Raw genomic sequence first — 62,707 nt, forward strand, 5'->3', positions numbered from 1 at the left:
TATGTAGTATACATACTTACCGACTGTTATGTTTGGGTTCTTTTCATAATCAAGCACATTAATGATGAAAAAATATGTTTAAGAGATATTAGGGTGGTCCTAATATAAGTTTCAAAATTTTTAATATTACATTTTTGAGACATGGGTAGTTTGTGTCTAGGTCTTTCGAGACTTACTATGTTCGAGTGGTCCTAATTAAAGTTTAAGAGTTTATAAAAATTAAACAAACCTTGTTTTTAGGCTCGGTGGGACACTTCTTTTTAACATGGGTAATTGGGGTGGCGCTAATATTGTATTTCAATATTCCGTATAAAATATTTGGGGATATATATGTATGTTCAGGGTGGTTCTAATACAATTTTTAGAATTTGAAAAATTTAGGTAATTAAGTTTTGAGATGCAAGTGTTTCGCGTGGATCTAACTTTTTGGCTCTTCGTTTGTAAGGGGTTTCCTTATTAAAAGTTCTAACTTTAAAAATTTTAGTAAACATGATTTTGGACACTGGTCCATAGAATAGTCCAATTTGTTTTAGATTTGAAGAATTAGGGAGGCCCTGATTTAAGTTTGAGCTTTAAAAACGTTATCAAATACATATCTGAAATATGTGTGATTAGGCTGAGTCTAATTTTTAGAAACTTGTGTGATTGTAGTAGTCCTGATTTAATTTCGAGAGATTAAAAATTGTTTGTAACATGTACATATTTGTTTTCACGCTTTACAAAAATCATCGAAATATATATATAAAAGTAGCAAATAAGTTACCAAAAGGACATATTATTTTCCGAAAATTAAAAACAAAAAATATTAGGTATGAACCTAATGTTTACAAAGGAAATCTCTGAAGCTTAAATACATAAAACCTACGCATTGCCACACTCAAACGCAATGGACACACTTGTTCACAAAAATTGTTTAGTATATATGCATGTATGTATGCGAACCTGTGTATGTGCTTACAACAACTTCATAGTTGAATAGCTTTTAGAAAGTGCTGAGCAGTGACATTTAACACCAGCTGTCAAAATGTGCCAACGCTCGCTACGCACTCACACTAACTACATAGTTGAAAGAAAAAATAAACTCAGCTTAAGCTGCTGCCAGCCATCAATACTCTGCGTAAATGTAGGTTTTCCGATGTAGCTCCCACTTTCTTTTCTTTTCTCTTCTTCCTTCTATTTTGTCTTGGTTGTGTGCTGTCACTCTCAAGTGTACTTAAAGCTCACTTTTCAAAACAATAAAAGAAAGCAAGAAAAACTGCGTCTCCACCACAAAGGCGAGTGTGAAAAGTTGAGTGCAACCAACATGCAACAAAAATAAGAAAAGATTACTTGTTTTTTTCTCAAATTCTTGAGGGATTTTTGTTGTGGCTGGCAGCAACTGTGCGACATGGTTGCTTTGGCGAATGCTCGCACATGTGGCTTAGCGCTAGACTGCTGGGTTAAGTGAGTACAGCTTATGAGTGAACTTTAGAAATAGATTTTCCAGTTTTTAAATGAAAATCTCTTCAAATCTTTTTGTATATTGAAAATAAGAACTATAGTTACTATGAATGTCATAGCCTGACGGCTGGTGCACCAAGTTCGCAGAAGGTAACGATGAGGGTTTGAACATGGTAAAACTCCTTATATGCATTTTTTATCTCAAATATATAGAAAAAAATTAAAAGAATCTGAGATCAGCAAAACCGTGATTTCATGCATTTAAAAGTTTGATTAGAAAATTTAATTTTCTAAATAAACCCAACCTCATTATGCTAAGTTCAGAAAGCTTTTAACCCAACCCAACCAGACCCAGACCAGAAACCAGACCTTTACCTCTTTTTAGATGATGATAGGCATGAATTATACTTTCTCCAGAAATAAACAATATTTCCTAACATCAATATTTGAAGACTTGCATTTGAAAGCCGGATATAACGGACTTTTGGTCATAAACAATCAGCTAAGCATGAGATAGTATCCGTTTGGTGAGAGATCAATCTCAGTCTGTTAGAGTATTACTGGATAGCAACAGCTATTGGATAGAATGGGTCTTAGGAGAACTAATATATTTCTCGACCGATGAGATTTCTTGACAAAAGTTGAAAAAATTGGAACTAGTGTTCAAAAAGGTCTAGAATAATACCCTTAGATCAAATCATTAACCTTAAATGAGACTACTTGAATAATAGGTGCTCAGTCATACCAAAAGCAATGAAACCACTTGGGCATATTCAGTTCTACGTCCATTCGGTTCAACTGAATCTGCAGATTTCAAAAACTTCAGCGAAAAATATATTAAATTGAACTTGTAATCAGTTTTATCACCCATATGTTCGAAAAGTGTATCGTAAACCAAATTTTGGCAGCTTTTGAGTCAATTTCTATATTTTCTAGATGACAATATGCAGGATTTTGATATGTCCAAAGAACTTGTATAAAATATTATTGTAACCCAGCAGGGAGTACGCACTGTACAGAAATATATTTGAGCTTTTTGAAAGCTCAAAATATAAATCGGATTTTTAATGATAGAAAATGAGTTATGCAGAAAGAAAGCGAGATTTTTTGATTAATGAACGCTCTCCTTACATATCAAAATCAACTCTATAGAAAGGCCATTTCTTAAAGATATATAATGATTGCAAGCAGATTCTGGTAGATATTTGTTTTCTATCTGTCGTCGTGGTATACGGAAAATTGATATTTTACAAGTGAAAGATGTTTCCAATCCATTGACAATTGGTATTTGAAGTTTTGTTTGTAATAATAGAAGAAGAGTGAGTGAGAAAAAATACAAAGATAATAAGTTCTTCATCGTTTAAAGAATCTGTGAATTTGAAATTGCTCACCTCGACTGCCAAGGTCAATTTCAAGATTAAGCTGTATAGAATAGGAATTTGTTATCGGCATATATGAGATTACCTTAGATACATTTTTTCCTGTTTATGGTCTTCGTGCGCGACAAGTTATATACTGCATTCAGTATGCTAATAGATTTTTTGACCGGCTTTAATATGTCGAATGTGCAGCTAAGGTTTTTAGTATCGTTCACAATTATATAGTTTAATTTTCAGCCATAAACTACCATAGTTTTAGTCCTGCATGTATATCACTCAGTTCTGGCAGCATAAACGCACTTTTAACAGCAGAAAATTTTAATTTTTCTTTGTATAAACCAATCCGAAAATATTAAGATGAGAGGCACATTGTCGACGAGATACCTCCATTGTTGGTTGGCCGAGTAATTCTTGTTTTAATAGTAAAAATAACAAATAGTTTATTTATGATTGTAATTAAAGATTATTTATACTCAAAACTGGTTTAATGGATTTTTATGTCAAGCTGAGGAAATGACGAGTATGAATAAAATCGAGTCTTTTATATTTGCGCAGATATTTTTCATTCCAACTTCACTTTAATCTCTTAAATTTGTGCAATTTCCGAACAAAATACTCAGCAATTTTGTAAACAAATTCTGTTAATCTCGATTTACTCATTTAGCAACAACTTTACTCCTTCCATCTTTGTACAGATTCAGAGAATTCTAACATAAAGCACTAGACCCGCACATTGTGTCTCGAATTGCCAGCCATTGTTTGACTAAGTTTGACTAAGAATCCCAAAATCTGTTGTCTACTTACACATGTGGAACCGCACACACACAAATACACTTACCAGCCTAACTCTCGCCTCAATATGCAGTAAATATAACAGTAATGCGTTTGGGTTCAGTGATTGTTTCCCGAAAAAATTTTGCTGAGCTTGTGCCGCCTTGCTCCCACACACTTTAATGAACGGACATTTGCCAGCGTGGACCGCTTGTCAACAAACAAACAACAATACAAGTCAGCATCAATTTGAGTAGTGAAAACATGCCATTAATACATTGAAAGGAAACAAAAAATATCGAATGCTTTCCGCCGCAGCTTACAATTCTGCGCTGATTTTCACAGCTCGACCCCAATTCGTCGGCGCGCTTCATTGTTATCCCGACCATTGTTGTTGTGGTTGTGTTTTATGGTATGGTTATTGTTTTCTTACAGCTAACAGATCCATATATACTCACTCATATTGCCTGCTATTAATAGTTGTGGGTTTTCTTGTGAATGGTGAATTTCTTGTTTTTGTCTAAATTTCAAATTACACTTTCAGTGTTTGCGCCGCTAGAGAAAGAGCTCGCTCATATGATTGCAAAGCTTGCGAGAAATTAAATTAAATTAAGTGAGTTGAAGGCGTTTGAAAAATTTAAGTTATTCTGAGTAGTTCCTAAGGATTAATAGCTCAGACAAAGTATCTTAAAAGTTAATCTGGTAGTGAACATAAAAATCCTCTCCGGAGACCATAGAAGCGGTCTTAGACAGAAGATTATTGCAAACCATCTCAAGTATGATATCTAAATGGTCTGATTTTGGTCAACAAAATTGTGTTTTACTATTGTAGGCTGATAACTTTTAGACTGGCCTGTTATATTTCCAATAAACTATGTTTTCTCTTTCCTTTATTCTAAGTGGCCACTCACTAGACATAATTTGATAAGTGGCTCTGAAGACAATATTATTGACAACACTAAAGGCGTGAGCACTTACAATTAACATGTGCGTGACAGTAATAAGTTGAACGGCATTGCTGAAGCATAGCCGTATACCATATATCATCACACTCTTCAGAGCGTAGCGTTAGTTTAGTGTTTACTTTCATGTGCTTAAGTTACGTCTTCGGTTCAAAACTTCAATATGCTTTGATTTTTTATTTATTTTATTATTTTACATATTTAATTCCAACAACAAGCTAAGTCAGTAATGAGCTATTAATGTTTCTTACTGTACTTATTCTTTATTAGACCAGTATATAAGAGTTATGCCTATTGCTTCCAAGAACTGTTAAACCGAATTGCGCTACTTTCTGAAAAACAAAAACAATAACTAGCAAAGAATTTGTACACAGTTCCACACTTTTTCAGCACTAACTTTTCTATTTATACAAGAATGCGCTGTTTTATTCTTTTTTGAATTTCGTAATATTAAATTATTGACTGACATACCCTGACATACGTGAACATAAAACCTATGGAATATGGTTGAAATAGAAAACTAATACTTTTTCACCTCCTTTATGCCAAAAGTAAAAAATAAAAATAATTTTTTGGAGTTACTTCTTTAATTTTAATACACTTAAATTAGTTTATATTACAATTAAAATTCCATATACTATTTCTAGCTAATATTAAAATACACGTTTAACTAAAAAATTTTCAACATTTTATACTTATTTTCATTTTAAAGCCCTTTAGGCAATTTTTTCATACCAAATAATTTGATAAATAATGTTTTTGATTTACAATTTCGCAAGGCATTACTCAATTCAAAAATATATAACATAAACTAAAATTATATTTCCAAAGCTAATTTGTTATATAAAAAGCTGAATATAATATGGAACTTAAGTAATATTTTTATTTATATTTTTTGATAATTGTTTATAACATTATATTTATTTACAATAAAAAAAGTTAGAACATATATATATATATATATATATATATAAATATATTTTGAAGTTTTCGTCATTAAATTTAGCAGCTTAAAGTAATTTTATTGTTATTTTTTTATATAAATCTTAAAATTGAACATATCACACACATAAAGTTTCTTTTCCTTCATTAAAAACATAAACTTAAGTACCTATTTAGTCGATAATACTTATTGTGCTTAAATTTCAAAATTTATTTATTTCACTATGGAATCTAACACTGCAATAACAGATAAATTCGATCGACGTTTTATTGAGAACGATAATATTTGGTATATGACTTTAACTTTTGTTTTATGGCTTAATATTTAAAATTCTTTTAATTTTTTCACGTTCATAAAAGTAATGCTTTTGAAAATTTAATTAATATTATTTCTTTTGCTGATTTTTAATTTAGTACAAACTTTACTTTAACATCTACAATATTTATTTATTTTTATTTTTGAAATTAAACTGTTTTTCTTATGCCATGTGCAAATATCACAACAGAACCAAAAGACTTGGGCAAAGGTGAAGAGAATGAGTGTGGTGAAAAAAAAATAGCTGAATGTTTCCTCTTAGACTCATGTAAGGTGTTAAGAGTTGTTAAAGCTTTCACTCAGTTTCAATACTGAAAATATCGTATAGCAGTGCTTTGAAAAACACAACTGCTCGAGGTGATACGAATCGGATTGTTATTAAAAGTGAAAAAATCGCATTTATATTTATAATAATTGCGGTTAAACATAAAAGCTCAAAGCTTAAGGTAATTATACTTGCGTGGACTTTTATTTTCATTAAGAAAAGTTTCACGATTTTTGTGTCACATTTTAAAAACTATTACAAAGTTAATATTGTTTTGTACAAATGTTTTACAAGCACTAAAAATTTTAAATTCACGAACTCTAGCTTTCCAAGCATTATACTTGTATACAAGTAAATTAGCAACAGATTTCCTTACATTAATGGCGTACATGAAAATTTGAAGAACTTTTGCTATACTAGGCGGTGATATCGATAGTCTTATGTACTGCAAATTTTGAATTTACTATAATCAGTTAAAGTTTTGGAAGCTTTTCAAAAAAAAAACTCTTAGTTTCGTTACTGCTATTTTTATACAAATATTTTAAAAAGTTAAAGTTTTGGAAGCTTTTTAAAAAATTAAAGTTTCGGAAGCGTTTAAAAAAATTAAAGTTTTGGAAGCTTTTTAAAAAATAGTTTCTGGTTTTCGTTATAGCTATTCACATAAAAAGTTTTTGAAATTTACTTTAAATTTGTTTTAATAAAAAAGTGCTGCGAAGCTTTGATATCTTATAAAAAGAATACCATAACGAAAAATCGAAATTTATTTTCTAGTATTCAACTGAGTTATATGCTGTTATTGAACGTAAAATCAATAGTTAGTAGCAAGTGATACTTATGTATAAGCTCAGAGAGCTTTCAAAGCTTTTACGCTTAAAAGCTTTTTGGTTATATGAATTGAGGTTTGATCATATACCTTTAACAGCATAGTTTTGATATGATATATAAGTAAAGCTCCTAATATTAAGTATTTTGAATACTAACCCTACTCTTTTTGCTATAAACGCTTTCAAACGCAGCTCATGATTTGACTTTTTAATTTTAGTTAATATACATATCTTCAAGTCGAAATATCATTAATAGCGCTAGTTTTATCACAAAGCTCATCTCACACCCTCTTACTCTACTTAGTGCTTTATGAGATATCAATGCCTTCTATACTTTCCCTAAATATTTAAGTGACGTCAATTATATTCAAATTAAACCGAACATTTCTTTCTCTCTGCTCATAAGATTTTCATCTATCCATATGCTACCGCTTAGTAGAGGCCGATCTTTTAATTACCCAAGCACAACTGCTCAGTCTCAACTATATACTCCTACGCAACTTACTCGCTCACTCTATAAACTTTCTAATCCTCATTTTCTTGTCATAACTAACGCTCATATCAACTCTTCATTTCGGAACTCTCTCGCTGATACTCATCTCTTTGCCACATAGACAATGGTCTCGACTGGCGTACGACCACCCATAGCCAAGTCTTATAAGTCCGTGTGCAACACAGGCGCTTTACAACTCATATCGGTACCAATCGGCTTCGTCGTGCCTTCAGCTGTGAACTGATGTTCCAACACGTCTGCGCACGATGTGTCCGGCACTAAAAGCACGGTTGCATTTGTGCCCGACACAACGTTCCCAGCTGCTTGTTGGTTAGCTGTCATTAGCGGCGTCTTCAATGTCGGGAAATTGCTGGTCTGAGGATCCGGGTAAGCAACAATTTGATTGGCGGCACTATTATTGCTAGTTGTTGTTGTATTCGTCGTTGTCGTGGTTGTTGTTGAAGCCGCGTTGTGCATATTTGCTGCATTATTATTACGTGTTACCAGCAACTTCTTCTGTTTCGCCTTCTTCGGTGAGAATAAACGATCCGATTGACGATTTTTGCCAAATTTTGGAAAGAGACTATTTTCCAATTGTAACTGGGCATTGACATCCTTACGCGTTGCACAAGTGCAAGCTTTTAGGAAGCTCTTCTTGAAATTGTCACTCAGAAATGCATATAGTATGGGATTCATGGCCGAGTTCGAGTAGCCAAGACAGCCGGCTAGTAGGAAGATGGTGATCTCGAGTCTCGATGCACATTTGCTTGGCGACGAATAGATGAGCGCCAACTGTGATATCCAATAGGGTAGCCAACACAGTATGTATACTGTAATCACTGTTAGCACCAGTTTGGTCACCTTGCGGTGAGAGCGCTTCTTCTCTTTGGACTTTTGCTTTGGACCGACCGTATGCAATTTGCGTATAACGAGAAAGTAGAAGATCAAAATGAATGTAAGCGGTGTGGCAAAGCCCAATGTCAGTGTGTACAGTATAAATGTGGTACCCGATTGTGTATTTTGTGCTTCGGGCCACTTAATGTTGCACGACACGTGATCCTCATTCGACTGCACCGTGTTGGCGAACAGTATCACGGGCAACATAAGTAGCACCGACGTCAGCCAAGCAAAACCCGAGACCAATTTCGATACGAACGGCGTACGATAGCGTGGCGACGATATCGGATGACAAACGGCTATATAACGATCGGCTGACATGATCAGCAAGAATATCGATGATGTAAATTGTGTTATTGATGTGCTCACCATATAAGCTTTACACACATAATCGTCAAATGGCCATCTGCCGATTTGCATTGTATACAAGAGTATTGGTATGCCAATCAAAAAGCATTCATCGGCTATGGCCAGATTGAGTATATAAATATTGGTGACTGTTTGCATTTTCGAAAAACGCAACACCACATAAATAACGAGTGTATTGCCGAAGAGCCCAATAATGCAAACGAGTGCATAGAGTATCATCGTGACCAGATTGGCAATCGCATTCTGCCCATTGTGACACATCATCTCCTCTTCGAAAGTCTCGTTGAAGGTCATATTATAGATGGCGCCATTGACCCGACTGAGAAACTCATTTGCCTCCAATTGTAAGAGATTTAAATTCGGTAAAAGTTGTTCTTGTATATTCGCCAGCGCTCGAGCGCGTGCCATAGCCAAGCTAGCGCTGCCATGCTCCTGTCCAGCAGGCGGTTCGCTGGCTTCTGTTTTCCCGGCTTGTGCGTATTGCGGCATAAAGCTCGCCAGTAGACTGATGTAGAATAAATTCGATATGATGGACACCATTTTGTTGGATCTCTTCGACAAATTTTGCTTCTTTCAAAGCTTTTTTTTTTGCTACTCTGTACTTAGTTGAGTTACGTATTGGCGTAGGTCGGTAGGTGCAGAAGCGTAAAGTTATTAGTTCCAAGTGCCATCTTATACCATCTGTAAAGAAAATATAAAAAATAGGTAATTATTTCTTTAGTTTGAAAGCTTAAATGGTTTAATTTGTTCATCTCAAAGTAGCTCATCGAGAAGCGAAAGGGAAACTATTAATATAGCTTGAGCCAACAAACAACAAACTTTTTCTGTTATAACTTGATAATTGTATTAGTTTGATCTTATGGCTTTGTCAGACAATGTCTAGATCTGAACTTGTTCTAAAATGATGTTTTTGGTGAGTGAAGTAATGCTTCAAGTTAATATAGTGCTCATTTCACTTTTAAGAGTTTCTAAATAACTGTGACGACGGAGAATTTAGTAATCCTGCCGTAAATCCTGTTCTCTATACTTTTGAGTATATTAATTGCCTACGGCTATTTTTAATTATGTGGACCTTGTAAATAATAAAATAAAATTTTTATAAATGTGCCTGTTAACTCTCCACTTATTACAAACATTCCTCCATCAAATAATTTCCCTGAGTGGAGTTATTTCGTTAGCCTCTTGCTGGATTTTTTATATATATACTCTATAGCGACTAATACGAGTATTGCATATTTCTTTTCTCATCCTATTGCCCTAAAGTCGAAATAAACTCGATAGCTTAAACTCGAAATATGAAGATATTTAATACAGAACTGTTAATCTGCTGCTGGAATCTTTAAAGTAATTAAAATTATGGTGAACTTTCTAAAGTAATTTCATCACTTCTGAAACTTGAGGTGGTTTATAGAAAAAAGTTTGTTTAACTTCGTCTTGGGATTTTATTAAAAAAATATAAGCATTTAAATATAGATCTCCATGTTTAAGAAGATATTATATTAAAGATGTTAACACATCGCCTGATCAGTGCTTTGTCCCCGTCAAAAGCAAGTCAACCTTCGCACATATGCCCAACAGTTTGCACAGTTCACTTCATTTCCACGGCATCCGGTAGTCTTTTCCCGTCCCACAAATTACTAAGCCCAATTGTCTTTACTAATAAAACAAACAATTTTAGTGCAATAAAACTTCATGACTTCCTGACACGTGCGACTCTTCATTTATTCCTCTTCGACTATACAATATGCACAAATGCTTTCCTGAGTATATTTACTGAGTTTACACTCACTGTGACCCCATAAAATACGGTAACATATTGTGAAAATTAGCACTCAAATAGCCTTGGTGGGCAAACCAACAAAACCAAAAACGAAAACAATAAAGTGGTCTGTTGTCGTAAAATCAATCAGTTAACGGCAATTATTTCAAACGTAACGGGAGAAAGTTTTACTTTACGCACAAAAGCAAAAAGAATGTCATTGAACTTATGAATCGTTTTACCAACTGCCATGATATTGACAAACATACATATGAAGAAAGATAGACTACGTAGTCCAGGTATAAGAAAATGTTTGCTTATAAATTATTAGCTCACATGTGGAAAGAAGTTGTTGGAGAAATGCAAGCGCTGAACAGGAAGGCAAGGAAATGTTCAGGGCTTAAGAGCTTGTATGTGGCAACATATTTCGTTTAGCACTTCTTACACAAAAACTTAATAGATTAATGGTTGGTGATTTCGGAGGCTTTTGATAAAATATTAATGAAGAATAATGGAGGTTTTTTCGAACATTTTCGTATTGCACATAATTCTTTGAAATGACACAAAGTAGTATAGTGTACCTATAATCAACTGCTTGCAGATGAAATTTATATGATATATGGGAAATTTTAAACATATTTTACTGAAACATACTTTACTTATGGTAAACGGACACTTCTTAGAAAACCGCACACTGCGAAGTAATTATCAGTTTCTCTTCCTCCTGTATTTTCCCTGTTTTCTTGCGCATTAAAACACATATATGTTGTGAAGCCATGAGACCTTGTGCCAACCTTTGATTATATCAGATTACTGCTTTCAATTAACTTGCACTCACACTTTATGCCATTACTATCACACATTTGCGCACACTTTGAACTTGTGAAACACTCCACGATACGTATGTTTACTCATACCTTGAGTGGATGCTTTTAATTTGGCTTTCAATCAAAGGTGTTTACACAGTATACGAGAGTATAGTAAACAAAAGTGTCACGAGCAGGCTTAAGCATGCACACTATTTTTTTGTGATTTCGGAGAAAAATTGTAATAAAGAGTAAGATATGCATTAAACTCTTTAAGGTAGAACACTATGGTAGATGGAAATGTATATGCATTTTATTTATATGAATTGCAGTAAAGATATAGGAATGTGTATACATCTTTGGCTTAATCCATTTGAGTGTGACTAAATAAGCAGTCTCTCATTTCCAAAAATAGAAAAAAATTAAATTTAACGATAAAATCAAATAAAAATATATAAGCTATTGAAGGAACCCTCATGAGTTTATGGCCGTTCATTTTTAAGCCGCTTTGTTAAAAAGTAACATCCTTCAGACGGTATTGAAATTCCCGTTGGCAAAACGTGGGGACTACAATCTTAGCAGAGAAAATATTTATAGAAATAATGAGTAGTCTTTTAATAAAGGGTATATGTTAAAGGCTCAAATGGGCATAAAATAAAATATCGAAAATTTTATCTTTTGAAAAAAACTTTCGCTATATGGCTAGTATCTTCTCAGGAAGTCCAGCCTCTCTGTTTATTTCACAATGCTTTTTCTGGTTGTCATTGACTGTAAATTCTAAATTTAAACAAGACTTACCAATATTACTTTCGGAATGAAAAATACAACATGATACTGTATAGTCTCTCATCGTTAAAGTATACATATTTTTCTTGATAACCCGTTTGGCAGCTATTCGTTTAAGAAAATCTATAACGCCATAAAGACACCCTATATTATAGCAAAAAAAAATTTCCGTTGGGCTTACATTATTTAAGCGCCCGAGGTACAATGTTGCCATGCATTTTCGTATATAAATATTTTAAGTAGCAAATAAATAGATTTAAAGCTTTTGAAATGAAAATTTGTGATTGTGTTCTGGGATATTATGTTAGATAAAACACCTGTAACGGATTACCTGTTATCCTTACGGTATTAGTACTATATTTAAGATATAAATATAAATGAAATAAATAGGCGCAAAATAAATATAAACGGATATTATACGCAGTAAGCAAACATAGGTAGGTAAATACAAGATAATCTCTCCATTGATGTGAAGATAATTTTATTTCAACAGATAATGTAAAATCATGCTACTACTTTAGTGACGGCAATAAAATTATTATTATTTGCAACAAATTTTTATTGCGCCAAATTGTAGGCAATACGCTTATGTTGTATATGATTAGGCGCAGGTCTTTAAGAGGAATTGGTTTGTTGGATTGATGAGATAGCTACAGCTAATACATATACATACATACATATAATATAGGGTGCCTTATACTTATAACAGGTGGCGCAAAAATTACATTCCGATGTTTTTTGGAAATAGAAAAATTTTTAAAAAATTAAAAACTTTGATTCTGCTTGTGGATTATTTGATATTTTATGTGGATTATTTTAATATTTTGATATTATATGACTTTGGTCTTTTAAATTTTTTTAATACAAGTCGAGAATATGATATCATGTAAATGGCCGCTGCCACAGTCGATTGTCATTTGAGCCCTTTTTATGACATTTTCACATCACTTTGGCCAGAACTTCCGGCGATAGGTCCTCACACTTTTGACGGATATTGTCTTTTATAGCTGCAAGAGTCTGAGGCTTGTTGACATAAGCCCGCTATTTCAAAAAGCCCTACAAAAGAGTCTGGAGCGGTCAATTCAGGCGATCTTGCTGGCCAGTGCAAACCGACAAAACGGAAGATTAGACGCCCGGAAAATGCATCCTTCAGCATGCCGGTTGTGGCACGCAGTGTAGCGTACCGTTGTTTATTGTACGTATTTGAATGTAAGGTTTACTTCAAATGTCAAACACAGAACTGACATTAGAGGCCAATTTACGCAAATTTATAGGCATCTTCTGATTTTGCTGATTTAATCAGCTGCTACTTATACTTATACTATAATTGACTTATACTTATACTATACTTATACTTATACTTATACTTATACTTATACTTATACTTATACTTATACTTATACTTATACTTATACTTATACTTATACTTATACTTATACTTATACTTATACTTATACTTATACTTATACTTATACTTATACTTATACTTATACTTATACTTATACTTATACTTATACTTATACTTATACTTATACTTATACTTATGTATACTTATACTTATACTTATACTTATACTTATACTTATACTTATACTTATACTTATACTTATACTTATACTTATACTTATACTTATACTTATACTTATACTTATACTTATACTTATACTTATACTTATACTTATACTTATACTTATACTTATACTTATACTTATACTTATACTTATACTTATACGTATACTTATACTTATACTTATACTTATACTTATACTTATACTTATACTTATACTTATACTTATACTTATACTTATACTTATACTTATACTTATACTTATACTTATACTTATACTTATACTTATACTTATACTTATACTTATACTTATACTTATACTTATACTTATACTTATACTTATACTTATACTTATAATTATACTTATACTTATACTTATACTTATACTTATACTTATACTTATACTTATACTTATACTTATACTTATACTTATACTTATACTTATACTTATACTTATACTTATACTTATACTTATACTTATACTTATACTTATACTTATACTTATACTTATACTTATACTTATACTTATACTTATACTTATGTATACTTATACTTATACTTAGGTCCTTGTTATGAAAAAGAAAGTTTCCAACCTAACTTTATTGTAAGGAGTTTTATTCCGTATACAAAATTTCTGAGATGTCTTTCCTCCTTAATATTATTATTGCCTGTTTTTGAGTGAGCTTATTTGGTATAAAATACACTTGTGTCCCATTTGTTCAAAGTTTGTAGATATCTCGTTGACTTAATTTTCTTCTTCCTTCTATATCCTTCTCTCTTCCTCTTACCCTTCATCTCTCTTGCCTCCCATTTCTTCCTTCATACTGTTTCTTACAGACTAGCGACATCCAAACCATATATTCTTTGACTCCAGTGCAAGTTAAATTTCCATTGAACAATAAAACTTGCAATACTCTCCAACTCACATAAAATCTCATTCCATACTAGATTGCTGACAACTTTGATAGCCTAGCAACTAGCTTAACGGTCTGCTCCAAATACCCTCAACATCGAAGTAAAAGTGCAAATTCAGAATTTACTACTCTTCTGTAAGCTCAAAATGTGTTGACCGGTATGCACTTTGTGTACGCAGTTACATATTTATGTAATTATAAAAAATAAAACTCTGCAACATTTATTTTATATACCCCCGTAAATCTGTAGTCCACCGAATGGGAATTGAATCAGTGCCGATGGTCATAAATGCTCAGGCGAATATATAACAAAATCTAGTTTGGATTTTTGTGGGCAGATATTACACATACATATATGTGGGTTCAAGTACCTACATACACACCTTCCTTAAACGCTACTTTGTATTGTTGCTATACGTGTTGCCACGTGCTCTAAGTTGGCACTCTGACACTAACCCAACACACTCGCAATAAAATTGGCCTGCCAGTGAACTCTATACCGCCAACTGCAAGGTTTTTCATGCTCTCTTCTACTTCCGTTTCGTTTTGTGTCGCCTTTATTAGAGTGTGTCATGGCGCTAGTAGTTTGAGAATAGCAGTCGTTTTGTGCGCACCGAAGTGTTGTTTAGCTTGACCCGCGATGGCATATTTGCGCTTATCTTATTTATTATTGCCTCCAAAATGTATTTTGTACCTTTTTTACTTATCTCACTCGTTGGTGTGTGGTGTTTTGTGTGCTTTTTCTTTTTAACTACATATTTTTCCATAGTCATGTTTAGCAAACACGCCACGCTACTTAGGCGTAATATATTTTGTAGCATATTTTATGTGGGTGGACACGTGCAACATAGTGGGGTGGACTTATTCATGGTAGACAATTTCTAATTCCAGCAACTTAAATATGAAGTGGGCGCCAATTGTTTCCAACCGTACTACTTATGGCAATATAGGAGTTTATTCGCTCGGAAAGCAATTTGCAGACACGTGAATGTAATATTTAGGTGGAAAATATGTTTTTGTGAACTGTCGAAAATATTCATTACTTTTTGCTTGATAGGAAGAGCACGTTTGGTTTCGCTGTTCTTGCGGATAGTTATAAGGTGCAGCTGATGGCCCTTTCATATAATATTGTTGTTTCTCATAAATTTTGTTGCGCTGCTTACTATATGTTTCTATTACTCCAGCTGACTTGTGATATTTTTTATATTTTCAAACCGTTATCTACATATATAAAATTTGTAACTATTTAGTCAAGAATGGACCTCAGATAATTTATATTCTACATTTTTATAATGTTTGAGGGCCACAACTGTTTAAATACTTTACAAAAATTATAAAAAAAAATTTCGCCCTCAACTTTAAAATAAAATTTAGGCCAAGAGATCTTTAACTTTATTTCGTTCAGTCACTATTAATGGTTGCTATATGGTAGAGTTTTCCTAAGAAGTACTTGATTTTGATTAGTCCCTTCACTTTTGATTGGGTTTTATAGGCCAGTTTGCATGTCAGCTATATGCTATCGTAGCGCCATCGAAAAAATTTCTTCGAAAATTTTTTCAGTACAATGATTTGAGCAGCTATAAGTTAAAGTTATCCGATGTCAGCGATTCTGACAAATGTGCAGATTCTTAAAACAAAAAAACAAAAAAACTTCAGAACGATAACATAAAAACTGAGGGGCTAGTGTATATACAGACGGACAGCCAAAGATTGCCTTACTGGCGTATATTTTGGAAGTAAGGGCTTGGTCGAAAATTTGATATACTATACTCTAATCAGGGTAGAGGGTTTGTCCGGAAAGTAATAAAACTGAAAAGATCAAAAAAATTATTGAACCAATTGTTACAATTCTTTAAAAACTTTCAAAATAGGCTGCTTCTGCGTCGATGCAGCGCTGCCAACGCGATTTCCAAGCATTGAAGGCGTCATGGAAGGCATTCTCCGGAATAGCCTTGAGAGCCGAGGTGCATGCTGTTTGGATCCCCTCTATCGTCTCAAAATGCTTGCGTTTCATTGACCTTTTCAGGCAAGGAACCAAAAAAATCACAGGATCAAACTTAAAGACGCATGACTCGTCACCTGTGATTACGTTATTCTAAAATGTGGGGTCACTTTCAACATGTTCAAATTTGATTTGTTCTTTGCACACTTACACTCGCCACAATTTCTAGTCGTCAGTGAGCACTTTTGGGACCATCTTCGCGCACACCTTGCGCATGTTCAAGCGTTCTGTCTCACAGATTTGATAAATTTAGCATCTAGGCAATTAAACGAATACTTAGTCGACGGTTTGAGTTGAAATCTTTGCGCACACGAGCCAGATTGTTGTTGTTTGTCGAAATCGCAAATCTACCAGCACGGTCTTCATCAGCGACCTCTTCCTTGCCCTCAAAAAAGGCCTGGTGTCACCGAAATACACCACTTCTTGCTACAGCAACATCTGGGTAAGCCTGCTTGATCATATCAAACGTCTCTGTTGCAGATTTACCGAGTTCCACATAGAATTTAATCTCGTAACTCTGCATTTTCGGCTTGCACCACTCACAGAAACACGTCGCGAGAAAATGTTTGTCCTGACTTAACAGGTGCTCGAAGACAACTGATCTTTGCTAGCTCGTTAGCTAGGAACGCGCTCTACCGAATCCAGTCGGTGCGCGGACACTCTGAAGTACAGTGTCTGACGGAAGAAAATCAGTCCTTATACTTTCCGAACAAATCCTGCAAAAAAATGTGAAATATTTACTTAACCTCATCTCCAGATCTCATAATGGATGGACTTTCGAGCAGTGAAATACAGAAATTTCCGCATAAGATATCAACGTAGGGACAAAGGATATATTTGTACTAAAATATATTGTTATTCAACCAGATACTCATTTGTCAGACCAGCGTGCCAACGCAATGGTTACTGAAACGAAAGTGAGAACAGTGTGTGAAGTTACTAAAGATTTTCTTTACATCGAGATAAATTATAATTGGATGAGCGCATTTTTGGAACATAGTTTGTTTCGGTCCAGGCATAAGTATGGCCTTTTTTTATCCAGCAGATAAAGTAATAGAGAGTTAGAAGTTACAAGTAGGCTCTTTATCTTTTACAAAAGTTTTTCTTCGTAAGTCTGCTGGATTTACTTTAACCTATGAAGACTGATTGTTATTATAGGAATTCAATTGAAATTTCAGAAAAAAACCAACACACAGAAGTACTCCGACTCACATAAATAAAAGTTTATTATGATTACGCAATGTAGCTTCCAGCAAAATATAAATTTTTTATGCACACAGAACCACCCACATTTGTTTTATTGGTCTTCCAACACACGTATTAAATTGCTGACTTCTGCTACAAGATTTGTTCTCAAGTATTTTTGCTTCAATAAGAAATACGACTCTTTCGATATTGCTTACTGTTGCTGTATACCTAGTATGTATGTGAGTACAAGCACTATTAACACGATATTCATATACGCTGTGGCAACACAAAAATTCACAAAATTTCACTATGCTCTCACCTAACTCGATGGACACCTTTCACAACAGCTAAGCTTCTTTGTAGTAGCTTGTGGCAAGTTTGCAATTACCAACAACAACTGCTTTTGGTTGCTTGCATGGTCACATGTGCTTTGAGCTCCCTCAACTTGCATTTCGGTGTTTTGCTTGCATGCTAGATGTACATACATATGTGTATTTGCATGTAATGTACCTGCGCATACAAGTAGTCATTACTTTGAATGGCCGGAGGCAATAAATTGAGCATAAAATCGTATTTGCCGAAAATTTGCTGTTGGCAATGGGAATTTTCGTATTACCAAAATGGAGTTGGTAGAATTTCTCAATTTCACATTTGGAATTTCAGTATGTGGCTGCTTAAGTCTTTGTGAGCTGGAGCAGTGAAGGCAGAGTTATGGGTGCAATGACGTTAAAGATTATGTAAAATACAAAAAAATTAAATTAAAAAAATTAATAAAATTGTACAGGAGATGTATTTTCTGATTTGAGAGGTGCATCTGAATTGCTGCGAGCTTTAAATGAATTCGAATCGAATTTTATATAAATATAAAAAAAACCGATATACTTAAATATCGATATACAAAAAATCGATAAGTTAAGAAATCGATATACTGAAGGCTAAAGGACTTCCTATTGCCAGAAATGTATACTTGATATTGACTTGGTTCATATTATCGATAAATATTTATGTATCGGCATATAACAGGACGGTGTATTTCAGATAATTATTAAAACAGACTTCGATAACTTTACTAAATAAATATCGATAATTTCTTTCAATTATAAGATTTTATATCATTCGTTCTTAAACTAGTAGTATGTGGTCCAAAAATCGGGAAAGGAAATACATATTATACCGTTTAATACATATGTTTATACAGCCAGCCTAAATAACAACAAAATTTAATGCTTGCCATATTTATTTATTTAATAAATTTTACTTAACATTGAAATTATAAATATTATTAAATCATGGATATCGCAGAAAAGGTATTAAAGTAAGTTTATAGCAAAAATTCTTGTAGGAGTTGCCAACTGGATCCAAAATTTTTGGAATAAATAGTGAAATTTACAGTGTGGTGTAAATTAAATAATGTCATCTAATCAACAAGTTAACATGAAAAAACCTGATTGACTGATGGATGTTTCATAGCAAAAATATATTTTTGAAGAGTATTGCCATACTTTCAAAATTTCCTAACGCGAAATAAATAATGTAATGTAGCCAAATCAATTGGAAAACGTGGAATGAACCAGATTGAAGGGTTTTTTTATAACTAAAATATAATTTTTGAACAGTGTTGCCATACTTTCAAAATTTCCTAACGCGAAATAAACAATACAATATAGCCAAATCAATTGAAAAACGTGGAATCAACCTGATTGAGGGGATTTTTTATAACAAAAATAAATTTTTTGAACAGTGTTTCCATACTTTCAAAGTTCCCTATAGCGAAATAAACAATAAATATAGCCAAATCAATGGGAAAACGTGGAATAAGCCAGATTGAAGGAATTTTTATAACTAAAATATGTTTTTTGAACAGTGTTGCCATACTATCACAATTTTCTAACATGGATTAAATGATATAATATAACCAAATCAGTAGGATGATATGAAATAAACAACATTTAAGGATTTTTTTTAACAAAAATTTGTTTTTGAACCGTGTTGCCATACTTTCAAAATGCTCTAACATGGATTAAATAATATCAAATCGATTTGATAACATGGAATAAACCAGATTGAAGGACTTTTTATAACTAAAAATGTTCCTTGATGTTGCCAACCAAATTTTTAGATTTCAAAAATAAAGATTTTTGGCTAGAATATAGATTTTTTTGTATTTGAGCGGTTCCCCAACTGTCTAGATTTTATATTTTTCTTATGTACTTGTGATGCATGCAACCATCTACGAGTTTGTATATATAGCGCATAAATACCACATGCATACATATGCATCTTAACTGCTGCACAGTGCATACTCAAGCGTAAAATTGCTTCGATAAACCAATGAGTGACTGACCAAAGATAACTAGCAGCTCAGCAGTTCATGCGACCAGAAGAGCAATAAGAAATGGTTACTAGCTAAAAATGACTGAAAGTGCAACGAAGGTGTATTTGTAACACACATTAAGGTACTGGTGCGGAACAATTACCGAACGTAAAACAGAGTTCAATCAAAAATGTGAATTATTGAACGAGCATACTAGAAAAAATACATACATACATCTTTATAAGTTGATGAATAATCCAAGCAAGTTGCAATTTGCTGCAAGAAAACTATTGAGCTCTGAAGTCTGGATTTGACTTAAGTTCTAATTGATTGAATTTCTACAAAATAATTTTGATAAACAAATCAGTTCAAGGTTACTAAAAGAGTAGAACATTATTCTAATAATTAAATTATAAATATAGAGCAGTTCTTCCTTTAGATGGATGAATGTAAATACATCTAAATATAATTTTAATTTTAAGTTCTTCAAGTTTTGATAACAGTCTTTTCGTAAAAGAATTCCTCCGGTTCTGGACTATATGTTTTTATGTGTAATAGAGTTGTCCTTAAAAATCAAAACATAAGTTATATATACTGAACAGATATATGGAAAAAAATTTTTTAAATGATATCTACACAAAATTTGGCATACGTTACCTTCTAAAGCTTTGCTACAATCTCTGAATATATTAATTAAATCGGATTGCATATAGCTACCAAACAAACTGTCCGATTAAGGTCAAGAGAGGGTATAATATTTAGGTTCTCATCACTGGTACTCCTGTTATACATTTTTAATTCGTCGTTTTTGGTGGGGGCAAAAAGTCTATGAAATACATATATATATCCAATTATAGATATTACAGAAAATGTGCTAACGAAGCGAATGTTATCACATGCTTTATTTGGAAGCTTGTGTAATCGCCTACAAGCGTTAGCAAAGTGTGTATAGAAGATACTCGACTACAAAGTATCGATATAAGTTTAAGCATAACAAAATCTGTTTAAAATACATTCTAACCTATTTAAAAACCACCCTAATATCTATACTTATATGCATATATATTAGTGAAGCAAGTATATATGTATATTCAATCTAATCACTTTGGCAATCTCTACGCAGCTAAGCGTTAAACAGTTTGAACTTTGCAAAGCCGAAGCAGATGCTTGAGCTAGCAGCTTACTGCCTGCCACATGAGCACAAATTGATGTATTGAAAATTGAGGAAATGTCACGTGCCACATGCTACATATTGGAATACTTTGTGGCAGGGATAATGCAACCTGCTGTGAATCAAAATATTGTTGTTGTAGCTCTCTCTCTCTTTCAACTTTTCATTTTGTTGTTGCTGATTTTTTTTTTTTTGTAAATGCTGCTCATACGACGCTAAATTTAATCTTACGAACTTTGTGCTTGCCCCAAAGGTGAAGTGAAAATTTGCACTTCGATTTCACATATTTGTTTATTGATGTTCACACTCTGTTTACACTTTCTATAAGCTTCAAGCTTTTCATGCACATTTTCGTATACGAAGAAAGCATGCTAACGGAAAAGTGAAAAGCTGTGAGTATATGTATGTGTGTGTGAAGTATATGAATATATGTAAATGCAATTATTTTTGAATTTCTTTGCCAGAATTTCGTCTCGTTTAATGTCACAGCAGCTGAAAGGATTTCATAACATGGAAAATCAATTACAACAACATCCATAACAAGTGCACAACAACAATTAAGAGCTAGCAGGTGACAAAAACAAATATTGAAACAAGCATTTATGTGTTAAAAGCAGAACATACACACAAATATATACATATATATATTTACTGTATTTTTTACTTATTTTTTTACTTTTGTATATGCTGCCAAATAAATGCCATGTGGCATGCCACAGCACAATAAATGCAATAAAAAGTGTATTTTTTTCTCAACTTTGTAAGCGTGTCGCCTACAATTTAAGGCATAGCAGGAAATTGCAATGCTTCCCTATCATTTGTGGCATGCCGCATGCAATTTTTGCATTACAATTAAACAGTGTCGAAAAGCTTGCCACTTACCACGCGCGCTGTATGTACAGTTCGGTAGCAATTCACAACACACCCGCACCACCGATCAACTGGCAACAGCGAAATGTTAGCCGATTCCAACACTTGCCACACGTGCCACATGCGCTGTTTATGCAAATTACGCGAAAAACAAACAGCTGTTCGTGCGGCGTGGCAACAGGCCGAGTGAAATCTGCGCTAACAAAACCTGCTGTGGCGTACAAATACGATAAATGTTTTTGTTGCTGTTGCTAGCGGCCGTCAAGTCACGTTGCACGTATGTACGCTATTACAAGCCCAGCCAGTCAAGCGTATGCGTATAATTTTCGGCACAAATTATCATTAGTGGCAGCAAAGAGCAACAACAAATTGCTGCCATATGCTTGCAACAACAACAAACTTATAGTCACTTCGGCGTTTTCTGTAGGGGGTGTGTTAAGTTAGTCGAAACCTAGGCGATTGTTGCGCCACAGGCATTCACACAAAGCAAATTAGATACATTTCTTTGTTGTTGTTTTATTGTTTTGTGCTACTTTTCTTTGTGCCTCTGACACACTTTTATATGTAAATTTATGTGTCTCCACTCATTGAGCGGCACCGTTGTGCGGCAGGTGGCAGCTGCTTCACACGTTTGCTGTCCTTTTTGCTTTGCTATTTGGTTTTTTGCCTTGCTCAAATGCATATACAGCTGCGTACAGGTACTGAATGCCAGTAGGCAACAACTACAACAAAAATACGGCAATAACAACAATAACAACTGCTTTTTGCCATCACTCACGCATAAAGTCATGAATATTAAAATGTAGATTTGTTTATTCAAAATGTGATTTACTGTTTGTTGTTGCTGTTGCTATTATTTTATTTTGGCATAACACATGGCAATGGAGTGCTGAAGGGAAGATAGCTCTTAAATATGAATATATGATGTATGTATGTTTACTTATTTTTATATATTTTTCAAGTATATCTAATAACCCCCTCAACAAATATTTCTAAGCATGACTCTTATAAATGACTTTTGTTACTAATTTGCTTTCTGAGACTACTCCAGGAACTTTTGTAGGATCATAAATACAAATGTGATCTAAAGAGCAATCTCTAATGTTTCTTTATTTTATTTCTATAAAGCTTTGGGGAGAAGTCGAAAATCTCTTTCTAAAGTTTTCCGAGTCTTTTTAGTTAGGTTGACAACAGCGAATCCCGTTTCAACTCATTCAAAAAGCGGCCGAGTTCTAGTTAACCAGCTGCTTAAGTATGTCCGAAAGCTTGAGCGATCTCTTAAAAACATATTTTCAAAAATAAAATGAATCCATCATATCATTTTGTCATCAAAGTGGTATGCTCTGTTAGTTAAGCTAAAAACTAAGAAACTCCCAACCTCATTCGACAGTAACTACATTACGTTTTCCGATTTTTGTTAAAGGTTTAATCCTACGGCTCAATTATATTTGCGAAAATTGTCTCTTAATTTATTAACCTCACTTTTATATTATTTTTGCCGCATCAACACATCATACAGTTGAGTGACACAAAGACTTAATACTCCAAATATTAGTGAAATTGTTTAGGGTATACATTAAAGTGTCTGCAAAACGGGCATCTTATGTGTAAAATGTGTTGATTGCTCAAAAATTATTTGATAACTCCGGAGCTGAAAACTTATAGTGTGCAATCTCTATACGTTCAAAGTTATTGTTGTTTAAAATAGCAGCTTATTAAATGGAAGGTTTAAAGCATTCTGAGTCCATCTTTTCCTTGGTGTATCAACCATACATATACTCACTTATGTGTGGAACTACAAAAGCAGTCTCGATCGCTTACCCAATCATCATCATTTTCTTGTAGGAGATCACAATCGATGTAAAATATGTTTATTAGAAAATATTCAGTATGGGCATAATTTTAAAATTCTTAATTTAATCTTCAAAATCTATGTCGTTCCCTTCAAAGTAATCCCCCTTGGCCCTAATACACTTGTTCCAACATTTTTCACAATCCTCGAAACAGTTGTCAAAGTCAATTTCCGGAATAGCTTTCAATGCGCATATAGTTTCAATTGACTCAAAAAATGTCTTCAATTGACTTAAAATGGATTCTACGGAGCGGTTGTTTGAGTTTTCTGAATAGCCAAAAGTCACACGGAACTAAATTAGGAGAATAAAATTTGGCGAGAAACTCACGAGGAATCAATATAGTATACGATATAATTCCAGCCGTTTTTACGAATAGCTCATGTAAGCAATGCATAACACTCAAATATATATGTATACTTTGTTGACAGTTTGGGCGGTCGGAAAGAATTCGGAGTGCACCACATCACGCTAGTCGGAGAAAGCTTTAATATTTCGATTACTTCGAAAATATTGCTGGCACACTTCTTGCTATATTCTTATATAACTTTCTATCTTCTGCTCAAAATGTCTGATGATAATAAATGTGTGGGTTTTTATAATATCAAAATGCATATTTAAGATTCCGCATGTCATAATTTATACAAACAAGTTTATTTTTAGTGATCAATTAATGCTAAAAAAGATTGGGATTGGTTTGTTTATTTTCTGCTACATAAATGACAACTTTGATGTTAACTGATGGACACACTCGATGGGAAAATGTTACAGATTTTATCAAATTCTATTAAAAAGAATGCTTGCACTAATAATTATATTAAAGAAATTAAAGTTGTAGGAGAGCAAATTGCGAAAGGAGAAAGAGTTTCGCTAAAAAGTTAAGGAAACAAATTCGAACGAATTTATATTGGTGCATTATCAATGATCGATCCACAGAAGAAATGGAAGAATGACGGAAATAATATTTTAATCTTCCACAATTCCATGTTGGGTGTTTGGAGATAGTAAACCACAATCCCATAATATATTTGAGGACAATATATATATACGGATGCGATACCAAAAAATAGGAAAAAAGAGACAGCTAAAGAAAAAAAGATCTTTTTTATCACACTATCTACTCGCTCAAGAATTTTACATGAAACATATACGAAAACTCAATAATAAAATCAGCTGAAAATATCATTTTCCTTTGAAAACCAAAATACAAAGATTACTTCACCAGATCCGCTGGCGTAACACTTTGACATAGAGTATGAGATAAAAAGTAACTCTTCTACACCAAAAAGAATGCTATAGTATAACTCTTCAGACCAGTTCCAACAGTTGTTTGAATTTTATTAAGTTTTATATTTATTCTGGATGACCAGCTTCAAATACTTATGAATAGCAGTTTCTCTTGGGATTTTATTGCGGAAAGTGGAAATTATGTTACAATGCTTCCTAAGCGGACAATAATTTTTAAAAGTATTATTAGATTATAAACACTTAGATGTTCAAAAAAAAAAAAAAATATTAAAGCTGCCACAAATTTTATCAACTCAAATAAGAAAGTAAGTAGTAGTGCTGTAAAAGTTATATAGGCACATACATATTTCATAAATTTGCGCGAAATTTTTTCTTACTATTCTCGTATATGTTTATGCATAAGTAGCTCATATCAATCAGCAACTTTGCTTAAATGGGTTGCGTACTGTGCGAACTCATTTACGCTAATGCACAATTTATTTGCGATTTATTATGCGTGTCAGCAACACAGCTTTAGCGCTTGCTGACATATTAACATATTATTCAGTGACCTCTATTTGGCAGCGCCCCGCATAGTTTAGTATAATGATTGTAATTGTATTATTAGTTTATTATTCCTGCAAACTCGGAACTCAACATGTTTTAATTAATCAATTGTGTTTATTTATTAGTTGGTCTGAATATTTAAGGACAATCATACACTTGCCTTAATTGCACTAAATTCACACATATTGAAGACACTCTGCTAATAAATACTAATTCACTTCCAACTAAATGGGCACTTAAGAAATCAAGTTGGTGGTGAAAAGATGTGCATTAAACGCAAACTAGTTGAACAATTGGTTCATAATAGCTGATTGCGTCATATGTTAAAATGAGTAGATATATGCATACATGTGTATATATCCAGTCTGAAAAGGAATGTCAAATTTTAAAATACTTAAAAAACAACTTTAACTTTTAAACCATTATTTATTATAATAAAATATAGTTTTTTCTCAATGTATTTGTACACTCATATTCAAAAAGTGATACACTGCGGATGAGTTATATTTAGGTCCTTCTGTTTTACGAGAACTAATACAAGTATCTGGTCTCAGTAAAAGTTTAAAGCTTATAAGACCGTTGCGTCACTCCTTTCGATATACAAATAACTAAAAAAAAGCAGCGATGTTTAAGAAGAACTATTAATGTTTTGTTGACTTTTTCTAGTGTGATAGTCTTAACAAAAGCGAGTTATACGAATTAAAAAATTCTGTGGTATCAATTTTTTTAAATTTAATTATATATTAATGTTATAAATATAATTTAAACTTAATTTATGAAAGTAAAAAGAAATCTTTCTAAAATTATTCTCTGAAAAATGACCTACGGGCATTTTGTCAAAATCAACATATAACAAAGGGCTCAGTTCAAATAAATCCGAACGTTTTATACCCTTGCAACTTGCACGGATAAAAGCCAGGGAAATACCTCAATGTACATAAGGCCTGTTAGATATATGGGGTCTTATGTGACTTTCCATTTTATTTATTCTAAGCACAAAGATTCACCGTTATAAGAAAAACATGCTCTCCGAAATGTGCGATATAAAGTCACCCGAGAGTACGAAAATCTCTTTATTAGGTATATGGGTGTTACTGGAAGTATTGTTACTATTCAATCCATTTGCACGACACCGACACTCCACAGTCAGGAAAGGATTCTCTCTACATTTCAATTATATATGGTCAATGTGTGAGACCGATATTTTCGGTAAAAAAGTCAACTATAAGCACAGGGCTCACATATTGAGTACCTAGGAGCTTGGTTCGATTTTTATTTTTTATCTTTAAATTTAAATTATTCGTGCAAAGTTTCTTCCTGTCATATTAATTGCTCCTTTATTTACTCACTGGAAAGTGAAAGCTACAAATGGAACTTAAAATCGAGTTATATGAGATTTTCACAAAAAAATGTCAGGTAAATGTCACGTACAAAATTTGGTTGAAATCGTTAGGACGGGTTTCGATCCTGACACCATTCAAGCCTTGTCATCTTTCGGGTCAAATGTAATGTCTAAGGCGTGTTTATAAAGAAAAATTGTCAAATTTTCAAAAATGAAAAAAATACAAAAAATATAAAAAAAATCGGCCCACTCCGGGATAAGCAGGGATAGTTGTCAAATTAATTGAAGTATTTTTTTGAGGAAAAAACAAAAAAAAAATGGCGAACTTCCAAAAAAAAAATGACGATTTTACTTAAAAAAACCGATTATTTTATATAATTGATCGTGTTAAATTCTTTTCGTGTATTTTTTCGAAAAGTTTATTCAAAAACAAAAAATTAAAAAAAAAATCCCAAAAAGTCAATTTCTACAAAAGTTATGGCTATTTGAAAATAAAAAAGCCATTTTTTTGAAAAATTCATAACTTTTTTGAAGTTGGACAAAAAATTTTGAAAAAATTCTCAAAAATGTTTTTCAAAGGGTAGAAAAGGATGGATAAGTTTCAGCAAAATCTAAAGGGGTCGGGTTCAAAAGTGGTAGATTAGGTATGGAATACCACGTATATACTTTGACACAATTTCTGGAGGGCAATTTCTTCGAAACTAAGTTGACTGTTGTCAAGATTGATGTATTGATTATTTTTATTTTGCACATTAGACACTGTATAGCTGCCCCCAAATTTGTAATATTTAATCATAAGAACCTGAAAAGTGCTTTTATCACCTTCCACGGGGCGTATGAGCAACATTTCTTTCACGGGTATTTTGAGTAGAAAAATGTATGACTAATAGTTTAGTGTTTTGTTTGTTCTAAGTTGGTTGGAAAACTTTCTATTTATAGAGTTATATGTAAATTTTCAAAAAATGTTCCAGAAAACTAATTCCTTGCTATTTATGTACTTTGAACTCGTTAATGATGTTTACCATACATGTTATGTTTTAAAATGTTTTCCAAAAATATATAAAAGTTTTCAAATATGCAGTTCTGACGACACTTTACATTGCCACATACTCTTGATAGAATTCCTCAAAAAAAAAACATTTTCGTGCGTTACTAGTAACAAATATAGAGTCCAAACTAGCAATGGGGTGGAGCGTATGAGTAACATTTTAACCATGTGTATTTTGGAAGGAAATAATTTAACGGTGTAATATTTATGTTATGGCCTCCAAAACGTTCTTTCTTTTCAAAAAATCTTACAAACACAAGCTCAAGATTTTCAAATTTGAATTTTGGAACAGATTTATATTTTTAAGTCTGTCAAGATATTCTTAGATTTATTGGAGTTGAATTGTTATATATAATTAGCACCGGAGCGTATGAGTAACGTTTAAGTTAAATTCGTGTACACGTAACTGGAGCGTATTTGGTAATGTGAAAACGTTTGACTTGACCGTACAACATTTAAAAGTAGTGATTGTGAATGTTGTTTGCTATTTGAGTCCATTCCAAAAATCTAAAAATAAAATTGCTCATTTCCCGGTTTTCTCAAAGCTCTTAACTAAGCAATTATAAGTGACTTGTTATACTATAATACTATTAATTCATAAATAGCGTGACATATCTGCAATAAATTTGATTGCATAACAAATTTTTTATGACTCTCTGTGTTCATAACTTATTTACCACACACTTATATCGTATTTATTTCATTCAAATAGCAAATTTTTGAATTTTACTGCCTACAATTTTATTATACAAGTTTTCTTTATCCTTGCAGTCCACCTTATTTCATAAATCTGCACACACACTTATACAAATATATATAGTATATACAAAACACCCAGCTTATGCATATATATTTCACTCGCCCACTGTCTATTGTCTTACCGAATAATAAATCCCACAAAGCAGCGCAGCAAAACAAAACAAACTAACAAGCTTGCCACATAATATAAACAAAAGCAGCTTAACAACTCATAAAAGCCGTAAAAAAAGTATCAGCAGCAGATTTTTGCTGGATTATGTGGAAGTGTCGCCAAATTGGCGATTTAAGCGATTGCATTTTATTACTTCATACATCTCCGTATATAAATAAATATGTGCTGATTTCGCGGAATAACTTATTTACGTTCTGCCGCATTGCTTTTCGCCTTACTTCGTTGCTTGTTATTTGTGTTTTGCTTATCCGTTTGGTGCTTATGATTTTTGCATTACTATTTTATGCTCGCCATAAATGATTTGTCAGCGATTTTGCACAATCTTTTTTGTGTGTGTTTGGTGCCACTCGTGCCGAAATAATCTTTTAAGTGTTGTTCCTAATCAACTTTCTTAGCTTATTTAATAGAAGGAATTTCAGCTTTGCTGCTATGGAAAATTCTACGATGATAATAAAGCTTCTTTAATATGTATAATGTAAATTGTAGTAGCGGAATACATGTATTTAGTTAGGTAGTTTCAGTAACAGTAGGTAGCTTTCAGTACCTTCGTATTCACTCATATGCCTGGGCTGGCGGAAATTATCAAGGCGAGGAAATAAAAGAATAATGTTTTTTTTTTAAATACATATATATATTTTACTTAGCAATGCAAAAAGTAGAAATGTGATTTAATACTCACTAAAGTTCATTTGAATATTTGGACTGTAAAGTCTTAAGCCATACACTTCAAGAATTTTTAAAATAGTTTTATATAAGTATAGAGAAGTCTTATGAATACTCCTGTGTGAAGTATGTAGTTGGAATGAAATTTTTATCAAGCAGATATAAAACTCAATCTAACCGAACTCAGATTTACTAATACTTTAACCACTTTATAGCCTTTACCCCACATTACATTGTGGACATAGGAGCATACAATAAAGAGACTTTAAAACACTAAAGATAAATTTTAAAATATAAAATTAAATAAAATAAAAAAATATTAAATTAAATTGCATACAATTTCTAGCAAGCTCGTTCTTAAATTTTATTTCCATGGTAAGAATCGGCAGGCACACTTTATATTAAAATTACAAAGAAGTTTCGAAAACTCAGAATGAAATGTCTGAGGCCCTGTAAGATATACTCGTATATATATTTATATATATACATAATTGATCAACGTGAAGAACTTATTTGATTTATTTATGTCAGTCTGCCCATCTGTTTGTCTGTATATACACGAAACAGTCCGCCATATTTTGAGATATCGGTCTAAAATGTTACTGTTGCTAAAGCATATAGCTGTGTGGACTATTATAGCTTGTACATATCTATCATACAAACGGAAGAATCAAGTTCATGTATGAAAAACTCTTTCATTTGACAAAATAACTTCACAAAATTTCTCGTGAATTGTTTCCTAAGGCAGTACTGTAATAAACCTGGAGAATTTTTTCAGATCGAACTACTGTAAATAAAGCTGTCATACAAACTGTACTGTCTGTTTTCCTTTGCTATAAGCAATTAAAAATAAAGAGTTGACGATCTCTTTTGTCTTCAATTTAACTATCAAATAAATAAGATCAACTTCTGTTAACTGTTCATAAATAACTCGAACATCCAATGTACTCTTTTACACTATTAGACTTGTATTCATTTTGACATTTATGCTGATATTATTGCAATTTACAATCAAAGAAATTATTGCTTAAATTTCACAAGCTGCTTAGTTTATACTATAAAATCGAAAATAAAGGATATTTTACAGGCTTGTTTAACATTGCAGAATAAGTTAAAAAAATTCATGGATTTATTTTCCAAGATAGCAAAAGAAAGTAGACTTACGAACGAAATCAAGCAAGATTTTATGCTTTGATATGCAAATACACGAAACATACAAAACAAATCTTAATAAATGTGCTAGATGGGGTAAAATTACACTTAAAATATATCAAAGGTGAAGCATTTCTGATAAATGAGGAAATCTGATTTCCAGATTGAAAGTTGAAAAAAAACAGCACCGCCGCTGGAGCGCAGTTGAAAAAGAAAACCCTGTAATCAAAGCAGCATGGCACGGCAAATATATAGCTAGTGTGAGACTAATTTATATCAAACAGCACAGACTATGTTTTCTAGGGTGAACAAAAGTCTTACTTCGTGTACAAAATTATAAGCCACAGAGACGCAAACAATAAATAAAATAAACGCACTGCGGTCACCCAGCAGACAAACGGCAACAAAATGCGGTTATCAGTGAGCGCGAAAATGTCAAAATGCTTGTTTACTTACGCGTACGTGCTTGTCAGTAGCACAAAACAAACGCTAGCAAAAACAATTGAGTCTGTACTATATTGTGCGACACTGCGGATGAGTTACGCAATGCGTGAAAGCAGACAGTGAGCAAACTAAACTGCGCTAAAAGCATTTACCTGAAAAAAAATTAAGCAATAAAAAGATAAATAAATACAAATTCTGTAAACAATAACAGATAAGTAAATGTTGCACAATCGACAACAATAAATAAGGCTGCAAACTGGACTGCAAGACTTGTGTAACAGCTTTATCCATATCACTGCGTGTAAAGCAGCTGTAAGCGAACTAGATTTGTCAAAATATCAAAACCACTGTTCTTTCGAAGCTCTGGATTAAAATTGTTGCGATGCGGACACACTTTGGAATTTAAACTTTCTGTTAACACCTTTCATAAGCGGATTACCGTTTAATTTGTTGTGATTTTGTTGAGGTGTATTTACTTGAAAGATTTTTGTGCGTTTGGAGCGATAAAACAATCGCCGAGAAACTCTTATTATATAAAATTTAGAACAAAACTTTACATATTTATATGCTATCCCTCAGCTTTTTTGGCTTACAGGGTGATTTAAGAATTGCAAGCTTTGTTACTACTTTAGAATAATATATTTTTTGCTTGCGAACTCCCGCAGATGAACAATATATTATATTCTTTTGATATAAGTTTCATTTTAGGTACTCGGAGCAGTTGGCTTCGCATTCATATTCTCTGAATAAAAATGCATAATTTCACAGTGAATTCAAACATCATATATGTACAATGGAGAAACCAATTTGAGCTTTAAGTGAAAAAATTGGAAAGTTTTACTTTATATTTTTGACCTCCCAGGAAAGGTTGAAAGTGTGATGGTTTTATCTAATTTTACATAACAATTAATATACAAGGTGCATTCCAAAGTAAACAGGACTTTTTGAATCTAGCGCCTCCTGCTGGCGCCATCTATATGTCGACTGGTGCGTTAGAATCTGCTATCTTTATCGATTGTCTAGTGTCACTTCATGACATTTCATTTATTGGAAGTGAGGTTAATGCATTTTAAGTGTCAGTGCACGAGTGGTTTCAACGTTTTTAAAGAGGTTGTGAGGTCATAAATGACGATTAACAAGTGGACCAATCAAAATCCGTGATCACCGGAAATTCCATCGAAACTGTGCGTGAATTCATCAAAAATCAACCGGAATCATCATTGAAATTTGAGTTTCTTGTAAATAGGATGAACATCTCCAAAACATCGATTTATCGCATTTTAACTGAACATTTGGGCTTACGAAAGGTGTGTGCACGGTTTGTTCCGCAAAAATTGACTGACGACCAAAAATTGCTCAGAATCCAACATTCGAAGGACGTTTATTTCACCAAAAATCACATTTTAACCATTAACCACTCTCCGTATTCACCTGATATGGCACCGTGCGACTTCTTCCTTTTCGGAAAAATGCATTTGCCCATGAAAGCAAAGTGTTAAGCAGACGTAGAAGTCATTCAAAAGGCTTGCACCGGCATACTGGCGGCCATACCGGCCAACGAGCTAAAACACTCGTTCGACATGCTTTTGGAGCATGCAAAAAGCTGGCTGTATGGCTGGCTGAAGCAGAAGGAGACTATTTTGAATAAAATTGATTTTGACGAAAAAACCAATTGTTCTGTTTTTTTTGCAAGTCCTGTTTACTTTGGAACGCTCCTTGTAGGTAAGAGACCCTTACAAAAACGTGCTCACTATTTTTCACACGGTCCCGAAAGGACTGCCGGACGGCTGTTGGCCATTTAACAGGTCACAACCTTTTGGCATAACATGTAAACCGGATGGGCATAAGTGGTAACAATACATGCAGAAAATTCAAATATAAGAGAGCTTCCGAGTTCAGACTGGACGAAGTATCGAACGTAGACATAAAGTCTCTCTTAAAGTTTGCAAAACCTTTGCGTCCTGTGTGACAAACTCTTCATCTGAAATTAAACTAAACCTCCATCTGGCATTAATAAGGTAGCCGGTATATCCAAACTTAACCTATGCTTATTCTTGTGTTTTATTAATTTTTGGAAGAAAATTGCTCCGACCTAACAATTGTTAGTCCAAAACCTACATAAAAATCCATTACTTACAGCTTCTAAGCCCAAATATCGTAATGCCTGATGTTAGAGGTAGAACTAAACGCGCTTAAAATGAAATAAAGAGCTAAAAATGGAAGTCCATTTAATTTATAGCAAGAAATCCCAGCTTCCCAGCAACATACTCTAATTCTGAAGAATGCAAAGATTTACAGAGCTAAAGTAAGATGAGTTAAGACATCAAGAGCTTAAAACGATAAAGGAAATAATGAAAGTTTCTACAACTTATCACATACAAATTGTCTTGGAATATTATTATTATTACTTGTTAGAATATTATTTCGTGATTTTAAAAGATATGATTGGAACTGGAAAAGTTTTCCTAGAAATTAGAAAATTATATATTTTTACTGAGAGCAGGCCATCTTTGCAATAAATCTTGTGAAGGGTCCCAAACATGGTATTTTTGAATGCATATACTCGGCAGTAGACAAATAATAAGAAACAGGATTAGCTCTTTGAAAAAACAACAAAAAACGAATTTATTTTCCAAGAAATGTAATACTAAGTGATAGTTCTTAGCTCAAGAGAGAAGACTATCTAAAAACTTAGGGATTTTCAATATATAATTCAAAAATTGCGCAATAAAAAAAAATGGTGGTCCACATACTAGGAGCGATAATCAATGTGCGAAAAAATTAACACCGCATCTGCGGTAAATAAGATTTGAGCTTAAGAAATGAACTGCCCATTCTCTTTTCATAGACAAAAATTAGATTCTGATATAGAAATTTGAGCAACTTTCCACTTTAAACTTTTAGGTTGTGACACCAACGAAACATGCAAAATATAAAATGAATTATAGTATATTTTATATAGAAGAAAGAACTTTACACCGTACAGAGCTGGAACCACTAAGCTGATATATTGAAATCCATTAAAAAGACAGATATAATAAAAAGAAAGAGAGAGAAAAAAAGCTTTGCTTGAGGATGTAAGAGTGAAAGGAAGGGAGAGCAAAAAAGGATTATGCTTGAAAAATTCTTTATGACCCACATTCCTTAAACCGAGATCTTTAAATCTCATCTACGCATTAAATTTTATTGTATAAATTATTTCACTTAATGTATATAAAACTTTTACGAGCTTTTTCTCATTTTTAAACCTCTGCGCCTAAACATCCACCCTAGGCAAGTAACCCGAAAACAAAGTTGCTTAACCATAAGAAAGAGATAAATTAACAAAATCATTTATTAGTGGTCCCTCTAGGCGTACACACGCTTTCATGCCCTTTAAATTACCCGGAAAGTGCGTAAAAACTTTGCTAAACAGCAGCAACAAATTTAAGCATACTAATTTGGCAACTGCACCCTAGACGCCAAACTTTGTTACGGTGAACCATAAGAAAAAGCGGAAGCATAAATAATATGCGGCAAAATGTAGACAAAAGTAGCAAAAGTATGCGAAAAAAATATGTGAGAGAAAGGGAAATTAGGTAAAAAAAATATGGCAACAATTTGCTAAGCCGCTTATGGAGCAAAGTGGCAACGCTGACTTGCGCGCTACTTTTTGCAGCTAAAACGCATATTGATTTTATTAAAGCATTTTGATTTACGACAAACATAAATTTTCACTTTTTTATTTTACTTTCACTGCTATGTTGTCTTATTTGCCTTGCTGCACTCAGCAACGTGGCGCTAGTGAGCTTGCTGTCGCTCCATTTTTCATGCTCATCAGCTGTCAGGTTGCGGCGCGTTGACAGTCTCTACAAAGTTTCGCTACGCTTGTTTGTAATTTAATCTTTTTGTTGCTAAATTAATTTAAACTTAACGCTGGACGAAAATTAATTTTTTGTCACACTTATTGTTGCTTAGCTCTGGCTTTCAACTTTTATCATAACCTCAACATGTGTGACGATATATTCTGCTGAAATGCGGCATGGACTATTACCAAAGCAGTGGTCTAATTTCCGAAGAAAGTGTTCAGATCGGATTATTATAGCATATAGATGCTATAAAAGCTGAACGATTGGAATCAATCTTATGTATAGAAAAAAATTTTACTTAACGAGGTATCGTCAGGAAATTTGACTTGGATTATTCCAAAGCAATGGTATAATCTATGCAGAAATTGTTTAGATAGGACTGCTATACATATAGTATAACTACGCTGGAATCCTTTGCATTTGTGTAGGGTATTATGACAGCGGTGCAATCAATTTTTTTCTTATTATTTTTTTTTTATAATTTAATTTTTTATTTGTCTATGCCAGCCTTGTACGCTGTTGCCATTAGCTTAGCGCTAACCACTGACACTGTTAATATTTATCGTCTAAATTACAAAAACAAAAAAATGTACACTCACACATATTAATTGCTAATAAGCTCACGCTTTTATTGTAAGCCCCCTATGCAATTTGCGGTTTTTATGCAATTTTATTTTCTTCTTCCTCTCTCTCTCTCTCTCTCATTCCCTCTATCCTACCAAACTTTCTAATTACCCACTTGACTGAGCAATTATTCGCACTCGTTCATTTTGGCACATCATTTATTTGCTGTTGCAATATTTATCTTGCACTCCTCCATCTAGTAGCTAGGGTCATGTTGCTTTCTTCTGCCACCATTTGCTGCATATGTTCTCTCAGCTACTTAATTTCATTTCGCATTTGCTATTTTCTTCCCTCCGCTTGTTTGTTTGTTGCATAATTGTGCTCATCTTCCCCTTGGTCGCTGCATCGTTTGCTATTATGTAGCATCTTTATCAATTTTGCTTCTTAAACAGTCACGTGCAAATGTTCAGCTGTTTGTATGTATTATTGTTGAAGAAGTCGTTGCACACTTGCTGAGGTTGTCGACATTGCAAGTTGATTGCTGCTGCAGGTAGCAAGGGTTTATGCAACAATGTGGCAAGTTAATTAAATTCTCCCAATTACCTGATCTATTATGTAAGCGCTGTTTATTTCTTGTAATAATATAAAGAAATTCAATTTCTGTTAGAAATCAGCAAATATTCTGTTTTGTTCTTGTTTTTCATTAGGGATACCATTCTCGACCAGAATTCCATGAAGCTCTTCGAATTAGGACAACATTAAAAAAATATATATTTTTCTCTGAAAGTAATCACAGACCTTTCGTATTCTATTTGATAAATTCTGATCCTGTTCTTCTTTAAAGAGATTCTATGTGTTAGCTTTGCTTGGTATGGACTATCTTTAAATAATTATATTTATTATTAGATGAACGAATTGTAGTATCGAAACTATCTTTGACTGAAAGAAACATATTATTGAGCTTTAGAGTTTCGTAAACCACAATAAATATATAAAAGCAAACTGGAAGGATCTACATTTGTATTTGTTTTGATAGGTGTAGACCTTAGCCCGTCAAGGAATAAAACCCGTCATAAGGCCATGAATCTCCAACAAATTCACAAACATAAAGCTTTTTCTACTCAGCTTAACTGAACCATCTCGAAATGCCCTATTAAGATCTACTATTTGAATGGATATTTGTGAGCACTTCTGCCCTCATTGTAGTTGAATGTGCTTAATTGGTACGAACTGCAGCTTATAAGCAAGCAATTCTTCAAAATTACTTAATAAATATTTTACGCAACAACAAAAATATCAATAATAAAAAGAAATATTATAGTAAATCAAAAGAGATTTAGCTCTTTCTATCTACAGAAAACTGAGTGCTGATCTGGTGACTGATGGCTAGAGCATACTGAAATTATGGAAATAACTCTTATCCAGCCTGCTGTATGGCAGAGAAAGAATAATACCAGTGGATGGTGAAACCCCAATCCATGAGGACGGAGCAGACATTCCATTGCCCGACCATGGATAAGTTCGAATAGCAATTACCCGCCTGAAGAACAACAAAGCGGCGGAGGCCGATGGATTGTCAGCCGAGCTATTCAAACACGGCAGCGAAGAACTGATAAGGAGCATACATCAGCTTCTTTGTAAAATATGGTCGGACGAAAGCATGTCCAACGATTGGAATTTAAGTGTACTCTGACCACAAAAAAGGAGACCCCACAATTTGCGCACATCACCGAGAGATACGCCTTCTCAATATCGTATCGAAGCGATATTGTGTGAAAGACTAAAACCCGTTGTCAACAAACTGATTGGACCTTATCAGTGTGCTTTAGGCCTTGCAAATCAATAACTGAACAGATATTCACCATGCGTCAAATCTTGGAAAAGACCCATGAAAAAAGAATCGACACGCACCACCTCTTCGCCGATTTCAAAACTGCTTTCGACAACACGAAAAGGAGCTACCTTATGCCACTATGTCTGAATTTGGTATCCCCGCAAAATTAAAAAGCTCCGTCAGGATTGGGAAGGACCTCTCCGAGCCGTTCGATACCAAGCGAGGTTTAATATAAGCTGACTCCGTATCGTGTGACTTCTCAATCTGCTTTTGGAACTGCAGAGTTGAATAGGGAAGGTAATGTCTTCTATAAGAGTGTAAAACATCTGGTAGTAATGGGAGGGCAAGAAACACTTCATCTCTGAAAGTATTCGACACAGTACCCGCCGGGGGAAGCAGAGGAAGAGAAACCCACACCCTGTTGGAAAGGCCAGATGGAGAAGCACCTGGCCACAAATCTCCAATTGGTGACAAATAGAGAAAAGGAAGAACAACTGAAATATACCGAAAAGTATTTTGACCGACTTCAAGATGTGTTTGTACGAGGTAGCTGGCATTCGATAATTAAGGTAGTGAAACAAATCATAAACAAGAAAATGTCACGTCAAAAACCAATGAAAGCGATCACAAAATTAAAGAAATTGCACTTCGAGTTGCTTAAGTATCCACCATATTATCCGGATCTTTTCTTATTGTCAGACCTTTAGAGATTAGTCACTGAACTGAAATCGGAGAGAATAAGACTAGTTTCAAGCAAAAAAACAAATCGAACTACATATGGTAAATATTATACCGATAAATCAGACTCGATGGCAATCGTATTGAATAACAAGCATAAATTTTGCATAAAAAGATTTTCCAGTGAATTGTCCAGCACTGACTAGAAAGAAAGTTGAAGGTCACGTCTAAACTAAGATCCGTCTTAAAAAAAATTCAAGAGGTTTCATTTACTACAAATATAGTTTGTTAGCGCCTATACTGGTCCTATAAAAAACAAACATTCACATTCACGCTTCAAAAGTGTTAGTATTAATTTCCTTAGAGCTACTACGAAAGCTCTGCGTAAAATATGTAATCAAAAGCCCAAAGGACTTTCTAAAAGATCTGCACATATTTTCTGTTTCCTAAAAAAGGTATTTTTTTTATAAGCAAAGGCATTTTTAAATTACACGAATCTGCGGCGCCTGCGTCACAATCATCTATGCACGTATTGCTTTGGTTGTCAGTTTCATGGAAGCTCATATACATATTTAGCTAATAGTTACGTAGGCGCAAAGTCTCATATTGTCTGGCAATGCCAGTTTATGTATGCTTCCGCACTTCTAGCTCTTATACACCATATTCACCAACAAACGCGCTTTCAGTATAACTGTACTTTTATGACGCGTAAATTGCTACTTTGCGCTTTTGCTCAACTGGAATGCCGAACGCTGATATTAACACAATTTTTCGCTTTGTACGCCGCCGCTGTATGATACTTGCGTATGGCGAGCACTCAAGGCCGCATCAAGTGCGTAGATATTGCTAGTTTTTGCTCATTCAATTGTGTGTGTGTGTGGGAAGTGCAACGAATGCGCTGGTAATATCCAATACGAGTATGTGTGTGTATTCAATGTTGCAAGTGAGACGTTTCTTGTGCAATGCCTACTATAATTTGAAGCGAAAAAGTACGCAAGAATTGAGAGTGGGAAGACGCCTATCTTTGCCGGTTTTTTAAATTAAAATTTTTTATGCAATTTTTTACTGCGAAAAAGTACCGATATTTTTCAATATTAACAAAAAAGCTTCGCTGGCCTTTTGTGAGTCAGAAAAATTCTGCTGATAATTGCTGGTAATGATAGAAAATGTCATTCGAGCCTAGTAAAGTCATCTTCATGTTAAGTTGTAAGTTTAACATCACAACAAAACGTTGCTCCTCTGCAACTTCCCCAGTCTACCATTGAAGAGCTGCAACTAGCCACTGGCAAGCTAAAATCACTCCGCCCGGACGGGATCCCAGCAGAAATCCTCAAAATATTCGCTGCAGAGCGCCCGGCAGTTTTACTTGCACAATGCCTGTCTTGAAGCCGGAATATTCCTTGAACCCTGGAAAAAGCAACCGCTGGTGCTAATCAGTAAGGGAAAAGGAGACCCCAACTCGCCATCAGCATACCGACCACTATGAATGCTTGTCACAGCGGGAAAGCTATATGAAAGATTACTTAAGCCCAGACTCGAAGCGGCCATCAACGAAGCTGGAGGATTGTCTCCTAGGCAACAGCCTCTACACCCGGCAGATTAACTATAAGAGCTATAAAATGCGTCGTTGAAAGCGTAGAAGCGGCACAGCATAGATGGCATAAATACAAAAGAATAGTTTTGCTGGTAACTCTAGATGTTCGAAATGCCTTCAATAGCGCTAGATGGGTGGATAAGATCGACGCTCTCGAAAAAAGCTCTAAAATTCCCGACTACCTTAGTATTTAATTGCTTTAAGAAGGGCGAAGAAAACTTAACCAGGTCATGATGCGGACGCAAGCATGTCTCGACTCACACAGCCTCCAGCTCACTACAGAAAAAACAGAGCTACTATTGCTAACAAACAAGCACATACCCCTCGAGATAAGCATGCACACGACTACGGATATTCTTAGGACACAACAAGCAGTAAACTACCTAGGCGTAAGACTGAACCCTTGACTAACCTTCAGCGAAGATCACCTCTCAACTGAGCCGACTAATGGCCAACATAGGAGGTATCAGCCAAGAAAGGAGGAAGCTCCTAATATCGACAACAATCAGCGGCTTCTTATACGAAGCGGAAATATGGGCAGACGTTCTTAAAAAAGAAAACCGGCGTAAGGAAGTAGCCAGAGTGCACCGCACCGCAGCCCTCAGAGTTGCATCAGCCTAGCGAACAGTGTCCGGCGATGCAATATTAGTTATAAGCGGAAATGCCGCAATTGACCTTCTAGCATACGAAAGGAAAAGCTGTGGAAGCTATAATAACAAGAGCGCAATTGAACAAATAAAGAAAGAAACAATAACAACACGGCAACAATGATGGGAGACTGAAAGTAGCGGCAGCTGGACGACCAGGCTTATAAAAGAGCTAGACTCATTGACAAGCCGTACATTCGGAAAAGTTCGGTCACGGATACTTCAAAAAGTACCTCCACAGCATGGGAAAAGTCAAAGAGCCGTCTGCCTATACAACGACGCGACAGAAGATGACACAGAACACACACTCTTTGAAATACCTGGCAAGGAGAACGCACCGCCGTAAAAGACCTGCTCGGCCCAATAAACGCAAACAATTTAATCAGCGTCATCCTGGAGAATGAAGCAAACTGAGGGACTATCCAGAAAGTCGCAGCAATCTTGTTACGTAGCAAAAAGTGGAACCTAGACGCAGGTTACGAAAATAATGATTAAAGCTCCAGAAAATAACTGTGTGCATTAAATTTTTTTATCACTCAGATTCGTCCATTTTTGACAATATAACAAACAAGTTCTATATTTGTGGCCTCACGTAGTAGGTCATGTCTCTAAAATCAATCCATGAGGAGTTTTAAGGCTTTTTAGCTGCTCGAAAATATCATACATTACGTAGAAGAGCTGAGATCATAGATCCCATAACCGAAACCTAAGTGTGAATATGATTTTGAACTGTATTTGCCATAATATCGTAGCCCATGCTCTTTTGAATTTCCTCCTTTAACAGCGTTCAAGACTTATCATAACCTAATTTCCTTAGAATAGTTGTGACTCATGATCTATAAGTATTTGTTGAAAACAGGCGTTTGCGTTTTTTCCAGCGTATCACAAAGAAAATTTAATAACCCCAATATATTGCTTAAGAACAAGCTTATATCGCTTTATCCGAGCTTTGCATAGATGAAAGTTCTAATGAAAGCTTCAAAACTGACAGCCAGATATTTGTATTGCTACTTGAAGTCTAACTAAACGAAGGAGAACATTTCCTTCCTTTCACTTTACTAAAATAAGAAATAATTAAATACCGAAAAATGCGGTAATTCTGGAATTTCCAAATATTTTCAGCGTAAAGTTAATGAAATGTGCCAGCAAAAAAACATATCCAAGGTAAATAGAAACTTTGGAATACATGCATTGGGAATGCAAAAACAATAAATGCAAGGAATGCGCGCTGAAAAAGTTACTTTTTCCCTCACCGCCTGCAAACGTTGCCGCAAATACTAATAGAGGCAATTTTTCTTTATGCAACGCTGCACCATTTGTATTGTTGAATCAAGGCAACGCAAAACAAATAAAGCACCAGAAATTTACCGAGAGAAATAGGGTAATAAAAACATTCCCTAAATGATTTTTGAAGTAATGTTTGCAAAATTTATTCACCATTTAAATTCATTTCATTTTTTTGTGGCAAACGAGTGCGGTCGCTGTGAGGGCGAAAGTAAAACTAAAGCCAAATAGTTCATAGCTCGTTAGAGCTACTCGTTATAGCTGTGGTTGCTGAAATCCCGTCAGACGTGGCGGTGGTGCGCGGTGGCGGTCGCCTTTTAGCATCGCGGCTGCCAAATAGCACATCAATGAAAATTTCAAACAACTAAATTAAGCTAAATAACAGGGCCGCTGCCTTTTCGGTGGCAAAGTGTGCCTCTCTCTCGCCACTCTTTTTTGGCACTTTTGTTTACTTGCAGCCCTTCTGTTTATTTGCCACAACTCGCAGCGTAACAAATGCCTTTGTTATGCCCACATTTTCCGTGCGCAACAAACAATTCCTGTTTCGAGTGCCAAGCGCCTCTTGCGCAACCTCAGCATCAGCCGCAGCGTAGGCCAGTGCATGTCTCTGCTTTCACTTTTTGCTCGGTCGCCGCTCTCTTTTTTGCTGTGTTTGTTTATTTAACCAATGAAATTTTAATTAAAACATTACTATTGCGGCTGAAGAGGCAGCAGAGGCGCGGTGAGCAAATAGGCGCGTTTGATGTTTTTCAATTAAGTCTAGGCTGATGGTTTCTGTGGTTTATGGCGGAAGAACTGCCGACAAAAGTTAAATTTAAAGGTAGAAACCAGTTTTCATGGTTTAATTTTGATTTTTGAATTAACTATGTGTAAGTGTGTGAAAGCTTTTTAAGGAATTATAGTGCGTAATTTTAATATAAGTTTATCGGATTTATGATAATTGATTACCTTTGCTACAATGTTCCCCACAAAGACGGCAACGCGTTCGCACATTTTTTTTGTGTTGGAATACAGCATGCTAGGAAACTAGATCAAATCTTAAATTTTTACAGATTAAAAGAAGAAAAACTTTAACTTAGGCAGCACCGAAACAGCAGATAAATAGATAGATATGAAACTTGAGGCTTTACAGTACGACCTAAGGTCTTATGTGCCTTGTTTTTGCAAAATTGCTGGGCAATCCAGAATCAGGTGTTCTTGAATTTCCTGTTACATATCGCAGAACCGGTAGTTTGCGCAAGAGACTATGCTTTCTGAGCCTTCAGTACCCCTTATAGAGCGCGACAAAGTCATAATTTGTTTCGAGAGAATTTGATTATTTGCTTAAACCTTTTAAGAGTGTACCCTACCAGAAGTAGCGTATTCCTGCTGCCTTCTGCCAATGCTGTTCTCTACTCACTCTCTCCTCCATACGAAGCTGGCCCCATCAATCCATTCAACAGTAATCCTTCATAGATACCTCTATATAGCAACTATGTATATATACCTTAACCTGAAACTTAACTGGCCGGCGATTTACATCCAACGGAAAATGTTTTGCTTGATATATCCAACCCTCCAATCAAATTAAGATTACTTAAAGAAGAAAAATGTATAAAGATATTAAATTTGATTCTGATCGATCAATGTGCAGTGCAGCTATATCCTATAGTGGTTCTATCTGACAAATAGTTTTTCGTTCGACAATAATCCATGCCAAGGTTTGTGAAGTTATTTTATCAAATAAAAAAAGTTTTCCATACAAAGACTTGATTTTGATTGCTCAGCTTGTACACTAACTATATGCTAATAAGGACTGATCCGAATAAATTGTTCGAAGGTAGTAACGTTGTTTTTGATATCCATTCAAATATCGTGAAGATCTTCCTTCAAATATCGTGAAGATATTCCTTCAAATATCGTGAAGATATTCCTTCAAATATCGTGAAGATATTCCTTCAAATAAAAAAGTTTTCTATACAAGAGCTCAATTTTGATCGTTCAATTTCTATGGCTACTACATCGTGTAGTGGCCCGGCATCAGAGGTTCCGACAAATGTGCATTTACTTGGAAAAAAAGGACTTGTGTAACATTTCGAATTAATATTTCGAAAACTAAGGGACTGGTTCGCGTATATACAGAAAACTGTCACATTTTTATATACCTGTTCTCATGGTTAATGTTATACATGTATGAGCATCAAAAAGAGATACTTTCTACCCGTTCAAATTAATCCGAGGTGACTGGGTCTTTTGAGCTTGGGACTTCATCCACATATTTGGTCTTCACTTGTTCTAAGCGTCATTATAAAAAGATATATTTCGAGCTATTACCAACCTTATCTTTAATGAATCGGGATCCCGAACAATAGAAAAACTCAAAGCTTCTCAAAATAATTTTTAATTCATTAAGAAGAAAACTTGCTAAGATTTCAATTAGAGTATGATTATAGAGACAGTAGTAAAGTAAAGATTATGTTTGAGGGTGAATCATCTGTGCTTCAATTGCAATTTTATACGAGCCGTGTTTTGTGATACGAATCGGGCAGTGGATAATATGTCAGCTTATGATATATAAAACTGTAAAAAGCTGCTGAAAATGTGTAAAGAACTATATATAATGTAGTAGAGTCACTCAAGTCTCCAATGGTAAATAGAGACTCATACTCGAGTAAGTATTATAATGACTTCTGTAAGGTTTTATTAAAAGTTAAAATTGCTATGTACAATATTTTGGCTAACTTTTCGTTAGTAACTTAATAATTTAACTGATAAAGCTTTTGAAAAAACCTTTTTGTGTAAAATGAATAATTATCTCGAATTGACTACAGCCTAAGTTTTGTTAGATGCTCTAAATCTTCTTACATATGTTAATGATATACTCATAGTTTTTGATAGTTTCGAAGCCATATTGTTGCTCAAGTAATCGAGGTGATAAGATATAATAAAATATGCAAAACATCATTAAGTTTAACCTTCTAATTTGACACTGAACACCAGAGCTTTTATTAAATTGAGAGACGGAAAACAGCGAACTGTCGAATCAAGTACTTAAATTATGTATGGATGTATGTGTGAGTGTATGAATTAAGGTGTTGCACCGCGCTATTTCGAAAATTGTATATAAGTTCGAATACTGTAAATCGTTTTAAGGCGTGAAAGAAATATTAATGTGTTTTTCGAAAGGTAAACATTAAAGTTATGTGCGAAATTTATTAAAGCAATATTTTTTCTTGCTTAGAAAGCAATAATGAATTTTATATTTTATGCATTTCAAGAATATCATGCATTTCTTACTCATAAGTATATACAAGATGCATTTCAAAGTAAACATGACTTTTTGAATCAAGTGCCCCCTAGTGCCGCCATCCATATGTCGACAGATGCGTTAGAATCTGCTATCTTTGTCGATTGTCTAGTGTCATTTCATATATTGGAAGTGAAGTTATTGCGTTTCAAGTGTCAGTATGTTTGTGTTATCGGTGCGAAAATGAGCTTCGAACAAAAAGCCAACATTAAATTTTGTTTTAAAACTGGTAAAACTTTTACCGAAACGTTTCAATTGATGAAATAAGTTTATGGCGATGATTGCCTATTTCGTAGCAGAGTGCACAGTGGTTTCAAAGTTTTGAAAGTGGTCGTGAGAACATAAATGGCGATTAACAAGTGGGCCAATCAAAACCCGTAATCACCGGAAATTCCATCGAATCGTGCGTGAATTCATCAAAAATCAGCCGAAATGAAATGAAATTCATGGAAATGGAAATGAACATCTCCAAGACATCGATTTAGCACATTTTGACCAAACATTTGGGCTAACGAAAGGTGTATGCACGTTTTGTTCCGCACAAATTGACTGACGACAAAAATTACTCAGAATCCAACATTCGAAGGACGTTTATTTCACCAAAAATCACATTTCAACCATTAACCATTCCCCGTATTCACCCGATATGGCACCGTGCGATTTCTTACTTTTCGAAAAAATGCATTTTCCCATGAAAGGAAAGCGTTATGCAGACGTAGAGGTCATTCAAAAGGCTTGCACCGGCATACTGGCGGCCATACCGGCCAACGAGCTAAAACACTCGATCGACATGCTTTTGACCATGCAAAAAGCTGGCTGTATTAAAGCAGAAGGAGACTATTTTGAATAAAATTGGTTTTGCCGAAAAAACCATTAGTGCTGTTATTTTTTTAAGTCCTATTTACATTGGAAAACACCTTGTATATAGTTTTACATGTAAACATAGTATATAATTATTCAAGCGTGTACTTCAGAGATGGAAAATATAAGTGTGTGTTCCATGTAAATAACGATGTAACTTTTTAGACTATTCATCACCGAAACTGTGAGCTGATTGATTCCAGTTATCAGAAAGTGTAGAAAAGAGTATTTGAGACAATATATCTGTTAAGTTTAGTGGTGGAAGCCATAATACTGAGATTAAAACATGTATTGAAACTTTGTATAAATGCAACAATTAAAGAAATAATAAGTCAGCTCATGTAAGCTCTTTGAAAGCTTCGAAGGATAAGTATTTGCAACCAAGTTGACGCTAAGTCGATATGCAAAAAGCTTGGACGAAGTTTTTTAACTAATCCTAATCTAAGCTACATACGAAAGCTCTACAAAATGACTTTAAATAATTCAAGGGTTGAGATAATGTGCAAAAAATTATTATATCAAAAGTCTGTGAAAGCTTTGAAGGATAATTGTTTGCAAAAATTTTGAAATTTGATCACCCAGGATATTTGACTGTTACTATAATGTGTCTTAAAGGATAATATATAAGCTATATGACAGCTTTATAGCATAGAAAATGAAAGGTAAATGATCAGGCCTCAAAAACTTCAACATAAAGACCAAACTAACGGCATTCAAATACCGCAGATCGAAATTTCCTCAAACTTATTAACTTGTTTGTTCAAATCGCATTAAAAATTGACAAGAACACTGTTGCAAACTTTGTCCACGGCTCTTAGAACCCTGCAAACCTGAACGATCACAGGAAAATGTTAATCCTCCTCACCAAATATTACAGTGGGGCTTACGGAGATTTAGTAAGAAATCGTAAAGGTAATTTCATTAAACCTCGAACATAAATTGCCTCTCAATCCAAAAACAGAAGAACAGAAAGGATAATAGGGAGGACTAAAAACTGACATAGTAATACTGTAAGAGTGGGATGGAGAAAATGAGATAGTAACGAAGTCATGAGCATACAGAGCCTCACAAAAATCAATGTGGAAAAAATCCGAAACAGTATATTTATTTGTCGTCAACAGCGCCTTCTATTGTGACATACACACGGTAGTTCCAAGGCCATTAACTTTAGATTATTTTTTACAATTATTATAACTACTCATAACGACTAATTTATACAGATATCCATATGTAGCAAAACCGAGTACACAAATTTAACCTGAAATTGCATGCTCTTATGTCTTTAAAGATATTTAATGTCCACTGTCATGCGGAAAGTTATTGGCGCCTTTTGTAGAACGTAACAACGTAATTTCCTAGGAAGCTCCTCAAAACTCTTTCACTATAACTCAATTTATGGCCACGATTTTGCCTGCGTGTTTTGCTACTATTTATTTGTTTTTGTTTTTTCATAATAAAAACACTTTTGTTTATGATCCCCAGACATACACACTCATACATAGAGTTAGGCGAAGCAATATTCATGGCAGGCCTTTATACACGTCCCAGCTACAAACTACCGAATAAGTAGCGAAAGTAAATAGCACGTTTGCGTCAGATAGCCTACATACACTGGCATTATTAAAGAAGTAGATAACTGTATGCATGTGTGTGTTTGCGTGCTCAACAAGTGTTGCTTTGGTATTTGCCGAAAATTGCTCGCACATTAACTCGATTTCAATTTTGTTGTATCTGCAAATAAACAAAAGTTAAGCGTTAGTTTATGACTGCTGGGCATGCACCTTTCCGAGTATTGGCAAATTACAATAACTTCGCTGCTACGTTACATCTGTATTAGTGCGCTATGATACTCTTGCTGTGTATGTGTTAGTCAATAACAGGTGTGCTTTCGTATATTGCGTTTTTTGTTTTCAAGCGAATGCGATTGTATGTGTGTGCCCTTTGATAAACGCTCTTTTTGTTTTTGTTGTAATATGTGCTACTTAACTGCGTTGCCTGGTGTCACTTGCCAAATTGATAAAATATTTATTTAATTTGTCTCATTTCTATTTTGGCTTTCTCTTCCTTTGTTATTGATTTGTCTGTATTTTCCCTTCATCGTTTATTTAGAGTGGGAAATAATTTCAATCTGCGTAGTTGTTTAAGTTGGCAGTGCCAGCTTTTATTTGCCTTTAATGCTTTAGGCAAAATTATGCGAAAAATGTTTAATAAATCCATTTTATCGATTATTATGTGTAAAATATGTTCATTTTTAATATAAATACATTATTAAATATTTTATATATATCGAAAAGTTTCAGTTGATCCCTTTGGCAGGGTCACGTCTACTTTTCCCGTCAAGAAACTGCTCATTTACCGGAACCATCGATATCGTATTGTTATAGGATATAGCTGCCATACAAACTAAATGATCGAAATAAAGTGCTTCTATAGAAATGTTTTTCGTTTCACGCGACAAGAAATATTTTATGAGTTATTGTTTAAAGAAATGGTGCAATCGCCGAAGAAATTTCTCTGATCGGATCGCTATATAATATGCCTGCCATACAAAGTAAGGCTTTTAAGGAAAAGGTAGTATAACTCGCTCACTATTGTTGCGAAATACAAAAAGGCGCCCACAGAATCTTTGTGTGACACTCAAGCAGCTATTGCATAACGCTTAAAAGCAGCCGGCTACATCCAAAAGCAATTAAATTGGGTGCCATATAAATGGAAACCAAGAGACGGTGCAAGTTGATTTTGCTTGTCAAAAATACTGCTTGAAACCAACAAAAATTATATAATTTTGCATCGTATGTTTACTGGTGACGAAAAATGTAAAATCATATGGTAAACCGGTCGACCAGCCAAATCAACGACAAAACCGAATATCCATGACACAAAGTAATGCTTCTTATTTGGTGTGATCCGTAGGACGTGCTGAATTGTGAGCTTCGAAGACAGGGTAAAACCATTAATGAGAAACTTCACTGTCAACAACTTATCAAATTTCAACAAACGATTACAGAAAATCAACAAGAAGTTACGACTAGACACGAAGCAATAATTTTCCAATATGATAGCGTTCGGGCTCATGTTGAGAGGCTGCTAATAAACTAGTTTGAATGCAGTGACTGCATATTTTTGCATCTGTTGCCTTATAGTTCACTTCTAACTACCATTTGTGCCGATGGCTGAAGTACGCTCTAACTAGAATACGGTTCAAATCATAGCTGGCTTAAAATTGGCTTAATTCATATATGGTCGCCGAGCCGGTGGAGTTCTGTTAGAACGGCATCTACAAATAGTCAAAAAGAAGGGAAAATGTTTTACGAGTAGCTTTATTTCGAGTAAGGGCACTCTAGTACTGACTTTCTGTTTTTCTAAAATCCCAATTCAATAGTTTAAGGAATGTTGTTATAAATGTTGAACCTTCTTTCAAGAAAGGAAACATAGTTTCTCCTTTGTATATACAATCATGAATAAAATGGATACAAATTAGTCGATTGTGTTACTAAATGTCGCGAATACTCACAACTTTTCCATGTACTCAGAAGTAGTCGCAGGTATTCCCGAGCCATTACAGTTTTATTATTGCACTTAGGTATAAGTACGCTCCAGTCATAGCAAAACAAAGCAATGAGATCGTGCTTGGCTACTTCGCTAATAGCATACGTTTGCTTGTAATTCAAATATGACACATGTAGAGTATGTATTAGAGTACATATTCACTCCTACTCTGTTTCAAATTAATAAAATATTGTTAACATTTTTAAATTTTTATCAAGAAAAAAATTTTTTGATATTCTGGGACAATTTTGATAAATTACAAAGCTTCAATAAGCAGATTTTTTCCCCACACGTGGGTTGAGCAACATAAAGTAAACAGAAACAGCTCATTTACTTTTAATTTTCTAAAAAAACCTTGAATATTTTTAAAATAAATTAGCTTAAAGTAATATACTATTATTTGTATTACAATAATACATACCCCTTTTTTATAAAAATATCTTCCTCTGTTGAACTGGGATACTTTATTTTTCCTTCTTCACAATAAGTTTTGCTACAGACCGCACACTTCTCGAAAGAGACGACTGACTCATGGACAAGTTGACATTGTTACCTACATATTTCTGGTATGAGCCGTGTCAAAAGTAGTTTAAAGCTCCCTGAACCCTTACAGTTAAAGGTAGTGACGTTTACTGAATATCGTGTGGGGCCAGTTCTTCATTTAGGCGACGGCAAATTTCACGCGTTAATCGAAAACTTTGCACAAAGGTATTTTCGCTCAACGAAAATGGATTGCTATCGTCGCGTAAACTTTATAAATGACGCACGCGATCCCTGTTCTCACAAACTTCATCTTCGTTTAACAATAATAACAAAAGTAAAATATCTTCCATTTCCACAACAAGATGCACAATCAGATATTTAATACGTAAAGAGCACTGCCAAGAGCATTTGACATTTTAACAACTTATCAAGAAAAGAGCTTTTTATTTAAGACACGGAGTACGAAATGCTTGACAAATTTCAAATTTTGTCAAATTAGAAATAAGTTGAATTTGTAAAGTGTACAGAAAAGAGTTGATATTCTAGCTTGAATCGTACTTAAACTATCAGTTAAGTTCAGCATACTTTAGCAAATTAACATGCACACCCTTACTATAGCAAATAAGATTAGTATTTTTACCTAAAAGCTTGCGCTAGTAAATGCAAATTTTGAAGTACTAAGAATTTTTAAGCGACTCTAATACGTTCACAAAATATTACGGTCTCAGCTGGTTTTCATATTGAATCATTAAAAAATTTAAAATTATGCTTACAGTAATTCCATTCATGCCTTTAGATCGAAAAATATTTTCGCTCAACACTGATAGTATGTCGTTCGCGGATTTTGAACTCTGCTAAAATAAGCCTTTCCATATACATATGTATCAAATTTCAGTTAGACGAAAATGGTAATTTCTTTGCCTAAAATCTATGCGCAACTGTATAATAAATTTCTATGTGTTTTGTTATACAAAATTAATTATTTACATATATATCTTTTATTGTGTACAAATATTTATTTTAATTTATACAATGCCTTCAGTTAAGTACTTCAACAATTTTACGCTACGTTACAAACATTTGAAAATCCCTGCACTGTAAACTGCCAATTACCATAAATAAATAATATAAAGCAATACCTTTAATTGAAAACCAAACAAGAGATTTGCCATTATTTCAATTATCATAAAGTAAACAAATTAAGCTTATCAACGCGCCACAATTGTGCTAAGGACAATGCGATCGACAGCAAAATAATTAACTACGAATCTGGGCGCAAATGAGGTCAAAAGTATTGCTATTATTGAGAGAATTAGAAAATTGCATCAGCATGCGAAAGCACCAATACGTTCTTTATGAATCAATATAGTGTATAAAAACATATGTGCATATTAGGGTGTCCGTTATTTCCCAAATTGTTCGTTTTTTTGCAAAAGACTTAATTTTTTTGGAATTTCGCATATATTTTATATGGAATCTTATGATCCTTCGCAATTAATCTTGTATCTCTAAAAAAAATTAATTGGTAAAAGTGTTACAATAGTACACATTTTTATACCCTTAACAGGGTATATTAAGTTTGTCACGATGTTTGTAACACCCAGAAAGAAGCGCCGGAGACCTTATAAAGTACATTATATATATAAATGATCAGTATGTTGAGCTGAGTCGATTTAACCGTGTCCGCCTGTCTGTCCGTCCGTCCGTCCGTTCGTCCGCCTGTATACATACGAACTAGTCCCTCAGTTTTTAAGATATCGTTTTGGAATTTTGCAAACGTCATTTTCTCTTCAAGAAGCTGCTCATTTGTCGGAACGGCCGATATCGGACCACTATAACAGCTGCCATATAAACTGAACGATCGGAATCAAGTTCTTGTATACATTTGACAATGAAACTTCACCAAATTTGGTATAGAGGCAACATTTCAATCTCCGAAAAAATTGTTCAGATCGGATTACTATAGCATATAGCTTCCATACAAACTGAACAGATAGTTGCTAAAAGAATTGCACCTGTGAAGGGTATATTAGCTTCGGTGCAGCCGAAGTTAACTTTTTTCTTGTTTTCTCTTAAAAAACATTCCTTTAAGTGTTATAAGCAGTTATACGTATTCATATAGTACACCATGTCGTATGAGCAACTCGAAAAATATCAACCTTGAACGACTGCTAAGCTCATTTGATATATAAATTTAAATACATATAACCTTTTAATGAGTGTTATGGAAAAAATCATTAATACGTCTTTGTAGAGCGAAAAATTGTGTATGTGAACATTACTTTATCAAAGTTATAGATTTACTAGCGTAGTGTAAAATATCAAGTTATACCGAAAATAAAAGCGTATCTACCTCAGATCTCAGTTTTATGGTCAAATACTTAAACTTCAGATGTTAGTTGCAAGACAACAATTAACTTGTGAAATAACGCACACCCTAATGTATACATATTTGTTATATGAGAGCTAATAAATGCATGTCAAATATTTGCGCAGAAACAATATGCATGTGAAACGACATAAGAACTTCACGTTTAACTTGTATTTAATAAATAATTATCTAGTCATATTGTTATCTATTCGTGAGTGCTGTTGGGGAATACAAAGTTGCATCGTAGCTGCGGTATACTCGTATAATGAATTGATAGCAACTACTAAATTAAATGTCAATATGCAGCAGATACATATATGGTATATACATACATACAAGGTCTGTCGCAAAAGAAACAGAACTTTCTAAATATAACTGTTTCTGGAGGCACCACCTATTGGTGGGTATATGAAATAAAAAGTTTGATGTTATCGATCAAAAAGTGACAGCAGCTTTTGGTCATCGGTCGTAAAATGCAAAGAGCAAATACTAAATTTTGTTTTAAACTTGGGAAAACGTTTACTGAAACATCAAATGATGAAAAATTTTATGGTGATCAGTGCCTATCCCGTAGTAATGTGCATGAGTGTTTTAAGCGATTCCAAGAAGGTCGTGAGGACCTCTGTGACGATTAGAAGTCGGTCATCTTCAGAAGTCAAAAATAAAGCCAATGCTGATTTGTTTTTACGATTCCGAGGGTATTGTACACCCAGAGTTCGTCCGACCTGGCCAAATGATTAATGCTGTGTTTTACCTTGGTGTTATGAAGCGTATTTTGTCACGGAATCGTCGTGCTCGATCACAATACCGTGAGGCAGGGTCCTGGCGCCTGTTGCACGATAATGCGCCGTGTCATCGGTCGACACTTGTCACTAATTTTTTGACAAAAAACTCCATATTAACCATTAATCACTCACCCTACTCACCTGATCTGGCACCCTGTGATTTTTACCTATTTGGAAAACTTCATTTGCCCATGAAAGAACACTGGCTTCAGGACATTTTAGCTATCCAAAAGGCGACGACCGATATTCTCAAGAGCATTCCGAAAAATTACCTTAAACACTCATTTGAAATGCTAATTGACCGGGTTAAACGCTGTATCAAAGTACAAGGAAACTACTTTGAATAAAAAAATATAACTTTTGAAAAATATTAATTTTTTGTTGTTTATTTAACAGTCCTGTTTCTTTTGCGACAGATTTTGTGCATACCAATATTAGACTTGGAGGGGAATATAATTGAATATGCGTACTAGTTTGTTGGAGTTATCGCTTATCTTTAAGACATTGGACATATTTAATACATATTGAGTGTGCCAACTAATATACGCATGAGAATTGTTCAGAGTGTCTTAAATTACGAAAACAGCTGCTACTTTCAAATAATAATACTTACTTTGACGTGAGAATTACTGTTTACAAATCATGTTTTTTTTTGTTTAAGGTCAAAATAAGATTTTTTTCCTTAATATTAGAAAAACAAAAATTCAGTGTTTTTGAAATACAAAAAGATAAGTTTTCAGCAAGTTATATGAAAAAATTTGGTTCACAATAAAAATTATAAAGAAAACCAAAAACTTGGAATTGGAAATTTTCACATAAATGTGTGAAAGGTATTCATACAAAAGCTGTAGATCCTTTTATTGCCCACACTTTGTTTGCTTTAAAAAATCATCGTCGATGGGTTATTATGGTGTTCTGATACAGTAAATAAATTAAAATCAACTATGAAAAAGGAAACTGATTGCTCCTCTCCTTCTTTTTGAAATAAAATTCAACCACCTATCGCTTGATTTAATGTCTGGCAACTCTATCTTGAAAAATGATATCTCACGTGGAATTCGATAAAAACTGAATATATAAAACTAAAGAACGGATCTTCTTTCAAAAAAAGTCAAATTAACGAAGATACTATATTTGTCTTACGGATAAATTAGTTCAGTACAAAAACAATTCGTAAAGCTCACTTTCTATTCAGCCAATCCTGACCATAATTCACAAGTGCCCTATCCAATGCAATATAACCAGTTTTATAACCGAACCACTGACACAAGCGCAATTCCTAAATCGATTTATATGAGTAGTATTTTTCCGATCTAATAATAACATACATTCACTTAGGCTAACTTTAGAAAATTCTTCAAATAATTAAAAGAAAAATATACCCTATAATCGTTCAACTTTTCTCGCTGGTTAGCTCTAGCAAACCGAATTTGACTTCAATTTCGAAACCACAAAATCTATTTTTTTCCAATTTACAAGTATAATAATCAACACTTTGGCAATATTCACCAAAATGTTTATGTTTTTCCGATATCTCATTCAAGTGGGCGATTAGCGGCAATTCGCTTGCAATTTTTTTGTCCATTGTATCAACAACTGTCAATAGACGAAAACGATTAGTCGAAAGTCAAACAGAAAATAGCTCGTAAATAAGTCTTATCAGTGGAAACAGAACAGCATGAACAAGCTAGAAATAATGAAAACAATTACAACGAAAAATACATAACAACATTTGCATACGCATTTCAATTCAGAGATACGCGGGAGATATACAGCGTACACATTAAGGTTACCATGAAATATGATAAAACTATACATACATCGAATTCTTTCAATTTCTATATACTGAGGCTGCAACAGAAAATAAGTGACATACATTTTAATATTTTTTGAGACTATTGATGTGGGTCTCATGGAGCATAGAGGTCTTTAACGGTCTAGTGCTGAATTGGAGCGGCCAATATAATATATAAGAAATCGAAAATAAAGAAGCTACTTATTATTTGTATTATTTTAATATTTAATCCTTGAGCAGGGCTTACGATGGTTGTAATACACATAAGAAAGTTTTGGAGACCTTATATAATATATAAATAAATGATAAGGATGACGAATTAAGTCAATTTAACCATGCTCGTCTGCCTGTCTATCTATATATACGTAAGCAGGTCCCTCAATTTTGAGATATCTTTGCGAAATTCTGTTCATGTCCTTTTCTGCTAAAGAGCTGTCCTCTAAACTTAACGAATCGAATTGAGTTCTTCTATTGAAAAATGTTATAGTTTACAAGATATCTCGAAATTGTACTTGCATTATAACACAAATAAAAGTATAATCTCGGAAGACATCATTTCGATCGGATAACCATAGCATATACAATAACGGCCATAAAAAGTAATCGATCGCAATCACGTTCTTCTATGAAAAACTTTTTTATTAGATTAGGTATCTTCGAAAAATGTTGTATAGAGCATTGCCTAAGGTAGTGGTGCAATTTCCGAAGAAATTATTCAGATCGGATAACCATAGAATATAGCTGTCATACAAACTAACTGATCAATAACATGTTCTTGCATGGAAACTTTTCTATTTATGTAGCATACGAAGGATACAGTGTAATCGAAGTTAATGTTTTTTGTTTATATTTACTTACACTTTAGGGTGTTCTCTAATCATAAATTAATAACATTTACCCCTAATATAAGAGCATATACAACAAACGAAAAATATATACAATATATAGGGACGTTATCTCAAAGAGCAATACGCCCAATACAATTCAAGTGAAAGTCAATACAACAAAATATGTTTAATAAACAGTTAATATTTCTCCGGCAAAATTCGGCCGCAAGCCAGCAATCAATATTTATCCTAATTGCATCAACTTCGAACTAAAGATCAATACCAACCTGTAGTCAAAACATATTGCTAGTAAAATTTTACCTTACTACTGCTTACAACCCACGTTAACCTGTCGGTTGAAGCAAGTGGGTTCAAGTAAGTTTGTGTGTGTATGTATGCACTTGAGTCTACTTTTGGATGCTTGTGAATCTGTGCGCTGCTTCCTTCAATGAGCAAAAATCTCATTAATATTCAATATATGTCTGCTTTGGGCATACCCATAGGCGGTCAATATAATTTAATTATGTATGTATTTTTTGATATAAGTACCGTATGTATTCAAAGTAGGTAAGCCAAATCAGTATAATTATATTTGCAAATCTATTTTGGTGAACAGCCTACTTTACTAACCAATACCTTGTGTTTGAATTGAATATTCTCTAAACAATGCATGTGAGTGGAATTAATATTCTAGACATTGATAATCTAGAGAGTTGATATTAGAATGAGGTAATGGAAGCTGTTGCGCTTCTTCAGAAAACACTTCAAGAGATTTTTTCAAAAACAGTTTACATTCATTGATTGATTGGTGTGAACAATTTCGCTGCCTATTTCTAAAGTGATTTCGAAGAAGTAAGTTTAGTGTCCTTTGCTTTAAATAAATTGCAAAAGGAAGTAACTTCTGGTTGAAAATACATTTTGCATAACCCAAAACTAAATTCGTTCATAGAATTTTGAAAAGTCTCCCATCAGTTGAAAAAAGTTCGAAATAATCTTACAAAGTTTTTTTTGATGAATATTCTTACAAAATGAACCTTGACCAAAACAAAGGCTTTAGCATTAGTTTTATCGCTCTCCAAACACTTCTTATGCATATGTGACCTGGTCTACGAAAAGGGAGCTAACGTGCGAAAACTAGATAGTTTTCTGGGAAAAGCTGTTAAAAATAATTGTCAGTTTCTCGTTATCTCATTAATTGTTCTCCTTTTTTTTTTGACACCTAAGCCCCCTTTCCGTAGACCAGGTCACATATATAGAATGTAACATTTACTGATTTACAGAAATGAATATTCGGCTTTGCTTCAACCCCGCCGTTATGAGGAGCTTGTAGAAGAAAGCGTTTTCGTGATGGAACATAAACCAGGTATTACAAGCAGATGTCTATTAGCCAGACCATTTATAAATAACTGGGATAACTGTCCATAGTGAGAAAATGTTAAGCTCTTCTAATAAGCTATAAAAGGAACTTTTGTTTCTTTATTATTAACAGACTCAAGATTGAAAGTTTGGAAAAAATTTTTCTACAAAAGCAATAATTTTTTTATTTCTAAAAAGTTTGGTTAGTCTACACCATTTCAATAATGAATTGAACACCAAACTTACTTACTTGCTTCCAAAAAGCCTACCAACCTAGCAAGAGTACGGTAGCAGAATTTTAATTTAGCTTTAAAATATGATTTCTCATTAATTATGACGTAATTGTTTGTTAGTAGTTTGTGTTTGTATACTAGGTACAAATGTAAAAAAAATTATTAAAAATATAAAACAAAATTAGCTTCAAATGAGACGACGGAACTTAGTCTCCCAATCTTCCATCAGCTTTTCTTTTCTTTATATCATTTGTAACTGATTTACGAAATTTTCCTTAAGGTTTCTATTTATTCTGAAAATTCGCTTCAAACTAACTTGCTATATTTCATTCTTTGCTCTTTCAAATTTCTGTGAATGGTCAGCATCAGTTTATTCTTGAGTTTTTCAGGCTTCAGAGCAGTTTCCAAAAAATTACTTCGCCCTACTATTTTCTAAATTTTTTTTCTCTCCTCCTTTTATCAGAGCATAATTTTGGAAACAAAAGCTTTACACCCCTTTTTAGTAGAGGTTTGAAATCAGCGTCTCTTTTGTAAGTCTCCAGCGAAAGATTTTTAAAAGTCCATACAATTGTCAAGGTCCTCAAGCTTATATAACTCATTAAAATTCTCATATTTAATGCATACTAATAGAGGGAGGAGAGGCTTCCTTATCTGCTTACAATCAATCAATATCTAATGCTATGTATATGATGTATTCTACACATGTGCATATAGACAAATTTAGTATTTAAGTTACGTATGTGCTTGACTGCCGGAAAAAAGGCAAATTTTGTGAATTGAAAAAAAAGTTTTATTATAAACTGTTTTAAATCTTAAGGTTATACTTACAATATACATATATTTTAGGAATACAGATTGAAATATTTAAGCAAAATATTATTCAAAATCTCCGACGCCACTTAAAAAGAGAGGTCCTCCAATGCTTCAATGATTCCGTCTTGCTCCGTACGTAAAACACAAAACCAATCCTCTACTAGAAGACATTATTAGTAAAGTAACTTCTGTTTGAAAAAGAAAGAAAAATTGCAAAATCCCAGGGTTAAAAAAATTGAATTTATGCGAAAATTTCCATGGTTCTTGATCTACCAAAATTCGAATTTTCATCAGGTTATCAAAAATGCTAGGTCGATGGATATACATACATGCAGAAAGAACAGAAATGATAAAAGAATAGTTGATAATTATACAGTTTCATGTGTTCGCTTCAACAAATTCAAAAATGTATAATTCGAGAAAAATTCATTTAAGTTGGGCGGCCACATTTTATAAGAATATAACTCGAAAGCTATTTGAGATATCGATTTCAAATTGCGGCATTTAATTTTTAAATGTATAGACTATTATAATATGAAAAAAACTATTATTTTTTCTTAATTTCCTTCTTTCATAGGGCCACACAAACATAATTTCAACTAACTTAGCCTTATCTCTTTGTAAATGGCATTGACAGGAATAGTTCAATAGAATTTAAGCTCGTATTTCTGAAAGATTCTTTACTATAACTCCTAACTTAATATTTAAGAATAGAATGAACAGCTAATATTAATTTTGCCACACAGTTCCTAACACCCAGCGGGAAGCTTTTGAGTACCTACAAATAAATAGATGATCAACGTGACAAGCTGAGCCGATTAAACCATGCTTGTTTGTCTGCATGTAAGCGAACTAGTGGTTCTTCTATTTTTTATATGTATGTCGGTTTGAATGTTTGTAACAGCACTTTTCTCACCAAGAAGATGCTCATATATAAGCTATCCTAGCTTCAATGTGAACTGAGGTACTTCTTATTTTAATGTTAGTATATGGAAAATAAGACTCTAATACCTTCGTTTTTACTTCGATAAGAGCACACTGTTAAAATATAAGTAGATTATTAATGCATGAATTGTTACACTAATTATAATATTACATTGTGGGTAAACTCTATAACAGAATAAACCCCTTGTTACTCAGAATATACTGCTGAAGGTATACTGAATCATACTTAGCTATCGAACTAAAGTGCCGAAAATGCTGATATGAGCTGTAACACCAACATAAATTTAACAACCATATTATAGCAATAACATTATTACAGCAACAACATCAATATTGCCTAATAGATATAAGGATTAATAGGTAGAAAGCACACATATGTGAATGCATATAAATAATTTCACCTTTGAATGGAGTGCAGGTAAGCCATAGTTGTATGTGTGGCTCTTTATTAAAACGGCTGACGTCACAGCCGCCTTTATGCTATTTCGGCAACATAATTTTCCCCCTTACCTGTATTAAAATACAGTAGTGACCTGTAAATTTGTAAGCTGTCACATCAGCTAAATCGTTATGACAGCGGCGCTGACAGCAGCTATTATGATATGTAAAAATGAATGAAAAACACACGAAACATAACCTGAACATGCGCATACCATACACTGGAAGACACACTGAAGCGGAGCCGAAGATAACAGCTATTAAAGCTGCTCAGAGTAAGAGCAACCAGCTAAAGGCGTAGCATTTGATAAGCAGCATGGTATTACCAAAAGCAGGCGGGTGAAATTAATTTCTTATTATAAAGCTGACATAACGATAACCAGACATGACGACAAGAGGCAGACAGCAAGAGCTAATGGTTGTTTTCCGTTAGGTGAAAACTTACCGATTGAAGTCTATTTGTGGTGTTTGTTGTTATTGTGTTGCTGAAGCGGCACAAGTTGGTTGCTGGAATACGGTGTTGAACAGCTACTGACTGTATGCAGTTGCCTAGCGGCGCTTGTTCCAACGCTGTACTGTGGGCGTTGGCGTATGAGCAACTTTTGCCTATTGATTTCTGCTTTTTGTGGTCGATTTCGCTGCTACCAATGTTTTTTGCCGTTTGCTATGTTTTTGGCGTTTGTTATTTTTTTGTGTTTATTATTGATTTACACGATTGTGGTTGTATTTTGAGTTCCTGTTTTTTTATATTTATTTTGTTGACTAAGCTAATTTGCTTTGATGTTTTACACAATCAGTTTTATGCTGCCATCGTAAGCGCTACAATCATCGTGTTATGTTAGTGACTTTTTACTATTCCGCTGCAAGGCTTTTGATAACTGCGCATTATCATATATTTTTTTATTTCTATCTTTTGACATTAACTTCGAATTATCATATATTTTTCATTACTTTTTTTTGCAATTACACTCATTCATCACGCAAAAAATTTTGCAAAATTTCCTTTATTTTATAACATAAAGTTAGTTCTCTGCATTAGTTGCAGTTTCTACATTGTTACATGCTTTCAATTTATGTACATGGTATTAGTCTTTTACACGTCACATATTTCATGTAAATCAACTTTTACCTAAAAGCGTTCACTTGCTTATACTTAAATTAATTTGCTCACACTAATATTTGCATATCTCATGAAAATTATATATCTTTTATATTTACTTAATTCCTCAAATTCAGTTTAAAAACGTTTTAATTTACATATATAGTTTAACTATTTATGTTTGTATGCCGTGGCGTATGGGTAACTTTTATCAAAATAATTGGCATTTTAACCAAAACTTGTATGCTTTCAGCAATACCTTACATAGCAGCATTGCTAATGCAACATATGGCATTTATTTTGTGCGTTTCATACACTAGATTTGGTGACCAAAAAGCAATGTTTTGGAATTTTGCTTTTGTTTTTTTTTTTTTGGTTTTGACAAAACTAAGAATTGCAGCTGAATTGATTTGGAACTTGATGTGTTGCTTATTTTAGATGTATATTTTATGTCATTGTTTACTTCTGATACCAGAAAATTTTAAAAATTTAAAAGGTACTACTTTAAACTAATCCATAATCGAAGCCCTAAATTTGAGATTGTAACAAAACTAAATGCTTAGAAATTTCTAAAAGTAATAGAAGTATAGTAAAAACATACATTTTTAAGAAAGTGTGTGAATTCAGCTTTTAAGAAATAATATAATTTTCTCATGGCAGTACTGAATGTTTTCCTTTCAAATAATATCATGAAAGCTTTTTAAGTTTTTGTTTCTAGTTTATTGATTTTTCTTATATTCTGTTCCAAAATGGTTAATATTATTGCTTTCATTTATTAAAAAAATTTTTATTTAATGAAATTTAAATAAATTCAAAAGAGCCAATGTTTTAAAAAAAGTCCCCATGACGTATGAGTAACATTTAAAGCAATAAGTGAATTGGTTTTGAAATTATGGCAGAGTGACATGCTTCGCACTGTAAGTCCTATGCTATTAACTTTAAAAATTGCAAATAAGTGGCTGCGTTAAACAAATTATCTAAAAATTTCATCAAAATCTCACTAATCAATGCGCAGTTCTAGGTGCTTGGCTTAATTATTTTTACATTTTTGAAGCTATGATTGCTTTATTTTTCCAAAGAACCAATTAATATTATCAAAAAAATTATATAATACAAAAAGTTTTATTCCATTCAAATGATTATAAGCTGACAACTGTGTTGCTGCCGTGGCGTATGAGTAACCAGCATAGTGAAGCCTTACCTGCAAAGCTTAAACATGTGTTTTGGTAATTTCGTTTTGACAAATGCTTTAAATGCAATGTATCAAATAAAATTTGCTTATGCGGTTTGATTAAATTGGCTAGACGAGAAACCTTATGTGATTTCTATATTATCCCTGCAGCTGAGAAGAAAATCATAATTTTTGGTTTGGTTGGTAAAAATGAAGAAATGTACAGTATTCTTTTAGTACACCATATCGTATGAGCAAGAATAGATATGAACAAGAATAGACATGACATACAGACCATTCATATTTTGTATTTGTGCAGGGTATTCAAGCTTCAGTGCAACTGAGCTATTTCTTGTTTTAATTTAATTTTACAATCGAGAAAATCAAGAAATGTAGTGTACTCTTTTAGTACACCATGTCGTATGAGCAACACAAATTTTATAAGGCGCGTATTTGTTAGCCCAGGGCATTTGATTTATAACTGTAACTGCATATAACTTTTAAATGAGTGATTTTATGGAAAAAATTAGCAAAACTTTTTTGTAAAACGCAAAATTTTGAAGTAGAGTATATTTCATTTTAAATATTAGATTTGCCTGCTTACTGCAAAATATTAAAAAATTTCTTTATATGTAACATATATAATCTGATTTAGGCAGGTTTAATTATGAATTTAAGAAATTGAAGAGCTTGTGTATGTTGCACAAATTCTTGTACGACCAAAAGATGAAATCTCACAGGGCATCGGTCAAGAGCCAAAAACGCTTGGAAAATAACGCACATCCTAATATTTACATATACAAATGGTTTTAAATATATCAAAAATAAAAATTTGTATTTTTTTTTTAATTTACTATAAAATAATAAATGCTAATATAAGTATGTAGGCATATGCATACACAACAAGTAAAAACGCATCACTTCTTATGTAAAATATTATATTAATTTTTTTAATTATTCACAGTAACGCACTGAAATTCATACCTAC

At 33.7% G+C, this 62,707-nt stretch overlaps 1 protein-coding gene across 1 annotated transcript; it reads right to left on the bottom strand.

The window, feature by feature from the left end:
• Nucleotides 1-6,990: 6,990 nt before the first annotated feature.
• LOC120778259 (somatostatin receptor type 5-like) lies at nt 6,991-60,603 on the bottom strand. The gene is made up of 2 exons (XM_040110036.1): nt 59,895-60,603; nt 6,991-9,339 (listed from the first exon to the last, which is right to left on the bottom strand). Exon 2 carries the CDS (start codon nt 9,196-9,198, stop codon nt 7,555-7,557), a length of 1,644 nt encoding a protein of 547 aa, XP_039965970.1. The 5' UTR covers nt 9,199-9,339; nt 59,895-60,603; the 3' UTR covers nt 6,991-7,554.
• Between the last annotated feature and the right edge of the window lie 2,104 nt (nt 60,604-62,707).

This window comes from Bactrocera tryoni, chromosome 5, assembly GCF_016617805.1.
Source record: "Bactrocera tryoni isolate S06 chromosome 5, CSIRO_BtryS06_freeze2, whole genome shotgun sequence".
NCBI classification, from domain to species: Eukaryota; Metazoa; Arthropoda; class Insecta; order Diptera; family Tephritidae; genus Bactrocera; species Bactrocera tryoni.

What these genes read in the sequence shown, in the direction of transcription:
- LOC120778259 (XM_040110036.1), bottom strand. Translation starts at nt 9,198, where the DNA reads ATGGTGTCCATCATATCGAATTTATTCTACATCAGTCTACTGGCGAGC.